Source organism: Hevea brasiliensis, chromosome 14 (genome assembly GCF_030052815.1).
Source record: "Hevea brasiliensis isolate MT/VB/25A 57/8 chromosome 14, ASM3005281v1, whole genome shotgun sequence".
Lineage (NCBI taxonomy): Eukaryota > Viridiplantae > Streptophyta > Magnoliopsida > Malpighiales > Euphorbiaceae > Hevea > Hevea brasiliensis.
The window spans coordinates 34,105,673-34,177,761 of NC_079506.1; the positions used below are offsets into that span (position 1 = coordinate 34,105,673).

At 29.3% G+C, this 72,089-nt stretch overlaps 1 protein-coding gene across 1 annotated transcript; it reads right to left on the reverse strand.

Moving 5' to 3' along the window:
* Positions 1 to 23,618: 23,618 nt before the first annotated feature.
* LOC131172944 (uncharacterized) lies at positions 23,619 to 24,200 on the reverse strand. Its single transcript, XM_058134575.1, has one exon. It carries the CDS (start codon positions 24,198 to 24,200, stop codon positions 23,619 to 23,621), a length of 582 nt encoding a protein of 193 aa, XP_057990558.1.
* Between the last annotated feature and the right edge of the window lie 47,889 nt (positions 24,201 to 72,089).

Below are 72,089 nucleotides of genomic sequence, written 5' to 3' on the forward strand. Positions count from 1 at the left end.
CTGCGGATTATGCTGCAGACTTTGAGGAGAAAGCGACTATATGCCAAATTGTCGAAGTGTGAATTTTGGCTGAAAGAAATATCTTTTTTGGGGCATGTAGTATCAGAAGAGGGCATTAAGGTAGATCCAAGTAAGATTGTAGCTGTCCTTAATTGGAGGCCACCCAGAAATTTCACAGAGATTCATAGTTTTAGGTTTATTTGGATACTACCGTAGATTTGTGAAGGATTCTCCATGTTGGCATCTCCATTGACCAAGCCGCTTAGAAAAGATGTAAAATTTCGGTGGACGGATAAATGCCAGTGAGTTTTGATGAATTGAAGAGATGTTTGGTGAAGCTCAGTCCTAACTTTACCCACAGGGTAAAGAATATACGATTCTGGCGATGCTTCTCACAACGGGTTAGGTTGTGTGTTGATGCAAGATCGAAATGTCATTGCCTTTGCATCACGCCAGCTAAAACCGCATGAGAGGAATTATCCGACACATGATTTGGAGCTTGCAGCCATTGTGTTTGCTCTTAAGATCTGGAGACATTATTTGTATGGGGAGAAATGTTACATCTACACAGATCATAAGAGTTTGAAGTATTTGGGCACCCAGAAAGAGCTGAATTTGAGACAGAGGAGATGGTTAGAGTTGATAAAAGACTATGATTGTCTGATAGACTATCGGCCGAGAAAGCTAATGTTGTGGTGATGCCTTAAGTCGCAAGACTATGGCAAGTCTACGGGTTACTCCTTTGTCTTTGGTACATGAGTTAAGATCATTGCATGCCAGCTTAGAGATTAATGATGAGGGGCAGACAGCAGTTGCATGGCATGTACAGCCAGTGTTGATTGATCAGATTAGAATGGCTGCTCAGAATGATCGAAAGTATCGGTCGATGGAAGAAGCCCAGGCAAGAAACCGAAATTCTCACTCGAGAGATGATGGTCTATTGCTACACCAGGGCAGAATGTGTGTTCCTAATGATGTTGAATTGAGGAGGATCATTTTAAAGGAAGCACATGAGTCTCCTTTTGCCATGCACCCTGGTGGTACAAAAATGTATAGAGGGCTAAAGGAGCATTCTGGTGGATGGGTATGAAGAGAGATGTGGCGAGTTTGTATCCAAATGCCTAACTTGTCGACAAGTGAAGGCAGAGCATCAAGTACCACTGGTTGTTACATCCACTACGATGCAGTGGAAATGGGAGAGAATAACGATGGATTTTGTGATGGGACTTCCGAGGACACAAAAGAGTCATGATGCGATTTGGGTCATTGTTGTGATCGACTAAATCTGCTCATTTTACGCGATTCGGATGGACTACAATTTGGGCCAGATTGGCGGTTGTACATCGATGAGAGTGTGAGATTGCATGGAGTGCAAGTATCTATCGTATCAGACAGAGATCCTAGGTTCACTTCTAGATTCTGGGGTAGTCTTCAGAGAGCCCTAGGAACTAGATTGAACTTCAGTACGACATTCCACCCACAGACAGATGGCCAATCTGAGAGGGTAATTCAGATCTTGGAGGATATGCTACGGGCTTGTGTTATTGAGTTTGAGGGTAGTTGGGATACACACTTGCCTTTGATTGAGTTTGCTTACAACAACAGCTACCAATCAAGCATTGGGATGCCTCCATATGAAGCTTTGTATGGCAGAAAATGTAGAACCCGTTGTGTTGGGATGACGTGGGTGAAAGAAAGATGATTGGACCCGAAATTGTTCAACAAACTGAAGAGAAAATCAAGGTGATCCGAGATCGACTTAAGACTGCATCAGACCGTCAGAAGTCCTATATTGATTTAAAAAGAAGGGATATTGAGTATGCAGTGGGTGAGAAAGTTTTCCTCAAAGTTTCTCCTTGGAAGAGAATTATGAGATTCGCGAGAAAGGGGAAAGCGAGTCCTCGTTTCATTGGGCCATATGAGGTTACGGAAAGAGTGGGTCCTTTGGCATATCGGTTGGCACTACCTCGAGTTGGAAAAGATACATAATGTCTTCCATGTGTCTATGTTGAGGAGGTATCGATCGGACCCATCTCATGTACTACCAAGAGAAGAAATAGAAGTGAATCCGGACCTCACATATGAAGAAGAACCCATAAAGATTACGCTTATGAGGTGAAGCGACTACGGAATAAGCGGATACCGTTGGTAAAAGTCTTTGTGGAACCATCATTCGGGCCAAGAAGCTACTTGGGAGCGAGAGGAGGACATGAGGAGACAACACCCACAAATGTTCGAGAGATTGATACGAGTAAAATTTGAGACGAAATTTATTTAAGAGGGGAGAATTGTAACACCCCGTTATATAGCACAGTATATTTCATCATTCGAGACCGGTGTCGGTCCGGACAATTAATGGGATTAGGGCCACACTTAAGACAACTTGAGAAGCCATAAACACAAATAATTAGTAATGTTTAATTAGTTAACTATAAATAAGAAAAACAAAACATAAGAGGTTAAACGAGAGAGTCACGATGAGTGACCTCCTGAACGCATCGAAGTCGTTTTAAACTCAAATTTTGAACCGTAAAAGTAGTGACTGCGGTCCTTAGGACCCTTATGAACACAATGGAAAAGAAAATCATGAAAAAGAATCGTTAAGTCGGTCAAATAATTAGGTCGAGGAGCCGGAAGAAATATTGGATTATTTACAAACCGGATGAGCAGTGAGGGCAATTTGGTCAATTGACCAGAGTGACTCTGACCTAATCCAAATAAAATCGGAGAAAAGAAAATTTCGGAATCGAGAATTAAATTAAAGAACTAATAGAAAAAAAAAAAAAAGAAAAAGAGATGAAAATGAAAAAGTCAAAAGTTATGACATCATGCATGATGTCATAACTAAAGTAATAAATTGAATTATTTAATTTGGGAATTAGGGGTCTTCCATAAGCCAAAAAAAAAAAAAAAAACGTGTAAAGGAAACCAAAGGAAAAAAATTAGGATTTTCTTCTTCCTTGCCACCCCACTTTCCTCCCAAATTCCTCCATGAATGGTCCTCCATTTAAGCTTACATTTAAGCTTAATTTTCTTCACTTAATCCAAATAACTCTCTTAAAAACCACCCTAGAGCTTGTTATTGCAACTTAAGAAGGAGATTACAAGAAGAAAGAAGAATTAAAGATAGGGTTTTGAAGCTTTAACAAAAGGTTAGTATGTTAAATTGTTACTTTTCCATTCAAATGCATGTTTAGGTAATTAAGTGAGCTAATAACTTGATTTAAATGAAACAAATATGGGGAAAGAATTAAATTGAAATTTTGGGCAGCTTGAGAGGAGTGTGGTTTGCATGAATATGATGCAATTGAGTGAGTTTAGAAGCTTTACTTAGTGAAATGATTAACATTAAAATTATTAGAAGTAGTTAAATGCAAGAGTTAGTGAGATTAAGGTTTCAATGCTAGGGTTTATGGACCAAAATTTGGAGAAATGCATAAATGGCATGTTTAACCTATTGTGAAATGAAATAATGGTCAATTATGACCAAATAAGTTGTGTGGGAATGATAGGAATGAAAACTAAATTCGGAGGTTAATGGTCATGCTGCTGGCAGCATGACCAAACCCACTTTGAAGGACCAAAACTCAAATTTTACAAGCCCAATTGATATGCCACCAATTGGAGATGAAAATAGACATAAAAGAGCACAATTTTCATTAAGGAACCATGGCCAAAAACTGACCAAAACTTGGTGAAACAATTGACCAAAGTGAGTTGATTGCAGGCTGCCACTGCATAAAACTGACCAAATGAACAGTAACTGTTCATTTGGTCATAACTCGAGCTAGGTAGGTCAAATTGACCTGAAATTTTGCCAGCAATTAGATATGATATAGACCTAAAACTTTCATGAAGAACACCAACCCAAATTAGGCCATTAACTCATTCAAATCATTGAGCAAAGTTAAAATTTCTGTACTGAAATTCTGCAGAATTTTCATTGAGCAGCAATGTTTGGAGGGCTATAACTCTCTCCAGAAAACTCGGATTTAGGCGATTCTTGAATCGATGGAAACCTAAGACATAGTACAACATTTCATATGAAGAAAGTGAGACCGAATTATGAACTTAACTTGATCAAACAATTGACCAAAGTTGGACCAAAAATCTGCCAGCACCTAAATTGCAGTATGAACAGTGCACGTGAACAGTAAACTTATTTTGGCCATAACTTGAGCTACAAAACTCCGATTGAGGTGATCCAAAAATGAGAATACACTTAAGACAATAAGGAACATTTTCTATGAAGGAAGTTTTGTCAAATTCCAACAGTAGATCGACCAATGGAATAGTGCAACTTCGGAAAACCAAAACCAAAAATTGGCAATTTTGCCAAAATGACCTAAGCTTTAAACAAATGACCAAAACCAACAAGTTTGGTGACCAAAATGTGGTATGTGGGTGAAGTTGGAGTTCCCATACCCATTAAGCCTTAGAAAGTCAATAATTTGACTTGAATAGTGCAGTGAATAGTAACCGAAACACAAAATTTCGAGAACGTCGAATTTAACACGTTAGAGCTAGCTAAATGTGAAGTTAAGTTTATTTTGGATTTATTTTAAGTTCTAGTACTGAAACATTGTAAAATTGTGTGTTTCAGTTGAAAAGAATATCGGGAAGGAACCCGAGGAACCGAGTCGAGGCTAAGGGACGACTTGTTTGAGGTTTGTGCACAACATATACTTTTATAATCATCTTTTGCATATCGTTTTAAATAATGTGAAATATTGGATTATGACATTCTTATGATGTTGATCTAAATTGTTGAAAGTTATTATGTATATTTGAAAAGAAAATGTTTAGCAAATTGTTAAGATAAGTTTTGAAACCACAGTGTCATGACCACATATTTGAACACCTCACTAGCACGACTAGTGGGGGTAATTAGTTTCGAATTTTGATTCCTTCTCTGGAGAAGTGTTGAGGTGTGCCAGTAGAAGAGGATGTGAATGGATATCCATATATTTGAGCTAGCTAGCCTTGTGATGTGATTTCTCTTTAGCCTCGGCTATTGAGATTCTATTTGTTTGAATGGCATGATTTAAGCGTGGGTTTTATGAAATGTGTTTTGATACTTTGAAATAAACTTGGTTTACATGTAAAATCTTACAATGCATGATTGTATTTAATTTTCATGTTTAATCAAATTTTGAATGAATGTGCTTTAAGTTTTGCATAAAGATTATTTTATTATATTGTGCACCATCGAGTCTTAGTACTCGTGATAGCTTTATTCTTTGCAGATACAGAGATTAGAGGAGCAGCAGATTAGTCTTGAGGTGTGTGAAGTCATCGTTTGAAGCCTTCGGTATAATTTATACCCTAATCGTAAATACTTCTTTTGATGTATATATTGCACATAAATGTATGGACATGTAAAAATGGGTCTTGAGCAGCTTGTACACAAATTTGTATGAAGTTTGTAATAAAGTTTAGTTTGTGTTTCTTTTGATATAAATTTGTAAGGTTATGTATAAATTATTTTGTTTTTAATGAAATATGAATGATATTGATTGTGATTTTGAGAATTATTGAACTTGTGAATTTTGATAAATTGATTGAGTTTGATTGTGAAACCGAAGTAGTGGTTGAGAAAATCTTTTAGAAGTGCTTTTTACAGGTATTCGAAGAACGGTTTTCTCAAAATACAGAGGAAACTCTGTCAAAATTTTTATCAAATTTGCGGAAAACTAAAATGGCCAAAAATATTAATTAGTTTTAATTTCAACTAAATGTTTTAAATACTCATTAGAAATGCTCACCACTTGTCAAAGATAAGAAAATTGTTTTAAAATCCCTTGTAGGGTACTTAATGAGTTATCGGTAGGTGAAGTTCGGTAGTTCATTAGGTATTCTACGGGATCATGTTATGCCTTACAGAGGGGTAAGGTGTGACACAGGTACTTATAGCTCCGTAGCTACTCCTGACAGTACCATAGTTCTCACCCATCAACAGTAGTGCCCTGGATTGAGTGCTACTCCTTCCATTACTACCTTGTGTGTCTATACTCCACTAGTTTTTCCTATGCCTAGTAACAACTTATTTTCTCACACTACTGGAGGTAATTTTTAGACTTTGTTATTATATATGTAAGCTTTATGTAGGTTGTGTTTGATCATTGTGTTGGAAATGGGAAAATATTAAAAAGCCAATTTTATGGATGTTTGTATTGCAGAGGAGGCTCTATCAAAATATTTACTAACTAGGTATCTTTATTGATTCGCAAGTGTCTTGATAGGTGCCTTTGCAGGTATCTCTACAAGTACCTAGAACTTGGTACCTCTACAGGTACTTCTGTAAGTGCTTAGCCTTTATTCATTCTTGTTAAAGAACCTGTAAGTACCTATGGTCTCTTAAGACTGCTATATACTTGAAGAGCTAATATCCTCGGGTGCTTTTCATAGGTGCTTAACTTCATTTATTGGTTTTTATTTTTATAGAACTTAGACATAAAAAATATAGATATGGGTCCCTGGCGCTTCTTCGTCAAGTGCTAGTATCAAACACTCCAAGCTTCCTCTAAGAATTTTTCTGCATGCTGTAGTTGTTATATCTTGATATAATAAATTTAGCATACATATAAATACTTGAATATTTGTTGAATAATAAGCTATGTTTCAACTTTTATTTATGAATAGAAGTTGTCATAAAGCCTACTTGTTACATTAACCTTTTGTCTACCTGATTACATATGAATGAATGCTATAACATGTTAGCCGTTATATCAGCTTTGTCTTTACATTGATTGCAGGGGTCCTAAGAAAAAGTCATGGAATCGGCCATTTGAGGCCATGGGTCAGCTAAGGAGAGGCCGTGAATCAACTTTAGGTGCTTCATTATGCTTGGTGTTTCCCCATTGGCCTCTTACAAGGCATAATGGCTAGTGACTTGGCGTACTCTTCTATAGGCTATTCATCATCATCACTTTGTTTCTTTTCCTTAAAAGAACCATGGTCGGAAGATATGGTAGACATTATGCCAATAGTATGAGCCTCTCCCAGGGAGCTATGGGTTGGTGCCCCCCAAATCCTTTAGTGTGTCTCCTTCTTAAAGAGTTGAATTAGACTCATGCCCACACCATCATGTAGGAGGTGCATCTACCTTAGTGTTCCTAGGATGGTATCATATGATGAGTCCAAGTGCGGATTGTTTGCTGGTTTTTCAACCATGCAAGTACACTGATCGCTAACAAGTAATAAAGTAGTGAGTAGAGTATTGTCCCACGAGGAATTTAATTAGTAAGTATCAAACTACACAGCAATTTTAACTGTCTAGGCTACCAAATAAAATAAGGGAGTGAAACTAATCTATTTTAAATACTAAAGACTAGAAGGATAATGAATTTAAAATGAAACAATCTATTTAAAATAATTTTAGAATTAAGATTTCACACTTTAACCTTATTATGGATGTAATCTTGTCTATTCATTGGATTGAGGATCGTTGCTTTGATGGAAATTAATCTTAAGATATCTTAGGTCCTTTCTCAAGGCACCTAAGGTGTGTCTCAATTAGAACTAAACTCTACTTTCGTTGCTGAATAGTCCTAATAAAAATCCTTTAAGATCTATGATTAATTATGGAACTCCACAAAGGTCATCAGCCTATCTCTAGGTCAGATTTTCTAGGTTCAAAATCTTGATTTTCTAATACCAATCTTCACCTTTTAGTTTTTTAATTAGTATCTTAGATTATAGCTAGGTTGGTACCAACACATAGCATGTATTAAGAATGCAAGAAATTGAATCAAAGAACAAAACTCAAATCCAATAAATAAAACTCAATATTTGTCCATAATAATGATTACAAGCGCTACTCTCTTAATTTCAGAATATAAAAACTACTCACTCATGGTGAGTTTAGCAAACATAATAAAAATGAAATAAAAGAACATAAAAACAGCCTAGAGAAATAGAACAAAATAACCGAAGAGAATCTGCAGCTTTAATCTTGTGAAACTTCGACTGAGGACTCCTCCTTGATGCTAATGCACTATTCTTCTAGACAGCTTGAAGAGAATGATGAATATGAAGATGTATATGTGAAGATGTTAATGTCTAACTCGAGATTTTAAAACTCTATTTTCTATTGCTTCTATTTATATTCAATATCTAGGGTTATGTTTTAGAGTCCCCAAGGCATCAGGAGTCTTTTCTCTCTATAAAAACTGGAGCTTGAACCTAATCAGAAAACTGGCTGTCAGCTGATACGTAGCTCGTGTGTCACTACAAGGCCCAGGGCCGTGTAACTTACTAGAGCTTGAAGTTTGCATCTTGTGTCGGGGCAAGAGTTTACACGGGCCTCTGCTATTTACACGGGTCTGATTACACGGCCTGTGTACTATTGCTCTTCCAGGAACTCTTCGAGCTTTGCTAGGCAGAATCTTACATGGATCTCAGGAGGTTACACTGGTCTTGTTACACGGCCCGTGTACTGTGTTTCTTATCTGACTTCTTTGGTTTTCTTCTGGCAGAAGGTTACATGGGTCTGTGGTTTAGTTACACGACCCTTGTACTTTGTATCAGCAATAATCTTCTTTCCTTGAGTTTTCCTGTAACACCCTCCCGGTAGCAACTCCGTACATTCTACTGTTCCGGTGACCGGTGTCGGTCCGGACAGCTAGAACGTCCGGAAAAATATTCAAATCAAAGTGAGGGACCATAATTAACTCAAATATTAATAAGAAAAATTTAGTAAAAATTTTAGAAATAAAATACAGTTAAGTCAAAAGAGCCGGTGCCCAAGCGATGGGTAACCAGAGGTAAGTTGCGGTTCTATAGCGAGAGCCTTAGACTCGGGGGAAAAATTATAAAATAATTTTTGGGACTCCAGAGAAGGGTTATTGAGGTTCCCATGGCATTAGAATGCCAAGAAAATACCTAGAAAAATTTTTCAATCGGTACAGCCAATTTTGACCCGTTAAGCCAAACGGAAGGCATTTTGGTCATTTCGCCTTCGGAGGTGATTTTTGACCGACTTGTCCAGTTAAGTAAATAATTATTAGGAACTAAAATATGAATTAATATTGATGAAAAATGAATTGAAAGTTAATAGTGATGAAAAGAAAAGAAAAATACAATATATGCAAATTATGACATCAATGTGATGTCATTTAAAATTGGCCACCAATCACATTTAAACTATCATTTATCTAACTAATAAAAGAGGTAAATAAAGACCAAGGAAGACCAAAAAAAACGTGAGCAGCCTCTTCTTCCATAACAGCCACACCAAAAGAAAGAGAGAGAGAAAGAAAGAGAGACCTCAATTGATGTTCACTTCAAACCTTCAATTTCCTCTTCAATTCACCCTAAAACCCTAGAAACCCTTCACTAAAATTTACCCTAGCACCTTGCTAAAGCTTTTGGGAAGCCAAGAAGGAGAAAGAAAGTGAGGTTTAAGGGCTTGGAAAATTCTGCCACTTGAGGTTAGTGCACCTATATCCATTAAACTCTTTATTTTCATGGTTTGGGACTTGAAACTAGTAAGGATTGTGATTTAAATTAACAAAAACTTATGTGTATAACATCTTGAATTTCGGCTGCCCTAGCTATGGAATAGGGGGAAGTGTATTTGATGAGCTTAGAGTGAAATAGAAACCATGTTGAAGTTATAAACATATAAGCAATGCATTGGTAGTTACTAAGATACATGGCATAAACCATGAATTTGAATTAGGGTTTGGAAAGGTGAAATTGTGACTTAGCTTAGGAAATTATTAGAGAACATTTTAATGGTCAATTAGTGACCATTTTAGGTGAGTTAACCATTAAATGGACTGAAAAATGGTAGGGCAAAGTCAAGGTATAAAGCGCCTAGGACAAGACATAGGGGTGAAAATTCAGTCCCTTTGCACTGCCATAACTTGGGCTGTGCTAGTCCAATTGGTGTTTGGCCAATTGGACATGAAACTAGGCTTATAATGGCACATTTTTGCTGAAGAAACCATGCCCAAAAGACCAAAGCAAGAGGACCAAAACTTGGCCCCAATCCGGAACCACAGCGCCTCTGCGAAATTGACCAAATGAACAGTTCATTTGGCCATAACTCACTGTAGATTTGGTCTATTGACCTGTAATTTTTACAGGAACAAGTTATGACATAGACATACAATTTTCATGTAGGAACCTACCCCAAATTATGGCCCGAACCTAACCCAAATGGCAATGGCAGTCACATTCATGTTCTTGTAGATATGGTAAATCTAGATTTGGCAATCCGGCCAGCTTGGGTTTTGGGCTATATCTGAGCTACAAAACTCCAAATGGAGTGATTCAAAAAGGAAATTCAACTAGACAAAAAAAGGAATAAATATCATGTTTTACATTTCTTCAAATTCCCACGATAACAGTGTCCAATGTAACAGTGAAGTTGACTCACCAAAATTGAAAATTCTGCTTGTGTTGAGTTACACTTTGGAATGGTCTTAACAATTAATGCCAACAAGTTTTAAACACCAAATGTGGTATGTTGGGAGTGCCAAAGTCAATGTACACATTTTTATTCTAAAAGTCAACAATTTTGTTTACCAATGGTGAATAGTGACACCAAAACCAAAAATTGGCATTTTTGACAATATTACCTAATCTTTGATATAGTAACCATAACTAACAAGTTTTAAATGCTAATTGGGTTACTTTGAGAGTGTTAAAACCAATGCACCTATTTTATATGCAAAAGTCAACTTTTTGTTGTCTATTGAAGAGACTACTTACAAAAAAACTTTAAATTAAAAAATTGAATAAATCAAAAGAATCAGATTCCATAGTAGGCCTAATGTGATTGGTTTGGATAGGTTGGCATGCCAATAGGGTTACGATAGCGATCTGCGTATGATGTATGGCTTCATTGCCATTACGTGATGTGATAGCCTATGGCTATACCGATTATGATGTTTTACTTGGCTTTATGCCTTATTGCTTATATGGCTTATTAGCCATTCTGTTTACCTGCCGGAGACACATTGTGACCGATGGTGTGTGGCCACGAGGTACACAGTACCCGGTGCTAGTTTACCGTTATCCATCCGGTCAATTTGTATAGGTTACTTGGGCATGGAAAAGTATAACTGTAATTGAACTGGTTGTTAAAGAAAATACGAAAACTAAATATAAGGAATGATTACGATAGAATACAATGAAAACTTAAAATTCATGAAGAAGTTAATATCATAAAACGTAATTAGCCCTCGACTAAACACTAAGTTGGTAATTATTCAGTTCTTATGAACACAATGGCTAAGAAATTATGATTTTTATATTGCATATTATTTCTTTCTATTTTATTATTTGCACCACTAAGCTTTATGCTTAGCGCGTCGCTTTTGCAACGCGTAGGTACTGAAGATTGGACAGAGCGCCAGTAGACCACAGATTCGGCAAGGCAGTTCACAGTTCTGCATAGTGTCTGTGTCACCTCACTGTCAGCAGTGCATTGGTAGGACGCTAGATGTCATTTTGGTATTTTGTAATTGATTTTATTTTCTCATATGTATTTGAACTTATGTAATATATTTTGATATTCATATAAATAATGAAAAGTGTGGTTGTAAATGGAAAAGTGAATGTTTATCTATCATATATGCATGGTATCATATGAGATGGATGAATGATTGAGAAATGAATGGTTGACAAATGTTGAGAACTGAAATTGAGAAATATTGATGAGATTTTGATATTGGAGTTTGGAAATGATTGAATGTGAATATTGGAAGTGTTTTTCACAGGTTCCGAAGAACTGTTTTCTCCATTTTTAGCTGGTACTCCGCCGGATTTTCTTTTAAAATTTTCGGAACCTCAAATAAATAATAATTTCGATAAACGGCTTAAATTTATTATATTTCAGAAGTTATATTCAAAACTACGATAAAAATGAATTAAGATAAAATAGAGTGCTCCGGCACACTGAGTGGCATAACTTGCTCGGTTACACTGTAGTCGGGTAAGGGGTGTCACATTTAGTGGTATCAGAGCACGGTTTAGGCGTTTCTGGGCCTAGATTGAGTCCATACCATGCATTGCATTTGTAAGAGTCGAGGTGACACTAATGCAGATCTGTTTATCTTTCTTATTTTGAATAGGATATGGACCCTTCATCTCAGAGAGCCGTTGAGGAGGAAGTGGAAAGTCATGCTCCACCTGCAGCAGCTGAGACTGGGGGCATGAGAGAATCTGCTCCGCCAGCTCAAGCAGAGCCTACTCAGCCTCCACAGGCCATGTTCCAATAAATGGCCGACTTCTTTAGACAAATGGCCGGAGTAATGCCAGCACGACCACCACCACCACCAGCTCCACAGCAGAAGTCACACCTGGAAAGGTTAAGAAAATTTGGGGCAGTGGATTTCTATGGCAAGAGAGAAGATGACTCTGTTGCAGCTGAGAATTGGTTGAACAGAACAGGTAGAGTCCTAAAACAACTCCACTGCACTCCAGAGCAAAACCTGGAAGCTGCTGTATCCCTGTTACAAGATGATGCCTATGAGTGGTGGGACACGGTGTCCAGTGAAGTGCAGATAGAAGCTGTAACTTGGGACTTCTTTCTTTCAGAATTCAAGAAGAAATATGTGGGTACTGTATACCTGGAAGAGAGAAGAAGAGAGTTTATTAACTCCGAGGCAGACAGGTTGTCAGTGGCCGAATATGAGAAGGAATTCGTAAGATTGAGCCGCTATGGAAGGGAGATAGTCCCTAATGAAGCTGAAAGATGTAAAAGATTTGAAGAGGGACTAAATGACAACATCAAGATTCAGCTCACTGCCTTGGGAATCACTGACTTCACTAAGTTAGTGGAAGCTGCATTAAAAGTGGAGAAAGTGAGAATAAATGAACAAAATAGGAAAGATAGGCAGCGTAAGAGGGAATTTCGACCAGGACAATCAAATATACCAACTGATAGTAAGAAGTTTAAGGGTCCTAGTTCACAAGATCAGACACAGGGCCACAGAGGCCAGATTGGAATCTCTATAGCTAGTTCCTCGGGCACAATAACAAGGGGATCAACCCCAGTGCCTGAATGTATGCATTGTGGTAGAAGACACAGAGGGGAGTGTCGACTGTTAACTGGAGAGTGTTTCAAGTGTGGGGCTACGGATCATTTCATAAGAGATTGCCCTCAGAGGAGTGGTTTAATAGCTCCGGTACAAGTTGATGGACCTTCCCCTATGGTTCAAAGGGGTAAAAGATCGGGTAGAGCAGAAACAGCTGACATTTCACAGAAGATTGTTTCTGAGATCGTTGAAAAGCCCGAAGTCAGGGTGGCACCACAAGTATATGCAATGGAAGCTCAGGAAGAGCCAAACCCAGACACTGATGAGGCAATACAAGGAAGTGAAGAAACAAGGAGGTAGTAACTCCCCGATTACTTAAGTCAAGTAAATTTCGAGGACGAAATTTAAATTAGAGGGGAAGAGTTGTAACACCCTCCCGGTAGCAACTCCGTACATTCTCTTTATTCGTGATCGGTGTCGGTCGGACAGCTAGAACGTCCGGAAAAATATTCAAATCAAAGTGAGGACCATAATTAACTCAAATATTAATTAGAAAAATTTAGTAATAATTTTAGAAATAAAATCTGATTAAGTCAAAAGAAGGTGCCCAAGCGATGGGTAACCAGAGGTAAGTTGCGGTTCTCGCAACGAGGAGCCTTAGACTCGGGGGAAAAATTATAAAATAATTTTTGGGACTCCAGAGAAGGGTTATTGAGGTTCCCATGGCATTAGAATGCCAAGAAAATACCTAGAAAAATTTTTCAATCAGTGCAGACCAATTTTGACCCGTTAAGCCAAGCGGAAGGCATTTTGGTCATTTCGCCTTGAAGGTGATTTTTGACCGACTTGTCCAGTTAAGTAAATAATTATTAGGAACTAAAATATGAATTAATATTGATGAAAAATGAATTGAAAGTTAATAGTGATGAAAAGAAAAGAAAAATACAATATATGCAAATTATGACATCAATGTGATGTCATTTAAAATTGGCCACCAATCACATTTAAACTATCATTTATCTAACTAATAAAAGAGGTAAATAAAGACCAAGGAAGACCAAAAAAAACGTGAGCAGCCTCTTCTTCCATAACAGCCACACCAAAAGAAAGAGAGAGAGAAAGAAAGAGAGACCTCAATTGATGTTCACTTCAAACCTTCAATTTCCTCTTCAATTCACCCTAAAACCCTAGAAACCCTTCACTAAAATTTACCTAGCACCTTGCTAAAGCTTTTGGGAAGCCAAGAAGGAGAAAGAAAGTGAGGTTTAAGGGCTTGGAAAATTCTGCCACTTGAGGTTAGTGCACCTATATCCATTAAACTCTTTATTTTCATGGTTTGGGACTTGAAACTAGTAAGGATTGTGATTTAAATTAACAAAAACTTATGTGTATAACATCTTGAATTTCGGCTGCCCTAGCTATGGAATAGGGGGAAGTGTATTTGATGAGCTTAGAGTGAAATAGAAACCATGTTGAAGTTATAAACATATAAGCAATGCATTGGTAGTTACTAAGATACATGGCATAAACCATGAATTTGAATTAGGGTTTGGAAAGGTGAAATTGTGACTTAGCTTAGGAAATTATTAGAGAACATTTTAATGGTCAATTAGTGACCATTTTAGGTGAGTTAACCATTAAATGGACTGAAAAATGGTAGGGCAAAGTCAAGGTATAAACTGCCCTAGGATGACATAGGGATGAAAATTCAGTCCCTTTGCACTGCCATAACTTGGGCTGTGCTAGTCCAATTGGTGTTTGGCCAATTGGACATGAAACTAGGCTTATAATGGCACATTTTTGCTGAAGAAACCATGCCCAAAAGACCAAAGCAAGAGGACCAAAACTTGGCCCCAATCCGGAACCCTGAAACTGCCTCTGCAGAATTGACCAAATGAACAGTTCATTTGGCCATAACTCACTGTAGATTTGGTCAATTGACCTGAAATTTTTACAGCAACAAGTTAAGACATAGACAAACAACTTTCATGAAGGAACCTACCCCAAATTATGGCCAGAACCTAACCCAAATGGCTATGGCAGTCACTGTTCATGTTACTGTAGATATGGTAAATCTGCAGATTTGGCAATCCGGCCAGCTTGGGTTTTTGGGCTATATCTGGAGCTACAAAACTCCAAATGGAGTGATTCAAAAAAGGAAATTCAACTAGACAAAATAAAGAATAACTTTCATGTTTTACATTTCTTCAAATTCCCACAGTAACAGTGTCCAATGGAACAGTGAAGTTGACTCACCAAAATTGAAAATTCTGCTTGTGTTGAGTTACACTTTGGAATGGTATTAACACTTAATGCCAACAAGTTTTAAACACCAAATGTGGTATGTTGGGAGTGCCAAAGTCAATGTACACATTTTTATTCTAAAAGTCAACATTTTTGTTGACCAATGGTGAATAGTGACACCAAAACCAAAAATTGGCAATTTTGCCAAAATGACCTAAGCTTTGAGAAAGTGACCAAAACTAACAAGTTTTAAATGCAAAATGGGGTACATTGGGAGTGTTAAAACCAATGCACCTATGTTCTATGCAAAAGTCAACTTTTTGTTGACTATTGAAGTGAATAGTGACATAAAAACTTGAAATTCAAAAATTGAAGAATTCAAAAGTATCAGATGCCCTAGTAGGCCTAATGTGATTGGTTTGGATAGGTTGGCATGCCAATAGGGTTCTGATAGCAGTACTGCGTATGATGTATGGCTTCATTGCCATTCTGTGATGTGATAGCCTATGGCTATACTGATTATGATGTTTTACTTGGCTTTATGCCTTATTGCTTATATGGCTTATTAGCCATTCTGTTTGCACACCGGGAGACACATTGTGACCGATGGTGTGACGCACAGTACACGGTACCCAGTGCTAGTTTACCCGTTTATCCAGTCCGGTCAATTTGTATAGGTTACTTGGGCATGGAAAAGTATAACTGTAATTGAACTGGTTGTTAAAGAAAATACGAAAACTAAATATAAGGAATGATTACGATAGAATACAATGAAAACTTAAAATTCATGAAGAAGTTAATATCATAAAACGTAATTAGCCCTCGACTAAACACTAAGTTGGTAATTATTCAGTTCTTATGAACACAATGGCTAAGAAATTATGATTTTTATATTGCATATTATTTCTTTCTATTTTATTATTTGCACCACTAAGCTTTATGCTTAGCGCGTCGCTTTTGCAACGCGTAGGTGCGAAAGATTGACAGAGCGCCGATGAGACCACAGATTCGGCAAAGGCGGTTCACGATTCTGCATAGTGTCTGTGTCACCTCACTGTCAGCAGTGCATTGGTAGGACGCTAGATGTCATTTTGGTATTTTGTAATTGATTTTATTTTCTCATATGTATTTGAACTTATGTAATATATTTTGATATTCATATAAATAATGAAAAGTGTGGTTGTAAATGGAAAAGTGAATGTTTATCTATCATATATGCATGGTATCATATGAGATGGATGAATGATTGAGAAATGAATGGTTGACAAATGTTGAGAACTGAAATTGAGAAATATTGATGAGATTTTGATATTGGAGTTTGGAAATGATTGAATGTGAATATTGGAAGTGTTTTTCACAGGTTCCGAAGAACTGTTTTCTCCATTTTTAGCTGGTACTCCGCCGGATTTTCTTTTAAAATTTTCGGAACCTCAAATAAATAATAATTTCGATAAACGGCTTAAATTTATTATATTTCAGAAGTTATATTCAAAACTACGATAAAAATGAATTAAGATAAAATAGAGTGCTCCGGCACACTGAGTGGCATAACTTGCTCGGTTACACTGTAGTCGGGTAAGGGGTGTCACATTTCCAAGCCTCCTTCTTTACTCCTATGCTTTGGAACTTCTTCAAAACACTTGGAAATATGTAGAAAAAATAGAATTCAGTGCAGAGAGACGAATTTACAAATGTTAATGAATTTGGTAATTATGCATGAAATTACCTATCTAATTGCTATGAAATGCTGTACTTAAAAACATCTATAAAATACAAGTATATAAAATACCCCCAAATTCAAACTTTTGCTTATCCTCAAGTAAATCAAAACTTTTTAGAACACATTTTAGGGGAGAACTTAGAAACATAACCATAAATTTAATATGCATATAATTGAACTCCTTCAAACCTTCATACTAATTACCTTCTTTCAAGGCATAAGGGTTTCAATGGCTGCTTGCTTAAAACTTCGCTCCCTTCATGGTGTTTTAACTAGTTATTCCTCTATGCAAGGCTATTAATAAGTCACAAATAATTTGTTTTATCAGGATAGAGTTGAGAAACACTTACTCTCCCAAATTTGTCTCTATTATGGATAATTGTGATAAAGTACTCAATTCCAACTCCATAGGCACATCTCAATTCCCTATCTCCACTAATATAGCACACACTTTCAAAAGATCAAAAAGTCTTTAGAGAGGTTGTAATGGGGTTAAGGAGTAATGATTTGGTTACCAATGAAGGGTTTTAAGGGAATGCAAATATGAGGATAGCTTTTATGCACAAAGTTCTAAGTATACCAAGTTTATTTTGCTGCTTTTTTATGGGAAGAGGGGGTTCTTTATAGTGCTAAGCATACTTATTTTGGGACTTTTTTTTATGTATGTCTCTTTTTATCCTTTCCCCCACACTCATTACTTTTGTTGGGTTAGAAAGACAAATTTTTCCTTGATTTTAATTGCACACTTGCACTCTTCTTGGTTTTTCACACCTTCTTCCCATGTCTTCTTTTACACTTGATATACCTATCCTTTACACACTAGGCTTCCTCAAAAGGGTGAGGTGAGTGTTTAGGCTAGGGGCTAGGTAAATATTTGTGGGTAAACAAGGAAAATTATATAGGTAAAAATATAGGCTCAAGTTGGGTACAAGGGATAAATTGTAACTAGGGGTGGTTAAGGCTTAATAAGGCTAATCAAAGAATCCCTTAATCATCTATTTATCAAGCATATACTAAGATTTCACCTTGATAGGTCCAAGAGACATGTTCTAGAGTTGGTGAGGCATTTTTAGGTTTGTTTGTATACCACAAATTTTCTCTTGATTTTACAAGTTCAATGTGATAAATTAATAACTATGAAGGGGTTTAACTAGTCTAGCTCCACTAAGGTGATTAAGTCTTTCACAAACAACATATTGAAGCCCTTTTTGCCTATCTAGATACATTCATTCCTAAATCCTATGGAGTCCAATTATTAGCTTGTTAATATTTGTGGTTATAATTCTAAGTTAAAACTACTTTAAAAAGTTTAAAATTTGTAGAATTTTCTGAATTTTTGATACACAAGTATAATATGGATATAATTAAGTGATATAATGCAATGTAATGAATGCAGTGCATGAAATGCATCTATGCCCCCAAACTGAAATCTGACATTGTCCTCAATGGCAACATAATATGCAAAATTAAGGAATGACACACAAATTTATCAAAAAGCATATTATGTGTTAAGAATTGAAAGTTTGGACAAAAAGCAAGTAATAGAGATCTATAAGCATAGTGCAGGACTAAGGCATATAAGTTCTTACAAGAAAGAACCTATCCTATAGTCCTAACTCTAAAAAGTCTCTGATGGTGATGATGGTCCCTCTTCATCAAGCCTCTCAATTATTGTATCGAGCTTGTTGTATGCTTCTTAGAGACTGTCTTTGAGCGCTTGCATCCTGTTGTTGTATGCGGTCTCCATGCGCTGAAGGTATGCAAGGACGAGGTCTATTAGTGGTGGCGTATATGGACACACTCGAGTGGGGGACTCATGGTGGAGTGGCTCTTGGGCTTCCTCCTATGCATGTGAAGGTTCACCAGGGTCTTCCCGTGCTTCTTCCTGTTGAGGGATGACGTTCCCTTCATCATCGAAGAGGAAACATGTGTTGCCGACCTTCTTACATATCCCCATAGATATGCAGATGGTCTGGTCAATCCTGACAGTGCTAGGAATGGAGCGCAGCTTGTGATGCCCCATGACAAATCAAAAGTGGAGTGCAATGGCTATGATGAGACCGCTAAGCACTATGTGCCATATAGGCTGCTGGGATATGTGGCATAGTTGGTTGCATAGGAAGAACCCAGAGCTGCATCGTTGGCTTGTTACCATACACCATAAAAAGAAAAGCTCATTGGCATTCACCATGCCCAAGCTGTCTCTATGACCTATGATGGTGTGAGTAGCTAGTCTGTGCATATACCGTAAAGTTGGGTTGGTGATGCCAGAGGATTTGGATTTACTGGAGTTGTAGACGTTAGTGTTCGGGGCAATGGAGCGCCAGAATCCACGCTATTGTAGATCATCCTGTTTTGCGAGATGTCCTAGAACCTGAAGCTATCAAAGTCGAACACCGCATTAAACTCGTCCATGTTCATCACCCAATCGATGCCAAACAGATAAATTTCGATCCTCTCTTTATCCTCTCTATCCGTAGGCCATAAGGTGGCCCTGAAACTCCCAATGAACTCCAGTGTGGTGTCCTGGTAGGTAGGGAATTGGAGTTGGGCAAATCTAGTCCATCTGATGCTGTCAAGCAGCCCATCAAACTCCTCTCGCAGGCTGAGTTGTTCCAGCAACCAAAAATCCATGTATTTTGTGGAGGCAATCCTCCTGTTGTTAAGCCGTGCACACAGGTCTCAGTGGGCGCATTGCGAAATGGGCAAATAATGGAGAACTTGGTTTGTGCTGGCTATGGAGGTTGCTGTTGTGGTTATGGTGTGGATTGTGGTTGTGGTTGAGGTGGTGGAGGTGTGGCTTGTCTCATTCTTGGGTATTGGGGTGATGGCTGGGGAGGTGATGGTGAGGAATGTCCTCCTTGCCTTGAGGAAGAGCCCATTCTTTATGCAGGGCATTTTGTAGGTGCCATTGGTGCTTTTAGGAGAAGAAAAAGCTTGGGTTTTTGTTAGGGGAATAGAGATTGGAGAGGTTTTAAAAAAAAAAGAAAGGCATGGAGAGGAAGAATGGGAGTTAAAGGGGTGTCAGGAGGATTTAAAGGGTCGTTTGTCCCTTCGTTTTCACACGTTTCGTGCCCCTGGTATCATGTCTGCGACTTGATACACGGGTCATGTATCACTACATAGGTCGTAATCCTCAGACTTGTGTAACTTTCTGTCCGAAAGTTCTATTCTTTACCAAGTTATGCGGCCCGTGTAAATTTGTTTGGGGACCTGTATAACTTTTTGTTCGTAAGTCGCTCTAACATTTAAGTTACATGGCCCGTGTAAATTATTTGGGGACCCGTATAACTCTCTGTCTCCCTTAAACTCAAAAATTTTCTCTCCATTTATGAAGCACAGGGCGTGTAACATGACACGGGGTTAACCCATGTAAGTTTCTGGAGCTTATACAAGTGTAGTTTTGGGGTTCTAGGATGTTACACGGGGTGTGTAAAACCTATACACGGCTTGTGTAAATTTCTAGCTGTCATTTTCTCTATATATGAAAATTTCATGCTAAAATTTTCTACCATTATGAATGAAATAAATATAAAAATTAGCAATAAAGTTACTTCCCCGGTTTTGTGCAATTTCCTCTTGCGTGGTTTTGACTTGATGTCTCCATTCCTCCCTTGCTTTCAGTTCCTTGCTTTTGCAAAATTGTGATTTGGGGTAGCTTCAAAAAAATTAAAGAACATAAAGTAAAGTAATAAAAAAAACAAAAGGAAAAGTGTTTGGTTTGCCTTCCAAAGAGCACTTGTTTATAGTTATTAGCTGGACTGTTCTTCAGCTTCATTGTTGAGGTGGAGGGGTGATGTAGGATTGGGTGAATCCTTCTTCAATTTTATCCCTTAAGAAGTATGGCTTCAATCTCTGCCCATTAACCTTGAAGGCACCTGAGGTTTCGTTCCATAATTTTACCACTCCATGCGAGAAGACCTGAGTTACCTTAAAGGGTTCGGACCATCTTAATCTCAACTTCCCTGAAATGAGTTTTAATCTCGAATTGAACAATAGGACAAGATCTCCTTCTTTGATTTCTTTCCTTAATATGCATCTATCATGCCATCTTTTGGTCTTATCCTTAAAGATCCTGGCATTCTCATAGGCATCCTGTCTGATTTCTTCCAGCTTATTGAGCTGTAGAAGCCTTTTTTTACCAACAACCTTTAAGTTAAAGTTTAGGGTTTGGATTGCCCAATAGACCTTGTGTTCAAGTTCGATGGGAAGGTGGCAGGATTTTCCATAAACTAGGCGGAAGGGTGTTATTCCAATGGGAGTTTTATATGCAGTGCGGTATGCCCACAATGCATCATCTAACTTCATGGACTAGTCTTTCCTTGAGCGATTAACTATTTTTTCAAGGATATGTTTTAGCTCCCTGTTTAAAACTTCTACTTGACCACTGGTTTGAGGATGGTAAGGTGTTGCCATCTTATGGGTCACTCCATATTTCTTCCATAATGTCTCAAATTATTGATTGCAGAAGTGACTCCCTCTATCACTGATTATTGCTTGTGGTGTGCTAAATCTTGTGAATATGTTCTTTTTAAGGAATTTTGTGGCCACTCTGGCATCATTTGTTGGTGTGGTTGTTAATTCTATCCATTTTGACACATAATCAACACCAACCAGGATATATTTATTTCCAAAGGAAGTCGGGAATGGCCCATGAAGTCTATTCCCCACACATTAAATAGTTTTATTTCAAGTATACCATGTAGTGGCATTTCATTCCTTCTTAAGATATTCCTTGTTCTTTGGCATTGATCACACCCTGCTTGCAAAATCTTGGCTGCTGTTTTTGTGGTACCAAAATGTCCTCCATATAATGATGAATGGCAGTGTTGTAGAATGCTCTCTATTTTCTCCTCAGATATGCATCTTCTTATCAACCCATCATTACATCTCTTGTACAGCAAAAGTTCCTCCCATGTGTAGAAGCGGACATCATGTAGGAATTTCTTCCTTTGCTGATAAGACATGTTTGGTGGCAATACCCTGCATACAAGATAATTAATAAAGTCAGCGTACCATGGAGCTTAGGAGAATGCTAGTAATTGCTCATCAGGAAATGAGTCATCAATTGGGAAATCCTCAATGTCCCCTGTGTTTTCCTGTTTTAGCCTTGAGAGGTGGTCTACTATTACGTTCTCGGATCCCTTTTTGTCCTTAATTTCAAGGTCAAATTCTTGTAAGAGTAAAATCCATTGAATTAGCCTTAGCTTTACTTCTTTCTTGTTCAAAAGGTACTAGATGGCAACATAGTTTGTGAATACAATGACTTTTGATCCAAGTAGATAGGATCTGAATTTGTCAATTGCAAACACCACTAGCAGAATTTCCTTTTTTATGGTAGCATAGTTGATTTGTGCATCGTCAAGTGTCTTATTGGCATAGTAAATGGCATGGAGCTTTTTATCTTTTCTTTGCCCGAGTACTGCTCAAACTACAAAGTCACTTGCATTGCACATCACCTCAAATGGTAGCTCCCAATCTGGTGGTTGCATTATTGGTGCTGAAATTAAGGCTTATTTGTTCCTGTTAAAGGAAACAAGGTAATTCTCATCAAAATCAAAGGGAACATCTTGACTTAACAAGTTAGTAAAGGGTTTAGCTATTTTGGAAAAGTCTTTAATGAATCTTCTATATAAACCTGCATGTCCCAAAAAGCTTCGCACTCCCTTGACTGATGTTGGTGGTGGCATCTTTTCAATAATTTCAATTTTTGCCCTGTCAAATTCAATTCCTCTTTCTGATATCAAATGCCTGAGAACTATACATTCCCTTACCATGAAGTGACATTTTTCCCAATTCAGAACTAGGTTTGATTCTTCACATCTTTGCAACACTTTGGATAAGTTAGTTAGGCCATCATCCAAAGTAGTTCCATAGACAGAAAAATCATCTATAAAAACTTCCATGATATTTTCAATATAATCGGAAAAAATGGCCATCATACATCTTTAAAAAGTAGAAGGGGCATTACAAAGACCAAAAGGCATTCTCCTATATGCAAAAGTTCTATAAGGACATGTGAATGTGGTCTTTTCCTGGTCTTCTGGGTGAATAGGAATTTGAAAAAATCCTAAATACCCATCTAGATAGCAAAAGTAGGAATGTTTTACTAGCCTTTCTAACATTTGGTCTATGAAAGGAAGAGGAAAATGGTCTTTTCTGGTGGCACTATTTAATTTCGTATAATCTATGCATATGCGCTAACTAGTGAGTACTCTAGTAGGGATTAGTTCATTGTTTACATTTTGAATGATAGTTGTCCCACCTTTCTTAGGCACTACATGTACTGGACTAACCCATTTACTCTCAGAAATCAGGTATATAATACCTGCATCTAATAGTCTTAGAATTTCTTTCTTAACTACTTCTTTCATGTTTGGGTTAAGTCTCCTTTGATGTTCAATAGTGGGTTTATTATTTTCCTGCATAGGTATCCTATGCATGCAAATTGAAGGACTAATCACTTTCAGGTCTTCAATTTTATACCCTATAACCTTGCTATGGGTTCTAAGTACCTTTAACAATTTTTCCTCTTCTATTTCAGATAGGCTAGCATTGATAATAACAGAATATTTAGAATTTGAGTCCAAAAATATGTACCTTAGCTTTGAGGGGAGAGGTTTCAGTTCTACCTGTTTAGTATCTTCCTGCGACTTGCTCTTTGGCTATTTTTCTTTTAGCTCTTCCACCTTGAACACTTGAGCTAAGGGTAGGGGTGGATTAGTTGCTAAAGATTGTGCATAAGCTGTAATTTCTGTGTTCTCATTATCGGCGAGGCTGTACAATATGCATGCTTCAATAGGATCTTCGGGATGTGCTTTATGAAATTCCTCTTCAACTTGCTTGTTAACTATATCAACCTTTAAGCATTCATCAGGCTCAAGTTTGTGCTTAATTATTCTGAACAGGTTGAATCCCACTTCTTTATCTCCTACCTTGAGGTTTAACTGCCCATTTTTAACATCTATGATAGCTCCGGCGGTTGCCAAGAAAGGTTTTCCCAGGATGATACGAACTTGGACATCCTCCTCCATTTCCAGTACAACAAAATCATATGGGATAAAGAATTTTTCCACCTTGATGGGGATGTTTTCTAGGATGCCCACAGGGTACTTTACAGATTGATCAGCTAGTTGCAGTGAAATTGTTGTGGGTTTAAGCTCTTTTACATCCAGCTTCTTACATATTGACAGAGACATCAGACTTACACTTGCACCTAGATCATAGAGTGCCTTGTCTATAGTCATGTTGATAATAAGACAAGGTATGGAGAAGCTTTCTGGATCCTTCAGCTTTGGCAGCAGTTTGTTTTATAGTATGGCACTGCATTCCTCAATAAGAGCAACAGTCTCATAGTCCTGCAGCTTTCTTTTCTTTGAAAGGATCTCTTTAAGGAATTTAGTGTAGGATGGTATCTGAGAAAGTGCTTATGTGAAGGGAATTTTAATGTAGAACTTCTTCAAAACTTTTAGAAACTTTCCAAACTGCTTATCTAGTTTAGCCTTCTGGAATCTTTGGGGAAAAGGTAGAGGAGGTTGATATGGCTCTGGTAGTTTCTTTTTATTCTTTGCTTTCTCCTCCTGCTCCTTTTTAGCTTCTTCTTCTTTTTTCTCTATTTGGCTGTCAGATTCATCAGAGGTTTGTTCAGTTGATTTTCCCTCTGATTGTTGCTTCTCTAATGTCTGGCCACTCCTCAAGGTAACTACCTTACAGTGTTCTTTGGGGTTTATCTCTGGTTGACTTAGTAATTTACTAGTAGCCTTGCTTAACTTGCCTGCTGAGTAATTTGATTTTCAAGCATCTTGTTGTGGGTGATTAGTTGATCCATTCTAGAAGTTAACTATTTTATCATTTCATTCTACTGTTATTGGGCTGTTAGGAAGCCTTTCGTCATGGATTCCATAGTCAACTTTGATTTAGGCTGTTGAGGTTGAGGAGGTGGCAGTGGCTGTGTAAGGTTTTGTCCTCTATTCTGAAATCCTGGGAGTGCTGGTGATCTGTATCCTTGCTGCTTGTTCATGGGCTGATTCTGCGAGTTGGACCATGAGAAGTTAGGGTGGTTCCTCCATCCAGGGTTGTAAGTGTTTGAGTATGGATTGTTGAGCTGCCTCTAGTAGAAGTTTCCTCCATTATTCACATAGTTCAGTTATTTCATAGAGAGGTCATTAAAATTGTTGCATTCTGAAGTCATACACCCTCCTCTGCAGTTGTCGCAGTGTTGGTTGTTCATTCCTATAACATTGGCTTGCATTCTATCAAGCCTTTTGGTGAGCTGGTCAAATTGGGCATTTATCATGCTTACGGCATCCATTTCCAAGATCCCTACTATTCTCCTTGTATTTTCCCTTTCATTTGACCACTCATAGTTGTGATACACGACCCTCTCTAGAAGTTCAAGTGCTTGTTCTACTATTTTTTCCATCAGATCACCTTCTGCAACTGAATCTACTATACTCCTTGTAGAGGGCAGTAGCCCATTATAGAAGTTCTGAACTAGGAGGCAATCCTCTATGCCATGGTGTAGGAATTCTCTCTATAAGTCTTTATATCTCTGCTATGCATTATAGAGTGATTCACCTTCTTTTTGCCTAAAGGTGTTGAGTTCAACTCTTAACTTTGCAGTTTTAGCAGGTGGGAAATACCTTGCTAGAAAGGCTTGTGAGAGGTCTTCCCAGGTGGTGAATGTTCCAGCTGGTTGAGAAAGTAACCACTTTCTTGCTCTATCTCGAACGGAGAATGGGAATGCTCTGAGTCTTATAGCTTGATCAGAGACTCCATTCATCTTGAATGTGTCACATAGGGTAAGAAAGCGTTGGAGGTGGTAATGTGGATTTTCTGTTGGTGAACCTCCAAACTGGATCTGTTGAATCATCTGGAGCCATGCCAGTTTTAATTCAAAATTGTTGGCCTCCACTATGGGTCTTGTAACACTGAGTTGGAATCTTTGGATAGATGGAGCTCCATAGTCCCTGAAGAGACTTGGCTTGTTATTGTTGTCGGCCATGATTGGAGTTTTTAGATTTCCTTGGTCTTGTTCTTGGCATTTCCTTTCTCTCTTGATGGTTCTTAGAGTTTTATCTATTTTGGGATCCAAGTTTAAAACTTCTTCCCCTGGCTTTGTTTTGGTCATGCACCAAACCAAACACTTGAGAGAGAAAAAGAATAAAAACAAATCAAGCAAAATTAAATAGTAAATGCAAATGCCTAAATTAGCTAAATTGCCTATCTCCTAATATTACTAAAGTTAAATTCTCTGGCAACGGCGTCAAAAACTTATTTGCTGGTTTTTCAACCCTGCAAGTGTATGGATCACTAACAAGTAATAAAGTTATGAGTAGAGTATCATCCTACAAGGAATTTAATTAGTAAGTATCAAATTATGCAGCGATTTTGACTGTCTAGGCTATCGAATAAAATAAAGGAGTGAAACTGATCTATTTTGAATACTAAAGACTAGAAGGATAATGAATTTAAAATGAAACAATCTATTTAAAACAATTCCAGAATTAATATTTTACACTTTAACCTTATTATGGATGTAATCTTGTCTATTCATTGGATTGAGGATCATTGCTTTGATAGAAATTAATCCTAAGATATCCTAGGTCCTCTCTCAAGGCACCTAAGGTGTGTTTCAATTAGAGCTAAACCCTACTTTCGTTGCTGATTAGTCCTAATAAAAACCCTTTAAAATCTATGATTAATTATGGAACTCCACAGAGGTCATCAATCAATCTCTAGGTCAGATTTCCTAGGTTCAAAATTCTGATTTTCTAATACTAATCTTCACCTTTCAATTCTTCAATTAGTATCTTAGATCATAGCTAGGTGGGTATCAACACATAGCATGCATTAAAAATACAAGAAATTGAATAAAAGAACAAAACTCAAATCTAATAAATAAAACTCAATATTTGTCCATAATAATGATTACAAGCATTTCCCTCCTAATTCTAGAACATAAAACTACTCACTCATGGTGAGTTTAGCAAACATAATAAAAATGAAATAAAAGAATATAAAAACAGCCTAGAGAAATAGAAAAAAAGAACCAAAGAGAATCTGCAGCTTTGATCTTGTGGAACTTCGGCTAAGGACTCCTCCTTGATGCTAATACACTATTTTTCTAGACGGCTTGAAGAGAATGATGAAAATGAAGATATATATGTGAAGATGTTAATGTCCAGCTCAAGATTTCTGAACTTTGTTTTCTGCTGCTTCTATTTATATTCAATGTCTAGGGTTAGGTTTTAGAGTCCCTAAGGCATTAGAAGTCTTTTCTCTCTATAAAAACTGGAGCTAGAACCTAATCAGAAAACTGGCTGTCTACTGATACGTAGCCCATGTGTCACTACACGGCCCAGGGTCGTGTAACTTACTGGAGCTTGAAGTTTGCATCTTGTGTCTGGCAAGAGTTTACATGGGCCTCTGCTAGCTACACGAGTCTGATTACATAGCCCATGTACTGTTGCTCTTCTAGGAACTCTTTGAGCTGTGCTAGGCAGAATCTTACACGGGTCTCAGGAGGTTACACTGGTTTTGTTACATAGCCCGTGTACTGTGTTTCTTCTCTGACTTCTTTGGTTTTCTTCTGGCAGAAGGTTACATGGGTCTGTGGTTTAGTTACACGACCTGTGTACTTTGTATTAGCAATAATCTTCTTTCCTTGAGTCTTTCCAAGCCTCCTTCTTTACTCCTATGCTTTGGAACTTCTTTAAAACACCTGGAAATATGTAGAAACATAGAATTCAGTGCAGAGTGATGAAATTTATAAATGTTAATGAATTTGGTGATTAAGCATGAAATTATCTATCTAAATGCTATGAAATATTGTACAATTGTGCTTAAAAAATCTATAAAATACAAGTGTATCATGGACCTGCCTGAACCTGTAACTTTCTGAGTTCTTTGATAACTCCCTTAAGATCTATGCTAGTTGTGTTGACAAATACTCTTGGAAAGAAAGGATCCTCATATAGCAACACTTTTTCCTTTTCTTTTGGGAATTTAAAAACTCCCTTATTGATACAATTCTATATCACGCTTCTGAAAGCTTAATAATTATTAGTACTATAGTCCTAATCTCTCCATTTTATCTCTTCTTTAATTGGGAGCTTGTGGTCAGCAGGAAAAGTGATGAACTTATCCTTCAATAGGAAATCAAAGATCTTTTCTGTTTTGCTTATGTCTAAGGTGTACAAGGGAGTCAGATTTGAAGATGACTGAGATTGAGTTTCCTTTGGGGGAACCACTTTATTTGGGGTATTTAAGGTAAGAAAAACATAGGAACCAGTAGTAACCATGTCAACCTCAGGTAATTCATGACTGTTTACCTCTTGAAAGTAAGTTCTGATGGCAGTTCTCTTTTTGTTTGACTCCTCCATGAGAAGTTCTTTATACCACACTTTGGCAGCGAGTTCATTGAACTCTTTGAATTCCATTCCCTAGAACTTCTTCCTCAGCTTAATGTCAAGTCCATGTTATGCCATCTATAAGAAAAACTTGCATATATTTCTCATCTTTTTGAACCTGGTGATGAAAGCATCTGATAATTCTATGCTTCTTTGTGTCATCATTAATAGTTTTGCTACATATAGAACAATTTCAACTTTAAAGAATTAAGTATAGAACAACCTCTCCATCTCCTACTAAGAATAAATAGAGTTTCTTATGGGGTAGAGTACTAAGTAAAAGCAGCATCAACGAGAGAATTGGGAAAAAATCTCAGTTGGAAACAGGCAAAGTTATTGTAATTTGCCAATTCACTGCATTAAATAGTGAACTTTGCTATGTGCTCCAACATAGACCACTCATCTTCACCTAAAAATATAGTAAAGTCAGGAATATGGTAACCCCTTGGATGTGGATTCTCTTTGTCAATGGCATTTGGGTAAAGTTTTTGGAACTCTGGGCAGTTAATATGCCTTAAGCTAGGCCCATAAAACTCCTCAACGACATCCTTTACTACTTCCATAGTCACCTGGGGAGCTGTTAGTGCCACAGGTACCTGAGGCATTGATGCAATTGCTTGAGGTACCTACATCGTGGTCATGTTAATTCCTCTGTAACTGTTGCCTCTCAAGCCAAAGGTTACCTAGGGTGTCCGTACCTGTTGGGGCACTTGTACCACTTTAGAACTTGCAATTGCCTGAGCATCATAAATACCTTGGGGAGTTTCAGAGTTAGTGTTACTAAGAATTTAGGTATGAGTAATGGCCTTGCCACTGGGGTAGCTAGTTTGCATTAATGCTTTGGACTGGTTAGCCACTTTATTCCTCTCTCCTGTGAGCTGGCTGGTATCGTTTTTCATTTTGAACACAGCTTCTATTGGTTATGCCCTGGGGAGTTCTTGGTTGAGTTTGCCCCCTGAACTCCCTGGGTCTCCTGGATACAGAATCAGACTCATCTGGCCTGGTGAACTGACCATTAGACAATGTAGGCATTAGAAAATTTAGCTTTTCAACAAAAAGATAAATTGCATTCGCAAGTTTGTTCAAAGTTTGATCATTTTTATCCAACTGCTTATTTAAGTCTTTTTCAAGAAATCAGCGATGGATGGTGCATTGGCATCTTCAATAACAGTAACAGGAACTGACTCACCCTGCCATCGTTTTGGATTAGCAACTAAGGTATGTGTAGTCTCTATTGGGTCGAGATTTTGAACCTCTTCTCCCTGGAGAATTGGTCCTTTTTTGAATTATTCTACCATTTAGGGAACCTGGATATTGAGTCCCTCCAAGTCTTGAGACATAACGATGTCTTTGTTTAGCATGCTTCTTCTTTTTGGAGGCATTGAAAATCCTGTCAAAAACAAATACTCAAGAAAAATTGAGATTCGTGCCAAAAATTGTTTGCAATTTTTGGTTGAGAACATTGAAAAATTGTTTTGACACTATAAGAGATGGTCCCACCGAGTGTGCCAAAAATTGTTAAGAATAGTGGAAATTAGTGTGAAATGAGATCTTTAGTCCTATTGGGCATGCCAAAAATTATTTACTGTAAAATTAATTTGGCTGACAAGTAACTTGAATACAGACGTTCCAGATACTGAGTGCATCAATTATGGAATTTGCACTTTCTAACTTCTGAATTAAATAACTGTGAGAATCAGTTACACTAAACGCAGCTTTATCTTTAATTGTAATGTGAGTGTGAAAGATAACTAGAATTAAAAAGTAAGTTTTTATTGATTGCTAAAAGAAATTACAAGGTTTTGGAAAAGTAAAATGCAATAGTTTAGAAATTAAAGATTGTTTGGAATTGAAATTGATAATAAATATAAAGGATAAATCGATTATTGGAGCCTTAAATTGATTAGACTGCTGAAGTTATTTGATTGCTGTTGATTTGTTGATTGATTAGACTAGTTATTTGATTGAGTTGTGGGGCCGTAAATGTTGCTACTCATTTGATATTTATTGCTTTCTTTGCAGGTACCTGAAAGATTCTGTAAAACCTACCTTCACGTTCTACAGTTGTTAGCAGTTACCAGTCCACTCCCTTATAATTCCCTAGAATTGCTAATAATTTCCTTTATCTCAGCTAATTACCGAATAACTCCTCTAAATTTTATCTAATAATTATCTTAAGCTATTAATTAATTAAATTAATAAAAAAACTAATTAAATTAATTTTATAAAAAAACTAATTAAATTAATTTTATAAAAAAACTAATTAAATTAATTTTATAAAAAATTAATTTAGTTAATTTTTAGACCTAAAAATAATTAATAAATAAATAAATTATTTTAGTGTCAACAGGTTTGCTTCGACTTCAATATAATTTTAATACAGATTGTTATAATATTTATGAATAAAATATCCATTATATAATATAAAAATAAAAAAATAAAAATGGTAATATTTTTAAAAAAAATTTAATGTATATAAATACAATTTTGCATGCAGCTTCTTTGTCATGATATATATATATATATATTATCTTACTCGATATTATTTTTATTTATTAATAATATTTTTTAATGTTGAATTAAATAATAAAAAAATAATTTTTTTCTTTTTAAACCCTTTTACTCAAAATTTTATTAATATTCTTCTTATTATATCATATGCTATAATATTTTGTTTAGGAGAGTTATACACGTAAAACATTTCAATGATTAAAATTTGTGATTTATTTTCATAAATATTTATATGAATTTATAATGATAAATGAAAAGAGAAGTGCTACATGCATTATCTAACCCACCCAAACATATTTTATATATGTAAAAAATTTTAAAAATCATGAATATTTCAAGAAAATAAGAAGTATAAAATTAAGAAAATTTATTCATGCTCATATATATCATATAATTATTTAAATTTTTTGTGATTATTAATAGCATATAATTTAATTAGAAGGATTAATGATATAAAGTAATTAAAAATAATAACTATTCATAACATAGAAAATATGAAAAACAGTTAGAAGAAGATAATTTTTTTATATAAAAAAATATATTTACTTTTAAATTATACATAAAATAATAAATTTAGTTATATAGAAAAAATCATACATATTAAACAATAATTTTTAATATTTTTATATTAAAATTTTCTTAAAATAATATTAATAATAACTAAAAAACAAAATAAAAAAAATAGATGCGATGAATATTTTACATAATGAATTTTCTTTAAAAAATTCAAAAAATTCCTAAAAAAAGAAAAATAAAATTTAGATATAGATAAATGATTTTTATTTTCTTAATGATGTTCTCAGAAAAAAAAAATCCTAATGATGTGATTTAGACTTTTAAAGTTATAAATGATAATAAACAAATATTAATATTATTTTCTAAACTTAAAAAAAAATTCAATTGGTCCAATTAAAATGTAAAAAAAAATAAGAAAAACTAAAAAAATTCTAAAAAATAGAAAATAGAATGCTAAACAAAGATAAAAATTAATTCAGATCGAAAAAAAAAAGATTTATTTGACATTTTTATTAGAATTGCTGTTAAAAAAATAATTTTTTTTTCTCTAATTATGAGCTGTTTTGTTATTCGCTTTCAATTGTGAAGAGAGATCGATTCTCAACAATATAATTGGATTTCAATTCGGATCATAGACAGTTGGTAGTTTGATTTCAATTTAGTTTGAGTTTAATTAATGGTTCAATTTGGTGGCAGGTTAAGGCCTATTTTGTTCGGTTTCGAGTTCGTTCATTTTGAATTGGTCAAAATTTTTTTTAAATATTTTATTAAAATGAAATTTTATTATTTAAAATTAAAAAGATAATAAATTTATTTTCTAAAAGAAATTAATTATACATTTTTTAATTATAGATATTTGCTTGAAAAATAAAATAAATATATTATACATTATTGTTGTGTAATTTTAAAGTGAAAGAATTAAAATGACATGCATTCATGAAAAAAAAAAAAAAAAAAGATACAATGACTAACATTTCAATCATTGGGACTTTTTTTGCAAGTGGGAATGGGAAAGGAATTAAAAAAAAAAAGTGACTTATCATAATTAAAATGCTGATGAATGCCATTGGCATAAAGAAATTAAGGGGGTGTTTAGTTTTTGGGTAAAATTGATAGCTGATAGATATCCAAATAAGTAAATTAGAGTGTTTAGTAAGTTTTAAAAATAAAGCTGATAGCTGATATGATACTCATCAGCTTCAGTTTGTAACGACTTTATTTTTAGAGCTGTTTCTCAGCTGATTTGATTTTATTTTTTATTTTCATTATATTACCCTTTTTTATTTAACTCGAAAATTAATATTATCAATACTTTTATACTTTTCATTTATAATTTTAACATTTTAATTAACACATTTCAACTTTGTTAAAATATATTTTATTAATAACATAAAATGTAAAATATTTATTTATATCTAAAAACTTAAAATTAATTATAAGTTTTTTCTTTATCAACAATAATAATTATTTTATTATTTTATCTATATTTTTAAAATTATTTAATTATTTTTAAAAAAATTAAAATTTCTTATTTCAATAATAAAATAAATAATATAATATAATAGATTAATAATTATATTTTTATTTTAATAATATAATAAATGATATAATATATTAATTTGATAATTGTATATTTAATTTAATAATGTAATAAATATATAATATAATAAATTTATAATTTTATATTTATTTCAATAATAAAATAAATTATATAATATATACCCTTATTGATCATTTCAAAATCAATAGCAATAGTTAAACATAGTTTTATCAAACACTTAACATAAATCAACTATCAGACAGTAACAGCTATCGGCTAACAGTTATTAGCTGTATTCAACAGTTATCAACTGTATTCAACAGTAAAACCAAACAAGCCCTAAATCTATGTATTACTTTTATCTTAATAAAGATAAATTTTAACTCGCTTAATTTTATTAATAGTTTCATTTTAGTTATTATATTATGTTTTATTTTCTTTTAATAAAATCATTTATCATTTATTTTTTTATTAGTTGTCATTAAAGCTAAAATTTAATAAAATCTTTGATAGAACTCTTATATAGTGCATTTTATGTAACTTTCAGTCATAAAAAATTTATATCTTTATTGAAATTTGTTTATTTCTCTGATTTTTTTTTAAATTGAGATTAGTAAATCCATAAAATTTATTTTTATTTCTTTGGATTTTTTAGTCTTACTTGATAGGAAAATAATTTTTTTTATAATTTAAAATCACGTAAGACACACTATATGAGAACTTTATTAAAAATTCTATCAGCTTGAAAAACTGTTAGTGAAAAAAATAAAAAAATATAATTTTATTAAAATAAATTAAAATATAATAATTAAAATAAAGCAATTAATAAAACTAAGCGACTACTAAGAAAATTTATTCATCTTTATAATAATTTATCCTTCTTTATAATAATCTCCAACTTAGTCCTTGTTCCGTATCTATTGAGCTTTGACTTGCGAAGTTATCGTGGGTGGTCTCCAATGTATTTTCTTATTGCCTATTTTCAACATTAGTCCAATCATTTATGCATGTTTATGTCTCTAAGGATTCTGGTTGTAAATAAGATAGATACTTACCATCTACGCTAAATGTTTGTTGAACTGCAACCATTAAAACGGGCGATGCTTGTACTTCTTCGCAATTATGGATACAATAGGAAAATGGGATTCATGTTCTTGTGCCTGCCAATTAAGGATTGAAAAAGGCAAATCAAATGTATTATCAAATTCTCTCTCTCTCTCTCTCTCACTATATATATATATATATATATATATATATATATATATATATATATATATATAACAAATAAGTATTTCTAATAAAATAACACGTAATATTTTTTTAAAAAAATTTATCATGCGTCACATTTTATAAATATTTTTTTTATACTAATTATTTAATTTTTTATTACTCTTTTAATAATTATTATTATTTATAATACTATATTAATATTTATTATTTAAATTATTATTTTTTTTTAAAATTTAATTTTAAAAAAAATTAAAACCTTTTGTAATTAAATACAATATTTAAAAATTATTTATATTATTTTATAAATACTAATTATTATTTAATCTTTTTATTTATTTTTTAATTATCATTATTATTTACAATAGTACCTTAACACTTATAATTTAAATTATTATTTTTTTTACAATTTGATTTTTAAAAAATTAAAATATTTTATGATTAAATATAATATTTAAAAATCATTTATATCATTATTTTTATAAATTTATTTATACAAAAATATTATTTTCCACATACTACCCTTCATAATAATAATAATAATAATAATAATAATAATAATAATAATAATAATAATAGTTTAAAATAAAAAATAATTTAAAAGATAATAATAATAATAATAATAATAATAATAATAATAATAATAATAATAATAATAATAATAATAATAATAAGTTATTGATAGCCATTAGTTTAAAAAAAATTGACCATTAATTTGTGAACTCATAATTAATTATCATATAATTTAACTAACTTTAAATTATTTTATATCTTTAATAAATATTATTATTATATTGTTATATTTTTTATTATTTTTATTATAAAATTTTTATTGAAAATTTTGAGAGACAAAAGGTATAAGTTTACTTAAAAAAAATATAAAAATAAAATATAAAGATTTGACTTATTATTTTTTATATTAATTACTTAATATTTTTTTATTTTACTTTTTTAAAATTAATTAATGCTTATTGTTATTAATAATATTATTGTCAACTTATAATGATTTAATTAAAATGGCTAAGTAAATAGAAAATATTTTACTGTTATAAAAATTGAATTTGAATATTTGTTATCATTTTTAATTAAATAATATTTAATTATAAATTAATTTTTTATTTAAATAGTTTTCATTTTTTTTTTGTCTATATATAGTCTATCATATAAGAGATTTAATATACATCCAGTACTCTCTTCTTACCAAGTATTTTCATTTCGCCTAAATACTCTTAAATCTTTTTTTAATTTGCACTATTTTTTATTATTTTTTAAAAAAATATTAGTTATCATTCTCAAAATTTATTTATTTAAATATATTTAATTAATATTTATTTGATTATTAATTTTTTTTTATAAATTTCTTATTTAATACTTCTTAAATTTTTGAATATTTTATTTCATTATAATTATATATTGATTGCAACGATAACTAATATTTTAATTATCCATATTTTATTATTATTAAATTTTAACATAATTATTTTTAAATTTTAATTAAATATCCATATTTTTATATATAATTTTTATATAGAAGTAGAATTTCAAAGATAAATTGCAAACATGATGTATTGAAAATTTAGCTACAAATAAAGATGATTAAAAATAATTAAATTTACAGTATTAAATGAAGGAGAGGAAGCATGTTGATTGTTATATTAGAGCATTGAATTTCAAAATTTTTCTTCTAAGGTTACATGCATCATGCCACATCTCTTTGTGCCTAATTAATTTCAATACTCAATTACATATTAAAACACTTTTAATATGTATTAGGATCTATATTTGTCATTCAAGATTGTGAATTAACAAATTAATTCATTTAAACTCTAGTTTAAAAGAGGAGTTGTAGCACTAACCTCTTTGATGCACTATAGATGTGATTGGCACCTTTAGAAAGCACCTAGGACCCCAAGTATTATCCCTCTAGCTTGTCCACACCATGATCACCAATGGGCAGTCCCCAATTTGCTTCTTAAGCCTTTACCAATCAATTATAAATTGAGTTCTTACCTTTAGAGAGGTTGTATGTATGTATAGAATACTAGAAACAATTTCTAACCATTTTAATTCAAAGAAATTTGGGCAATTCTCTTTGAATTGATAAGAAAATATGAAGAGAGGAGAGGGAGAAAGAGGTGCCGCCACACATAAGAGAGAATGGAGAGGGGTGGCTGATTTTTTTTCTTATAACATCTCTTTATATAATTAAGTCAAGTAATCACTTAAACCCTATAACATATGTCACAACCACATTGCATCTTATTTTTAATTGACCTAATCACATTAAGCCAAGTGTCAAAGCTAGACTTAATCTTGACTTTATCATCTTACATGATAGGAAGACAAATGGCAAGCTAATATGGTATCATGTGTCACCATCTCATGGTGCCACATGTCACCATGTGAAATGACCAAATTACTCTTATGCTGTAACTTTGAGTTCTCAACCCAAAATCATTATTTCTTCTCTTTAAATCAATTTATATCAAATATAAATTAATTAATTAATTAATCTCTATTAATTAATTTCTCACAATTAAATTCATATTTAAACACGTTAAATATAAATTTAACTTATGCTATACATCTAATAACCTAGATTTGGTTTCAAGTCATGCTAGGGACTTTGCAATCTTATTGCAAACTAAACCTATTTAATTAATTAATTAAACTCTTTAATTAATCAATTAAATCACATTTTACTTGGTGATTATCTTGTGTATGTGTGTGACTTACTAGGCTCATCACTAATTGGCAATGAGATATGATATTAACTCTTAATATCATCAGAACTCTTTCTTACCATAAATGATTTCTCTGAATCATTTTAACTATCTCATAGACCATAGTTGACACCTAGCATAACATGCTATGGCCACGCAATCAGTAACAAGAAATACCTTAAATGAACCTTTAATCATATGTTATCATGCACTAGAATTTCTCTGTTACAAAATCCCAATTCGAGCTGGAGTCATGGTTTATGTTAAACCCCATTTGCTATGAATATTATGTTCTCTTTTAAATTCAGTTCTTGATTAATTAGATTTTCTTGTCAGAAACACTTTTCTGACTAAATCTGTTTGTCCTGGCCAGAAACTTGAAACATCAAGAACAATTAAATGAACATAGGATTTTATCCCTATTTACTTAGGGTAACAGATTCTATCTTGATCAACACCTATCTCCATATATAACTAGTATAAGCCAACACATGCCCATAAAACCATACACAGTACAAGTATGAAAGCAGTATCAAACTCAAACCACCTATATACAAGATAACTGTGTTGTCTCAAGTCTAAAGATTATATGCACTGATATGATATATAACAATGCATTGACAAGAGTAAACTCCTTGTACTTACTATATGCGTCATTGATTTAGCCTACTTATCATGTATAAGTGCCTATCATGTTTGTTATGTGGCATGAGACTCACCACTTCATCTTATTTATATCTCATATGAATACCTTGGGAATAAGCATGATTATAATCTTTCTGGATAAGTCATGTCCTGTGTGAAGAATCCTCAATTGTAAACCAATTTATGATACTTTGTACTAGAAATACTGTCACTCATATTCTTAACAACTTAAGAATAGAATTTCTAACAAAATATCAATGGACATTTTCTATTACACATAAATATATTATATAAATAGAAAAGTGAAATTGCCTCTTATTAATAAAATATGTACTAGATACATACTAAATGATATGCTCTAGGGCATACTACTTATAATCTCCCACTAGCACTAGAGCCATTCATTACAATATCTTAGACCCATCTTCTCAAGATATCGGTCTAACTGAGCTTGTGACATAGGCTTAGTGAATGGATCAGCTGGATTTTCAGCTGATGCTATTTTCTGCATGGCTACATTGCCTCGCCCAACTATCTCTCTGATAATGTGGTATCGCCTTTCTATGTGTTTGGATTTCTGGTAAGACAGGGGTTCCTTATATCCAAACAGCCTCTTTTGCAGCATCTGATGTAGCAATGCACTCAGCCTCTGTAGTGGAATCAGCAGTCATACTCTGTTTGGAACTCTTCCAACTGACTGCACCTCCATTACAAATGAACACAAAACCATAGGTAGACTTTTTGTCATCGATATCTGATTGGAAATCATAATCAGTATAACTATCCAATTGCAAGTCACCACCTCCATAAATCAAGAATAAATCCTTAGTTCTTCTCAAGTACTTAAGGATATTCTTGACAGCTATCCAGTGTTCCAAACCTAGATTAGATTGAAACCTGCTAGTCAAACTAACTGCATGTGCAATATCCGGCCTAGTACACATCATTGCATACATCAAACTTCTAATAGCCGAAGAATATGGAATCCTGGCCATTTTATCTCTTTCTTCAGGTGTCTTTGCAGACATCTCTTTAGAAAGGTGGATACCATGTCTCACTGGTAACAAATTTCTCTTGGAATCAAGCATGTTAAACCTCTTTAATACCTTTTCTAAGTATAGACTTTGGGATAAACCAATTATTCTTTTCTCTCTATCTCTATAGATGCGAATTCCAAGAATATAGGTTGTCTTCCCTAAGTCTTTCATAGAGAATGTATTTGACAACCATACCTTTACAGCTGTCATCATACCTATGTCATTACCTATCGAGAGAATATCATCCACATATAAGACAAGAAAAGTGATAGCACTATCACTAACCTTTTTATATACACATGGTTCATCCTTATTTTTGATAAAACCAAATGACTTAATGGCTTCATCAAAGCGAATGTTCCAACTCCTCGAAGCTTGTTTCAACCCATAAATGGATCACTTTAGCTTGCATACCTTGGAACCATCTTGGGATTCAAAACCCCTAAGTTGTTCTATGAAAATGTTTTCTTCAATGTATCTATTAAGAAAAGCTGTTTTGACATCCATCTCTCAAATCTCATAATCATAGTATGCAGCTATTACTAATAAAATCCTAATTGATTTAAGCATGGCAACAGGCGAGAAAGTCTCCTCATAGTCGTTTCCTTGCCTTTGGCGAAACTTTCACTACTAGCCTTGCTTTATAGGTCTCTACCTTTCCATCAGAACCAATTTTCTTCTTGAAAACCCATTTATTCCCTATAGGTACAATACCTTCAGGTGGGTCAGTAAGATCCCAAACTTGATTCTTATAAATTAAATAAATTTCAGATTTCATAGCTTCAATCCATTTTGAAGAGTCTATATCTGATATAGCTTCTTCATAGGTAAGTGGATCATCTCCATGATCTACTTCTTCATGAGTAAACAACTCTTGTTCATCTTCATAAAGGAAACCATATCTCACGGGTGGAGGAGATATCCTAGTTGATCTGTGAGAAATTACTGTAGATGTTTCATCAATAAGTGTAGGTTAACTAGATTGATCTATATCCATTTAATCTATTGGTTGGTTAGAATTCTCCAATTCTAACTCTATTTGCCTTCCTTTGCCTCCTTCTTGAATAAACTGTTGTTCAAGAAATATGACATCTCTGCTTACCACAACCTTTTGTGATGTGGGCAAATAAAAATAATATCCAAAACTTTCTTTTGGATATCCAACAAATCGACCCTTTTCTGATCTGATTTCCAATTTATCAATGTTCAGCTTTTTGATATAAGCTGGACAACCCTAAATCTTAACATGCTTAAGACTTGGTTTTTTTTCCATGCCATATCTCATAAGGTGTGGAAGAAACTAATTTTGATGGAATCCTATTCAGAATATGCAAAGCTAATTCTAATGCAAATCCCCAAAAGGAGATTGGCATATCAGTATAGCTCATCATACTATGTATCATATCCAATAGGGTATGATTTCTCCTTTTAGATACACCATTCAGTTGTGACATTCCTGGAGGAGTCAGCTGGGAAATAATGCTATGCTCTTTCAAGTATTCATCAAATTTAGTACTTAAGTATTCACCTCCACGATCTGATCGAAGAGTTTTAATACTTTTTCCTGTTTGATTTTCTACTTCATATTTAAATTCTTTGAACTTTTCAAATGATTCATATTTGTATTTCATCAAATACAAATACCCAAACCTTGATTTATCATCAGTAAAGGTAATAAAGTAATGAAAACCGCCTCTAGCCATTTCCTTAAATGGACCACATACATCACTATGTATTAGCTCCAAAATATTTTTAGCTCTTAGTCCTTGTCCAACAAAGGGTGATCTAGTCATTTTTCCTTGAAGGCAGGATTCACAAATTGGAGTAGGTTCAGAACCCAATGGGGATAAAATCCCCATTTTCTCTAGTTTTGCAATCCTATCTTCTGCAACATGACCTAATCTTAAGTGCCAAATATATTTTGAACTTGAGTTGATTTTCATCATGGCATTGCATTCTTTTAGATTGCTTGCATTCATTTTGTGTTTATCATTATTATCTAAATAATAAAGACCATTATGCATATAACCCGAATCAACATATTTATTTCCAAAATAAATATTACAAACATCATCTATGAACTGAAATTCATAACCATTTCTAGTCAAACTAGATATAGAAATGATGTTCTTAAAAGCATCAGGCACATACAAAATATTATTCAAACAAAAAACATGTCCACACATGTAAAAAGATTTAGATCCTATGGCTAAAGGTTCAACAGTTGAGTCATCGCTAATCCGGAGTCTAACATCTCAATCATGCAAGCTACTACTGTTTACTAGTTCCTGCATATCATAAGAAATGTGATCTAAAACCTAAGCTGTAGATGAACTATGAGCATCATCAGCATTTAAATAACAAGATATAGACATACCTTCTGAAGGTGTATACTTTTTGTCCTTCAGAGAAGCAAAATACTCTGGGCAGTTCCTTTTCCAGTGCCCATCCTTTTGGCAGTGGAAACACTTTCCTTTGCCTCCATCAGCTTTGGTCTTCCCTTTCTGTTTGGCTATCTTTTTGGAAGGTCCTGGAACTTGATGTTTCTTTTTCTTATTGCCCTTCTTCTTGTTGGACTTTCCAATATAAGAAGATGCAATCAAAGCTACCTCTTTTCCTTTATTGCTCAGCATATTCTTTTGGGCAATAACAAGCATGTTAAGTAAACCAGCTAATGTGTATTCCTGCTTAGTCATATGGAAATTTGTCACAAAATTTTCAATGACTCAGGTAGGGACTGAAGGATCAAATCCGTTTGCAGTTGGAAATCTATGTTAAAGTCAAGATGTTCCAGCTGCTCTATAAGCCGAATCATCTTGTAGACATGATCCCCAACATTCTGTCCCTCAGACATCCTCATTCAAAATAGCTGCCTATATATCTCATACCTAGCATTCCTACTATGCTCACCATACAACTCTTATAGGTGAAGGAGGATCTCACTAGCACTTTGCATATTTTCGTGCTGCTTCTATAACTTATTACTCATAGAAGTAAGCATGTAATACTTGGCTTTCATATCATGCTTCTTCCACTTATCCAAAGTGTCATGTTCCTCTTGAGTGGCCTCTGGAGGTAAGGGACTAGGAACATTTGAGTCTAGAACGTATCCAATGAGTTCTAGGTTCATGACAAGTTTTAAATTTCTTAGCCAATCAGAAAAATTGGGTCCTGTCAACCTATTGTAATCAAGTATGCTCGTAAAGATATTGGATGGTGGTGGTTATTGTGTGCTCATTATTATCAGAAGAATAACTGCAGAAAATAACTAGATTAATTAGTAAATGTATCAAGTAATTAACTAAAATGATTATGGTCTTTTAATCAAATTGTTCCTCCCACTAACTTGGTGAATCCTACACTTCCAAAGTAGGAAACGAAAATCCTAATTGGATGGATTTCTAGTTGGTGATTGAATTCTTATAGTCTTATTGATCATCCTCAGGCACAACCATTATTGGAATTATAATAAACTATAAGTGAGCAACTCCTTGCCCATCACATCTCATGTGAGGTTCAATCCTTTATTTAGCCCCTAATGCTCAAACTCTCAGGCACATCCATTATTGATTCATCTTGCATTAGTTAAGTTGATCCCATTAAGCTAGTAAACATGCAAATAACTTTAATGTCCTCAGGCACATCCATTATTGGGCATCAACTTATTTACATATTTATAACATCTCATGCTTGACAATTATTCTTAAGAAAATCTCTTAAATTAAATGCAAGTATTTAAAATTTCTTAAAATAATTGCCTTAATGGAGGGCCCATGATATAATTACTTTAATTATACCATTTCCAACTTAATCATTTGTTTGGAAGATTTAGTGGTCAGCTTAATTACTATTATAGTCTCACTTTGCACATTATCCAATTAGCATGCATATATCATATACTTGCATACATTTTCATACATCTCATGCATACATGCATAAACAATAAATATGGTATGATTATGGACTTTCTAAGGGATTCAATTCTGAGCCACCAAGAATTGAATCAGGGCATTCCTAAGTGTATTTCATTCATTCATTTTACAAGAGTTGCTGAAGGAGTACATAATCAATACTTGATATTGATTTCCTCCCACTGGTCCCACCAATGCTCTTGACCTCTTTGATCTTCTTGCAATCCAATTACATTGTAATCCTTGGCATACCAAGGCGAATTTACAAGAATATGGACTTTAAAGTCCTCAAATAAATGAAATTACAACCAAAATTATTACAACACTTATAATACATGCCATCAAAAATAAAATTAATTATTTTACAACCCAAAGAAAAATAAAAGAAATAAATCCAATCACATTGGTCTTTTATTGTCCATGATAATCCATCATGCATATTACTATTTAATAATTAAATAAAACATGCATACTAAAATTAAATTGAATATCTCATATTCAAAAAAATTTAAAAATTCAGATTTGAATCTTATTCAAACTAATTTAAAAATTCATATTTGAATCTCATTCAAACAAATTTAAAAATTCAGATTTGAATCTCGTTCAAACAAATTTAAAAATTCATATTTGAATCTCATTCAAACAATTGAATTAAAATTTAATTGTGTGATTAAAATTCTTAATTAAACAATTTAATTAAGTATGGGCCTAATGATGGGCCTTAGATCATACACTAATTGCACAATGAAACCCATAACCATGCGCACACTTGGAAGGGCCCAAGCCATGTGCACCTATGGAGCATACAAACATGCCGCCACCTATGGTGATCCAAACAGCCTTGAATCAATCAAATTTTGATTAAATCACACAATTAAATCACATATTAAATCTTTAATGGCAAATAGTGGCTCTGATACCAATTAAAGGAGTGGAAGCATGTTGATTGTTATAGAGCATTGAATTTGAAAATTTTTCTTCTAGGGTTACATGCATCATGCCACATCGCTTATGTGCCTAATTAATTTCAATGCTCAATTGCATATTAAAACACTTTTAATATGTATTAGGATCTATGTTTGCCATTCAAGATTGTGAATTAACAAATTAATTCATTTAAACCCTAGTTTAAAAGAGGAGTTAGAGCACTAACCTCTTTGATGCACTATGGATGTGATTGGCACCTTTAGGAAGCACCTAGAACCCCAAGTGTTATCCCTCTAGCTTGTCCACACCAAGATCAGCAATGGACAGCCCCCAATTTGCTTCTTAAGCCTTTGTCAACCAATTATAAATTGGGTTCTTACCTTTAGAGAGGTTGTATGTATGTATAAAACACTAAAAATAATTTCTAGCAATTTTAATTCAAAGAAATTTGTGCAATTCTCTTTGAATTGATGAGAAAAGATGAAGAGAGGAGAGGGAGAAAGAGGTGCCGCCACACATAAGAGAGAATGGAGAGGGGTGGCTGATTTTTTTTCTTATAACATCTCTTTATATAATTAGGTCAAGTAATCACTTAAACCCTATGTCACATGTCATCATCACATTGCATCTTATTTTTAATTGACCTAATCACATTAAGCCAAGTGTCAAAGTTAAACTTAATCTTGACTTTGATCATCTTACATGATAGGAAGATAAATGGCAAGCTAATATGGTGCCATGTGTCACCATCTCATGGTGCCATGTGTCATCATGTGAAATGACCAAATTACCCTTATGTTGTAATTTTGAGTTCTCAACCTAAAATCATTATTTCTCCTCTTCAAATCAATTTATATCAAATATAAATTAATTAATTAATCTCTATTAATTAATTTCTTATAATTAAATTCATATTTAAAGACTTTAAATATAAATTTAACTTATACTATACATCCAATAACCTAGATTTGATTTCAAGTCATGCTAGGGACTTTGCAATCTTATTGCAAACCAAACATAATTAATTAATTAATTAAACTCTTTAATTAATCAATTAAATCATATTTTACTTGGTGATTATCTTGTGTATGTGTGTGACTTACTAGGCTCATCACTAATTGGCAATGAGATATGATATTAACTCTTAATATCATTAGAACTCTTTTTTACCATAAATGATTTCTTTGAATCATTTTAAGTATCTCATAGACCATGGTTGACACCTAGCATAGCATGCCATGGCCACCCAATCAGTAACAAAGAATACCTTAAATGAACATTTAATCACATGTTACCATGCACTAGAATCTCTCTGTTACAAAATTCCAATTCGAGCTAGAGTCATGGTTTATGTCAAACCCCATTTGCTATGAATATTATGTTCTCTTTTAATTTCAGCTCTTGATTAATTAGATTTTCTTATCAGAAACTCTTTTCTGACTAAATCTGTCTATCCTGGCCAGGAACTTGAAACATCAAGAACAATTTAATGAACATAGGCTTTTATCCCTATTTACTTAGGGTAACAGATTTCATCTTGACCAACACCTATCTCCATATATAACTAGTAGGAGCCAACACATGTCCATACACAGTATAAGTATGAAAGCAGTATCAAACTCAAACCACCTATATACAAGATAATTGTGTTATCTCAGGTCTAAAGATTAAATGCACTGATATGATATATGACAATGCATTGACAAGAGTAAACTCCATGTGCTTGTCATATGCGTCATTGGTTCGGCCTACTTATCATATATAAGTACCTATTATGTTTGTTATGTGGCATGAGACTCACCACTCCATCTTATTTATATCTCTTATAAATACCTTGGGAACAAACATGATTACAATCTTTCTGGATAAGTCATGTCCTGTGCGAAGTATCCTCGATTGTGAACTAATTTATGATACTTTGTGCTAGAAATACTGTCACTCATATTCTTAACAACTTAAGAATTGAATTTTTAACAAAATATCAATGGATCTTTTTTATTGCACATAAATATATTATGTAAATGAAAAAGTGAAATTGCCTTTTATTAATAAAATATGTATTAGATACATACTAAATGATATGCTCTAGGACATACTACTAATATTAAAATTATAGAATCTATTTTTTGAAAAATAGTATGTATTTTTAATATTTATTATATTATAAATTTATGTAAAGTGATAACATTTTTATCAAAGAATTATTTTATAAAAAATATATCAAATTAATGAAAAAGAATTTACACTTAAATACAGTATTTTAAAAAAATATAGTAGAATGTTATCTTTAATTAATAATAATGTTATATATTTTCACTATTATTAAAATTAAATAATTCAATTCATTATTAGTAATTTAACTTTTTTATTATATTAATAACAAAAATATTTATATATTTTTAAAATAATATTATTTTTAATTTAATATGTTTTCTGTAATTTATAAAAAATAACTATTGATTTACATAAATTATGAGATAAAATATAAAAATTTTATAAAATTTAAATTATTTTTTAAATGAAGTATTTTTATTACATTTTAAACGAAATAATAATGAAAACTACTATTAATATATGTATAAAAATAATTAAATAAGTATTTTAATTAATTACATTATAAATTAATTAAAAATTCATTATTATAATAAGTAAAAATTTATTCAAATTAAATTAAATAAAAAAGAAATTTTAATTTAAAATTAATTTAATAATAATAATTTATCTTATTTAAAATGTAATTAAAAATTAAATTAAAAAATAAAAATTATAAATTAATCATACATAATATGAGCATTATGCTATTTCAAAAGTAATGGTTAAATAAAAAATCAATCTCATGGAAATATTATAGAATGAAACTAATGTATGGATCCATCATAATTGATAATTATAATTAAATTGTGTACTTGCACCAAATAAAAATTTCAATTTTAGATATATTACTTTATCACCTTAGTTTTGTATCATTGCATCAACATTTATTGCCATACTATATATATATATACACACACACTCAAACTTTTATTAGAAAATTGACAATTAACTTCACCATTAATTATCATTTTGCATAATTAATAAATAATAACTTTAAATTTCACTTTAATTTTTTTTGTAATTATAAATTTAATTATTAGTATTAAATAATATTTAATCGAATAATTTTACCTTAAAATATATAATTATTAAAATTTGAAATATAAGATATATGGAAATGGAATATATTTAATATAAAGTGGCATAATTAAAGGATAACAATTTTATTTAAAAATTTCTCTTCAATTTATCTTTTTCTAATTATAATTTTAATTATTAGTATTAGATAATGTTTAACAGAATAATTTTATCTTAAAGTATATAATTTTTTAAATTTGAAATATAAGATTATATATATATATATATATAGAGAGAGAGAGAGAGAGAGAGAGAGAGAGAGAGAGAGAGAGAGAGAGAGCTAAACACTAAAAAATGTAAGTAAAAATTTGACACTTGTGTCCATCATTATTTGATGGTTGACATAATTAAAAATTAATAATTTTATTTAAAAAATTTCATTTTAACTTATAGTTTTCTAATTATAAATTTAATTTAATTATTTTAGATAATAATTAATAATTTTATCTTAGCTAAGTTTGAAATTTATTTTAAATTATCTTTTTTTTAATTATGAATTTATTTATTAGTATTAGATAATGTTTGACTTAATAATTTTATCTTAACTAATTTTGAAGTTTCATTTTAATTAATTTTTAATTATAAATTCAATTTTTATCAGATCTATTATTATAATTAAGAACTTAAAGATTGATGCATTAAGAGCGTATTATAATATATTGAATTCATATTATATGCTCAACTTTGTTTCCTTAAGACTATTAAAAATAATTTATTATCGAAAAGCATTGCAGAGATTTTATTTGGGGGTGGAGCAAGAATAAGGCAGAGATTCCTCTAGTTAAATGGGATTTGGTTCACCAGCATAAGCTTTATGGAGGTTTGGGATTGTAAAATGTTTTGTAATGAAGCTTGCTTTGTTGGGGATAGAAACAAACTTTGGGTTAAAACTCTCAAGGCCAAGTATTATGTTGATAATAATATAGTCTTGGTGGCATTTGGAAATTCTAGTGGTTCTTGGATTTGGAAGGGTATCAAGTGAGTTTGGGGGAACATGTTACAAGGAGTTAGATGGGTAGTAGGTAAGGGAAATATTATTGGTTTTTGAAGGGACCATTGAGTGTTTGGTTGTGGTGTGTTAATGTGATATGCCCTTGTTCCTGTTCCTGAAGTTGATTTTGAGAGGAAGGTTAGGGATTTTATGGATAGCAATGGAAAGTGGGACTGTGCAAAGTTTGGACACCTCCTTCTTGCTTATGTCATTCTTAAGATTGGTGGCACTCATCCCCCTAACTAGTATGGAGACGATGATTCCATTTATTGGGATTGTCAAGGAATGGGAGGTTTAGGGGTGTAAACGAATTGAGCTGAGCCAAGTTTTGAAAAGTTTTAGTTTGATTAGTCAAAACTTTTTCGAACTCGAGCCAAGCTCAAGCTCAAGCTCAAGCTTAATTCATGTTGAGCTCGAGCAAAATATCCATAAGCTCAAGTTTGACTCATTTAGAAAACAAACTATAAACGAGCTGAGCCATGCCGAGCATTTTTATCGAACTGACTCTTGAGTAGTTCACAAATAGCTCAACTCATTTACAGAGTGAGTTTTAAGTTTAAGGGTATGAAGCTTAAACTACTTAATTTTGATTAGCTCTCGTATATAAAAAAAAAAATAAAAGCTTAATTTTTATAAAAATTGAATTTAAATTACAAATAATAATATTTAATAAAAATATTTTATATATTATATATTGATTATATCATAATTTTAAATAATATATTATTTTTAGAACATTCATAAATAAAATAATAAATATTTATAATATAATGAAATATAATAGCTAATATAAATATTTTTAGAAACAAGCATGTTCACGAGCCTATTTAACGAGCCTACTCTTGCGCATACTAGCGAGTTGGCTCACGAGTCTTAATGAGCCGAACACTCTGAAACTTGAGCTTAGCTCGTTTATTAAATGAGTTTAAAAATTGAGCTTGGGCTCATCTCATTTTCTAAATGAGTTGGATCGAGTTGAACTTTTATCTAGTCAAACTTCGAATAGCTTGCAAGCGGCTTAACTCATTTATATCCCTAGGGAGGTTCACAGTGAAGTTTGCTTATACTGCCTTAGGAATAATAACTGGCTTCTTAATGAGCGAAAATGGAAAAGAGTCTGGGGCTGGCAAGGCCTAGAGAGAATTCGTACTTTCCTTTGGTTTGTGTCTCATCAACGGCTCCTGACAAATTTTGAGCGCAAGCATCGTCATATGGCCGTGAGTGATTGCTGCCCCTATTGTCTTGTTTGGTTAGAGACAACTTTACATGCTTTTAGTTGTGTAGTTGCTAAAAGGATATGGGATATTGTGGTTCCGGTGGATATTGCTAGCTCTTTTTTTGCTGTAAATGGTATTGATAGTTGGCTGGAGGATAATCTTTCGAACAAAGGGGGTGTGGTTGATGGGGTGGAATGGCCTTGATGTTTGGTATTTCGTGTTGGTTCATCTGGAAATGGCGAAATACAGTTGTCTTTGAGGGAAAGCTGGATAGATTTGTTGATGCTAATACGGTTATTTAAGCTTTTACAAAAAGCAGTGTTCTTGCTTATACTCATTTGGGTCCTTTGGTTTCAACTGGTGTGTATGGAGAATGCGTGTGGTTGGGATGGGGCCCTCAAAGTTTTGGCTGATATAAGTTGAATACGGATGGATCCTTTATTAGGGAAAATGGGATTGCCTATGCTAGTGGGGTTATTCAGGATCATGTTGGCTATTGGTATGGTGGTTTCATTGCTAATCTTGGCTCTTGCTATATAATGATGCAGAGCTCTAGGGAGTTTTTTTTTTTTTTTTGTCTTCAAATTGCTTGGGAGAAGGGTGTTCATTGATTGTTAGTTGAAGTGAACAGTAAAAAAGTCATCACCATGCTGAGTCAGGAGATTCATCCATCAGCTTTCTTAGGACTTCTTGACAACATTAGGGATCGTGATTGGCAGCCGTCGTTCTCTTATCTGTACAGGGAGAGTAACATGTGCACCAATATGTTGGCTCATGCTGGTAATGCTATGCAGTTGAGGTTGCATCTGTTAGAAAGTCCTTCGAATGGCCTGAGTTTTATTCTTATCCATGATGTCCGTAATGTCTCTTATCCCAGGTTCTATGTAGTGCGATGCCAATGTTTGCCTTTTGTTTTTCTTTCCTTCTTTTTCCAATATATATATATATATATATATATATATATATATATATATTAGAGATATTTAATCTTAAATATATATATATATATATATATATATATTAGAGATATTTAATCTTAAATCATATTTTTTACTCGTACTTTCATTGTGTTAAAAGGTTTTTTACAAATAGTCTTTTAAGCCAAGAATTACAATTCTATATTTTAAGAATATTTATTTACAAAATTTCTCTCAACTTTATTTTATTTCAGTTAATTATTTTTGTTTTCACCAAATATTATTAAATCAATATATATTGGTATATAAATTAACATAATAATTAAATTTTTGTCAAAATAAATAATTTAATTGATTGAAGCTAACTTAATTTAAATTAAATAAAAATTAAAAATTAAAAATATTACTGTTCACCTCGCGAGTATATGACTAGTTTTACATAAATGGTTGATCATCTAATTGAGTAGAATATTAAGGAGCATTTTGTAGATAAGATATATTTTTAAGAAATAGATAATTTAATCATTAGATTATTTTCATGCTGTTGGACCTACGTTATTTCAATATTTAAATATGTGTTCATGAGATTATTTTAAAGTTTTAAATTTAAGTTTTAAATTTTGAATTGGGTATTTAATTCTTAAGATTTATTCTAATGCCATTTTGTTATTGCTATTATTAAAAATTTTAGTGTAACAATCTATAATTTATAATGCATATAAATGTATGACGGGGAGGGGGACATTGGGTTTCTCAAAAATATTCTTTATTTTTCAAATTAATTATAATTATATTTTTATTATTTAAATTAATTTTAAAATTTATATAAATTTATAATTTATAATTTTAGAGTTAATATAAATTTAAAGTTATTAGTTCTACTTATACTTAATTTTGATTAAATATAAAATTTTATAAGAGCTAAATTAATAAGTAAGAAATAAAAAAAATATTAATAAATAATATATATATATATATATATATATATATATATATATATATATATATATATATATGGGGGAGACATTAGGTTTATCGAAATTGTTTCTTCATTATTTATATTATTTTTACAATATTATAAAAATGAAAATAAACTAAAAAAATTAACAAAAGTTAAAACAGGAAAAAAAATAAACTGAAAATTAAGAAAAACGTTGAATTTGGAAAAAAAAGAAGATGAAATTAAATAAAACTATTTTCTAATATAAGTCCATCTTAATTTAATAATAATAATATAAATATATTTTAAAATAAAAAATTATATTATTATTATTATTATTATTATTATTTTAAAATTAATTTTAAAATTTATATAAATTTAAAATTTTTAGTAAACTTGTACTAAGGTAGTAGAGATATATCGTAATTGGAGTAAAATTTAATATAAAAACATAATTGAAATAAAATTGAAATTGTAATTTTTAGATAACTTCAAAGTATTTGGTGACAATAGATATAAATAATCATGCACATGTACTGGAGCAATAGGCAATATGTGCTTTTAAGTTTAAATTCATCAATAATTGTGATATGATTATAATATTTGAAATTCATCAATCCTGTGAAATGGAGACCAAAGGATATAATTTTGTACAGACGCCCTTTTTGCTTTTTTCCGACTGAAATTGATAAAAAATAAAGGCTTAGATTTTTATATTGAATTTAGAGGTATACCTAAGCCAATCTAAAATGTTTGTATTTTCCTCTTGCTTTCATTATCTTTTTGTCTTATAAAAAAAAAATAAAGGTTCAGACTTTTATATTTAATTATTTTTTTTATAAAATATGCGTTGTGCATTATTATACTCATTATAAAATTTATAATTTAATTTTTTTACAATTTTTTCTATTAATTTTTTCTATTTTATAACCTATTTAATATATTAATTATTCAATATATTTAATAAGCATTATATTATATATGTTATAAATATATGATTGACAAAAATATAAATATAAATTTAATCATGCATGTCCTAAAAGTTATAACAAAATTTTTTAAAAATAAATTTTAAAAAATAAAATTTACAAAAGAAAAAATAAATATTTATATTATTAATATTTATAAGAATATTTTTATTAGTTTAAAAAGTTAGTCCTTTATTCATACCTGTATATATATTGTAGTGCATATAGCCTATTATTATGAATGGTATGGATATTATAATGCATCTAAATATTTAAGTTATTTTTGTCAATTAAGTAATCCAATTAGGTTAATTGTTAAAATTAAAATTAATATCAAAGTTGGAGATTAAATTGATAAAAATAAAAAGTTTGGCTAAAATTGAAGAAATTTATGAAGTTTTGATTTTTTTTAGTTATTTAATCATTAAATAATAATAAAAGATTTATATAAATAGATAAAAATTTAAAATAAGTAAGAATTTAAATTTGATATTATGATTTTTTTATTATATTTTAATATAAAATTAAAATTTATTTTTTATTTTAAAAAATTAATTATCCAAATAAAGTCTAAATAATTTTCATGAGTAATATTTTTTTAAAATTTTTTAATATATTTATAAATTATAATATTTTATTTATGTGACGAATAAAATTTATTTAAAAATAGGACTAATTAATAAAAAAATTCTAAGCATTTTTTAATTTTATTTAAAATTTTAGTTGATATTATTAAAATTGTAAAATTAATGTTAGTTTTATTTTATTTATCTAAATTAGTCAAAATTGAAATGCAATTATAATAATTTCTTTAAAGTTTTCAATAAAGATTATTTTTTAATTTATTATATTGAATAATAATTTGAGAATATAAAATTATTTATTTTTATTCTTAATAAAAATAAAATAAATAAAATTTATTTATATATAAAAATAAATTTTAAGTTTACTTAAAGCTATATTTTTATCAACATAAATAATTTAAAAAAAGTTATAAATTTATGACTAATAATGTGGTTCATCTACTTGAATTAGATTAAAAATTCAAATTCTTAATTTTAATGTGTAGTTAACCCCTCTCTTTCTATATATATAATAAATTAAATAATTTTAATGAATTAATAATACTTATAAGATTATAATTATAGAATTATTATATTAAGAATTATAATTTTTTTAGTATAAGTACAATTATTATTAAAAGTTTAATTTATATTAATTATTATAATATTAAAAAAAGTAAAATTATTAGGTATTTGGTAACAAATATTTTATCGTTAAAAGCTATTAGTGATAATATAATATATTAGAATCAAAATCATAAACGATTTAGCAATAAATTTTTTGTTATTAAAGATTAGTGATAATAATATTGGAGTGTACTAATTGTTAAAATCATTAGTGACGTATCTTTTTGTCGCTAAATAGTATTAGTGATAAAATTATATGATTAGCTACAATATGCATTATTGGCAACGAATTACTATCTGTCGCTATAAATATGTTTGTTTTATATTTTTATAAATAATAGATAGATTAATACTTTTTTTATTTTTTATTTTTTATTTATTAATTTCTTATTTTAATTAATTATTTCTTATAAAAAGTTATATTTAATTAAAATTAAATACACATTGGATTAGGAATTTTAAATTTATTTAAATTCTAAAATTAAAAAATTTTAAATTTATATAAATTTTAAAATTAATTTAAATAATAAAAATATAATTACTTTTATAAAATTTTATATTTAATTGAAGTTAAATATAAGAAGGATTAAGAATTTTAGATTTAAATAAATTTTAAAATTAATTTAAATAATAAAAATATAATTGAAATTAATTTAAAAAATGAAGGGCAATTTGAGCAAAGTTAATGTTACTCTTCATACATTTATATATAATATAGATTTAGTAGCACACCTAAGCCAATCTAAAAGGTTTGTTTTCTACTCTTTACTTTCATTATTTTCTGTCTTAATTAATTGGAAATATTATAATGCATTCAAAGGATGCTTTCTCATATGGTAATTTTGGGATTTAAAATATTAAGACATTCGACAGTAGCTTAAAGAGCCTGTTTTTAAGTGGCAAATTTACTTATATCTATTTATTACTTATTTCACAAAGTTTTAAGTATTAATAAATTATTTTATTAATAATTTTGTTAAAAAAATAAATTACATTTTTAATATATTTTATACTAATTCAAAATTAGTGGCATTTTGGTATTATGACCACGAATACTAAATTTAAATGGCTATCAAAAATCAATTATTTAAAAAGAGTTTTTTTTTTATTACAAGTTTATCACAACATTAAATTCTAATGCCATCAAAATCTAATTATTTAAGGTAAACTTAAAAGATAAATAAATTATTATAACGCTTAAAAGTTAAAACAAAAGAAAAAAAAATATATTTTTTTATTAATAATTCTCGACATAAAATTTTAATATCATCAAAATGTAATTATCTAATTAAGCTAAAACATAAAAGATAAACAAATTATTATAATTGTTAAAAGTTAAACAAAATAATAAAAGGCATTTTTCTATTAATAATAACTCTTAATTTTTATTACATTTGAGTTAATAATTAAATTAATATTACATATTAATAATTAAAATTAATTGTAATAAATATCTTTTCATAAAAATATAATCTAATTAAAGGTATAATAAAATTTTAATTTAATAAATATTTTTATTTATAAAATTAATTAAATTAACATTAATACTATTATTTTAATTTAAACAATGAAATTTAACATTTAATATTTATGTGTAAATTATAAAGAGAATAATTGAAAATATGTCGAGATAAATTTATTATTGTTATTATTGTGAGATAGAATTAATAGCTAAAAATTGTTTTTAATTTTTATTATAAAATTTAATATTTTAAAATACTATACTATACTTTAAAAAAAAATTATATTTAATGGACTATTTGTTTTTCAATTAAGTGATATTAATATGATACAATATATAAAAAATTATTAAAAAATTATGTATAAATAAAATTAAATTATAAATACTAATAACAAGTATAAATAACGTGCGTTATATGTTAAATAAAAAAATAGTATAAATAAATATATGAAGGGAGACGGGGACACTGAGATTTTTTAAAATACCTTTTATAATTTATATTATATACAATTATCTTTTTTTATTATTTTAATTAATTTTATAATTTATAAAAATTTAATATTCTTAATCCAATTTATACTTAACTTCCAATTAATTAAGTTTTTTTTTTATTACAATTCAAACATACTTATGTTGATTACGTGTTTAAATTTGTTTTTGTTGGGTTCTTTCTTTTGTTTAATCTCAGTTGACTATTGTTCGTGTGATTCCTTGGGCAAAGGCGAAACTCAATTATACTGCTCAAGCACTCATCATCTCAACTGGTATGATACAGGTTGAGTAGTTTCAGATGTGACGCAAAACAACTACGCCTATTTTAGTATATAATATACTAATCCTGTGGAAGTTATACAGTAATATGCTATTATTAGCATGGGCGAAGTTGAATATTACGTTTAATAGTATCCTAACTTCACAGGGTTTTATCTACAATTTTTATTCTTTAATATCTTATCTGGATGTTGATTTCCATGGTTTCATATTGTGTGGTATGTAATATGACTTATTTGTGAAGATTGTTTCTAGAGAATAGTAATTTTGGATTGTAAAGTGATAATTCCTTTAACTATGATTCTACCATAGATTTTCAAATAACTCAATTGCTGATTTTAGATAGTTTAAAATTTTTATATTCTAATTTTATACTTATTTATAAACATTCTTTCATTTCTAATCCCTTCCTTCGATAAGGAATCTTCAATCTCTCACATATACCAATTCTCTATCATCTCTTACATCACAAATTCTTTTCATTTCTTACCATCAATATCGTCCATAGCGGACGTGACTCCGTTTCGGTCAGACTTTCTTCCTCTCGTTGTTCTTCTTCTTCTTCTTCCTTTCTTTTTTTCTTTTTTTTTTTTTTAATAATTTCTGTGGCCCATATGGTTAAGTATTCCCACCCCTGGGACAGGAGAAGCTAGTTCAGTCACATCTGGGTTTTAGCAAGGGAGGTACGAGAAGTTAAGGGTGAATGTGAATTTCCCTCTCTTCTTTGGCGAGAATCGGAAGGTCGTGAGCCAGTGGCTGTGGGGAAGTAAGGGTATAATATATATATATATATATAAAGAATTTTATACTTCAAAGTTTTTAATAATAAATATGCAGTTTATAATATTATTAGATTAAGTGGAACAGGATCAAAATACTCATGATTCTAAATTATATGAAAACTTGAGATAAACATGAAACTAGGTAAATTTAGCACCAGTTCATGAGAAATTTGATTTGTTGCCTTTTTTTTTTTCTATATTTAACAGCATCAATCGTTTTATATTTCATCACTGTTGACAAGATTATCTTGGAGTGTGCGAAAAGAAATATTGAACATGACAAAACAGCCCGAGATACTAAATGCTTTTACTGCAAATTTATGTTGCAATCATGTGTACAATGTTAAGAATTTGTCACTGTATCTATTGTCACTATTGTGTTTCTACAAGGAGCCCATTGTATCTGTGGTAAGATTCTTTTGATCTCTTGCCAAGATGTCTGTTAGTCATTTGGCTGTAATGCTTACTTATTGGGCTTAGCAATTTACTACATTTTATGAATTTGAGTGAGAAATAAAATTTGCCCATAAATTTTTTGTTAAAATTAGCCCCGGAGAGACGAATAAAATTAGCAGGGAGAAGAAATTAATTTTTCTACACTAAGCATTTATTTGATATTGAATTTTAAGGGCTCAAATTATTTTTTTAATATATGTATTATTTTAGATGCTGTTAAAAAAAGTAATTACGAATATAAATGATGTGCATTACATAGGATGGAATGGTAAATATATTTTACTATATTATCATTTATTATTATTATTGCTACTATTATTTTACTATTGTTGGTTTTGATTTTTAAGATTTAAGTTAGTTTATTATTGATTTGATTTTGTTATTAATTAAATTTGTTATTATTATTATTATTATTATTATTATTAAATTGAAGTGTATTTAAGTTATTTATTAAGGAATTAAAAAAAAATCAAATGTTCCATTATTATTATTATTATTAAGTAAAGATTTATAATTTATAATAATATTTTAATATTATTTTTTAAAATTGATGATATTTTAATAAAATAATATTTATTTATAGGTTAAAATAATACTTTTATATTTTTACTAGAAAAAGAAAAAAATAATAAGTTTGAAACCCACCTGATCGAGGTTCATGAGTTACCCCGACCCCCGCGCCCCCCTTGATTTCCCCTTCCTTGAAACCCCTCTCCCCCTCTCCAAATCTAGCGACAGCCACCCACGGTCGACGAGTTTCTCCAGCAAACCAAACCAACGCTGACAAACTCCAGGGAGCCATGAATGCTGATGGATGGTGGTTGTAGCGATGGGAGAGAGAGGAGTGAAGGAGGAGTATGTGTGTGAAATACAACAACTTCTAGGCAACATTTTATCGTTGACTAATGGTCAATCTCATCCAAACCAATGGCATTATGATTGTCTCCCTTCTAACTACAATACCTGATAAGCCTCGTCCCAAATAGAGGTCTGTGGAGAGAGAAAATTGGTGGTTTCAAAGTTTTTACAGTCGATTTCGGCCAACTGATGGACAAAATGGATGATCGGACTTGGTAATCTTTATCTGCTATCTGTAAGTTTTGATTTAACGCCAACCATACCTGGAAAGGTTGGATGGTGAAAATGCGAACAGACGTTCAAGTTTAATTTGGCCAATATTGGGCGATCAAGAATAAGTTTTAATGAATCATCCGCAGATCCGTCATCAGTAGTCTCTAGGCTTTCTAAAAGTGCGCTCAGATCAGCGATAGCTCACCAGTGTTTGGAACTGAGTTTTCAGCATAATCCGGACGCTCGATGGCCAATCTCAAACATAGTCAAGATCGCAATCAATCCTAGTATTTCCAGACATTTCGAAAGCATTTTAGATAGTAGAATTGATATAGGAAAACTCGAACTCAATTTGTGTGATTTTTATCTAATTATAATCTAGCTAATTAATCTATCTATATATAAAGTAGACAAAATTTTTCTTGATATTGTTATGTGAACAGATTTACTCTTAGTGTTATCGAGTGGCACTTAATATATAGAGATTGACATACTTTATAAAATATCTTAATTATTATCTATTATGCTAAGTATTTAATTCTATCTTTTTATTTAATTCTCTTTTTATTTTTCTTTTATTTATCTTTATTATTATCATTGTTAATTTTCATAACTAAATGATTGAAAATATTAGGTATATTTAATTAATATTTATTTAATGATTACATCTTTATAAGTTTCTTATTTAATGTTCCTTAAATTTTTTTGTAATATTTCATTTTATTATAACAATTTAAGAATTGTATATCTTAAAATAATAGAAAATTTTAAAATTACATTACAAAAGCTTAAAAGTTTTGCTTTCTCCTTTTTATAAATTGAATGTATTTTAATTTATTTTAATATAATTTTATTTTTATTTATCTTATTTTTATATGCTTTTAATAGAGGTATATATATATATATATATATATATATATATATATATAAAGAGCAAAGAAGTAAAGAGCAAAGAAGTATTTATAAAGAAATGACACGTAGCGTTTTTTTGTAAAAATTTGTCATGTGTCACATTCTATATATACTCTCCTTTATACTAATTATTATTTAGTATTTTTATTTACCTTTTAATTATCATTATTATTTACAATACTACCTTAATATTTATAATTTAAATTATTATTTTCTTTAAAATTTAATTTTTAAAAATTAAGACCTTTTATAATTAAATCAATATTAAAAATTATTTATATTATTTATAAATACTAATTATTATCTTTTTTCTCTTTTAATTATTATTATTATTATTTACAATAGTACTTAACATTTATGATTTAAATTATAATTATCTTTAAATTTTGATTTTTAAAAAATTAAGACTTTTTATATTAAATGTAATATTTAAAAATTATTTATATTATTTTTTTATAAATTCATTTATGCAAAAAATATTATTTATCACATGTTATTCTTAATAATAATAATAATAATAATAATAGGAGGTCATTGATGACATTAATTTAAAGAAAATTGATCATTAATTTGTAATCTCATAATTAATCATAAATATTCTTCATTATGCTAATTATTATGCAATTTTTTTTATCTCTTTTTTAATTATCGATGTTATTTATAATATTAGCTCAATATTTATTATTTAAATGATTATTTTCTTTAAAATTTAATTTTTAAAAATAAGACATTTTGTAATTAAATATAAGATTTTAAAATTGTTTATATTATTTTATAAATATTAATTATTATTTATTTTTTTATTTTTCTTTTAAGTATCATTATTATTTATAATACTATCTTAACATTTATTATTTAAATTATTAGTTTCTTTAAAATTTAATTTTTAAAAAATTAAGACCTTTTATGATTAAATATAATATTTAAAAATTATTTATATTATTTTTTTTATAAATTTGTTTATACAACTATGAAATATAGTCGCTAATATTTTTTATCAATTTAAAATTTCTTTTCCTAAAATATAAAATTCGTTTTATATTACCTACTAAATTGCATTTAGTCGGTAAAATACCAACTATTACGAGCATTATTCGCTAATATATATTGTGTAACTTAAATTTACTTTTACTAAAATACAAAACTTTTTATTAAATTACCTACTAACCAAAGTATAGTGAGCGACTTACCTTCTAATATGAAGTATAGTGGCCAATATTTTTTATCAATTTAAATTTTTTTTGTTAAAATACAATTTTTTTTATATTACCCGCTAAATTGCTGTTAATCGATAAATTACCTACTAAGTTTTGAAATAGTAGCTAATATGTTTTAAAATTTATATTTGTTTTTACTAAAATATAATTGTGACACCCCTTACTCGTGTACAGTATCCGAGTAAGCAATGTCACACGGTGTACCGGCACATTCTATTTTACCTTAATTAATTTTTATCATGGTTTTGAATACAATTTATGAAATATAATTTATTTAAGCCAATTATCGACCATTTATCGAAATTATAATTTATTTGAGGTTCCGAAAATTTTATAGAAAATCCGGCAGAGTACCGGCTAAAAATTGAGAAAACAGTTCTTCGGAACCTGTGAAAAACACTTCCTATGATTATATTCAATCATCTCAAACTCCAATATCAAAATCTCAATATTTTTCAACCATTCATTTCTCAATCATTCATCTCATTTGATAATCATGTACAAGTCATAGATAGACATTCACTTTTCCATTCACAAGTATAATTTTCATTATTTACATGAACATCAAAATACATTACATAAGTTTAATTACATATGAGAAAATAAAAGTTAGATACAAGATACAAAAATGAAACCTAGTGTCCTACCAATGCAGTGTAGAAGGTGAGGTGACACAGATACTATGCAGAGCTGCAGGAGGTCTCACCCAGTCTGCGGTCTACTGGGCTCTCGATCAGTATCTCCAGAACCTACGCGTGGCAAAAGCAACGCGCTAAGCAATAATACTTAGTGGTGCAATAATAAAATAAAAGAAAATAGCAGAAAATAAATATGTATTGAATGTATATGTCTTATTTGTTTTGTATTTGTTATATTCATTTATTTCGTTAACTTTGTCCATTTTCATTCATTTGGTTGCCCAAGTAACCTATACTGGACGACTGGACTGGATAACGGGTAAGCTGGCACTGGGTATCTAGTACCTCGGGCCGTCACACCATCGGTCACATGTGCATCTCCCGGTGTGCAACAGAACAGCTAACAAGCTGTAAACAATATTAGGCACAAGGCCAAATATCAACACAAGGTCAGAATGGCTAAAAGCCATAAAATCACAGAATAGCATAATGCCATGTGCAGTACTGCTAACTGAACCCTATTGGCATGCCAAACTATCCAAACCAATCTTGTTAGGTATACTAGGGCATTTGATACTTTAAAATTCTTCAATTTTTGAATTTCAACTTTTGGTGTCACTATTCACTTTATTGATCAACAAAAAAGTTGACTTTTGCATAGAAAATAGGTGCATTGGTTTTAACACTCCCAATGTACCACATTTTGCATTTAAAACTTGTTGGAATAAGTCACCAAATCCATTTCCAAGCTTAGCACTAAGGGGCAGAAATTTCAGAATTTGTACCATAACTTTACTGTTCCATTAGGGACTGTTACAGTAGAAATTAGAGAAATGGTAAATATGAAAGTTGTTCCTTATTTTGTCTAGTTGAATTTCTTTTTTTGAATCACTCCATTTGGAGTTTTGTAGCTCCAGATATGGTCCAAAAACCACAGCTGGCCGGATTTCAATTCTGCAGAATTTACCAAATCTACAGTACCATGAACAGTGACTGCCACTGCCTTGTTGGATAGGTTCTGGTCATAATTTGTGGTAGGTTTCTTCATGAAAGTTGTTTGTCTATATCTCATCTTGTTGCTGTAAAAATTTTAGGTCAAATGGACCATTCTACAGTGAGTTATGGCCAAATGAACAGACTGTTCATTTGGTCATTCTGCAGATTCTGCTTGCAGGGTATCCGGATTGGGGCCAACTTTTGGTCAACTTGCTTTGGTCTTTTGGGCAGGGTTTCTGCAGAAAAATTGTGCCATTATAAGTCTAGTTTCATGTCCAATTGGCCAAACACCAATTGAACCTACACAGCCAAAGATATGGCAGTCCAAGTGGGCTGGACTCACAGCCTCCCTGCTGCTGTCACTAGGCAGCCTACCAATTTGGTTTGTAACACTCTAGTTCACTTCAAATTATGATTAACTTACCTCAAATGGTCACTAATTGACCATTAGAATGTTCACTAATCATTTCATAAGCCAATTCAAATTTTCACTCCCAAAACCCTAATTTCCCATTATGATTCACACAATATGCCTTAATTAACTAGCTAATTCACTATCCACATATATATATATGTTTTAAACATGATCTCTAGTCCACTTTAAGTCCATCAAAACAATCAACCCTATCCCTTCCTTAAGGCTGCCGAAATTCATGGTAAACATACACATAAATTGTATTCATTTGGCTTACAAATTCTTACTCCTTTTTAAGTCTCTAACATGGAAATAAAGAGTTTTAGATATATATGTGCACTAACCTCTTGTAGGGCAGAATTTTCCAAGCATAAACTTCACTTCCTTCCCTTTTCTTGGCTGCCAAAAGGTTATACAAGGTGCAAGGATGAATTTTAGTGAAAGGAGTAGGAGGATTTATGGTGAAAGGAGGAGAGAAATTGAGCTTGTTGAAGGTATTAATGGAGGTTTGGTGCTAGGGCAATGTTTCGGCTGGTTTGGGGAGGATGAAGGTGGCTGTTGGCTTTTTGATTTCTTTGGTCTTTATTGTCTCTTTCATTAGTTAATTAAATAGTTGTTTAAATGCAATTGGTGGGAACTTTTTAATTGACATCATAATGATGTCATAATTTGCTTTTTATGGATTTTTTTCTTTTCTTCTTTCTTTACTAACTTCAAATTAATTTTTCATCAATATTAATTCATATTTTATGTCATAATAATTATTTACTTAACTGGACAAGTCGGCCAAAAATCACCTCTGAAGGCGAAATGACCAAAATGCCCTCCGTTTGGCTTAACGGGTCAAAATTGTCTGTACCGATTGAAAAATTTTTCTAAATATTTTCTTGGCATTCTAATGCCATAGGAACCTCAATGACCCTTCTCTGGAGTCCCAAAAATTATTTTATGAATTTTTCCCCGGGTCTAGGGCTCCTAGTTACGAGAACCGCAACTTACCTCTGGTTACCCATCACTTGGGCACCGGCTCATTTGACTTGGTTGTATTTTATTTCTAAAATTTTTATTAAATTTTTCTTGTTAATATTTGAGTTAATTATGGTCCTTCACTTTAGTTTAAATATTTTTCCGGACGTTCTAGCTGTCCGGACCGACACCGGTCACCGGAACAGTAGAATGTATGGAGTTGCTACCGGGAGGGTGTTACATTAATTTTCTTTTTTAAACTCATTCTTTCATTTAGTATTTTTGTTTATCCTCGTATTTTTTATCTTTTAAAAAATTTAACTTAGGAAAATGCTTTTGCTGTACAAGCATATGTATAAAAAAAAGTACCTACAATTCCAAAATTAGTCAGTAAATTACCTACTATTAATCATAGTAGTCGATAAATCAATATTTACATTGTGAAAATTACCTACTAAACATTAAGTAGTAGGTAAATTACCAAGTAAATTTTTCATATTACTGATTAAATATCAGATCATCGCTAATAAATTATTTATGCACCATTTAATAGGTTACCGACTAAATATTTTATCAGTAAACTATTTATAATAGTAGCTACAATTTGTGTGCCAACTTGATGTCATAATTAGCGACTAATTTGTTTACTTGGTAACGTATTATAGGTAAATAGTCAGCAAAGTAGTTGATAAATATTATTTGTATTTAACAATTTTATTCAACTTTCTATTAGTTGGTAATTAACTATAAATATTTGGTTGCCGGTAATTTTAGTAGCTGTTCTTTTACTTTCTTGTAATGAAATATTATTTACCATATGTTACCCTCCATAATAATAATAATAATAATAATAATAATAATAATAATAAGTCATTGATAGCTATTAATTTAAAAAAAATTAACCATTAATTTGTGATCTTATAATTAACTATCATATAATTTAATCAACTTTAAATTATTTGATATATTTAATAAATATTTTTATTATATTATTATATTTTCTATTATTTTTAATATGAAATCTTTATTAAAAAATTTAAGAGACAAAAAGTGTAGTTTTTATAAAAAAGTTATAAAAATAAATATAGAGATTTGACTTATTTATAATTACTGTGTATTATTTTTTATGCTAATAATTTAATATTCTTTTTATCACTCTTTTCTAAGATTAATTAATGCTTATTATTATCATCAATATGGATAACTTATGATGATTTAATTGAAATAACAAAGTAAATAAGAAACATTTTGCAATTATAAAAATTGAATTTGAATGTTTATTATCTTTTTTTAATTAAATAATATTTAATTATAAATTAATTTTTATTTACATAGTTTTTATTTATTTGTCTATATATAGTATATCATATAAGACATTTAATACACATCAAGTACTCTCTTTTCACCGAGTATTTTTATTTCACCTAATTGTTCTTAAATCTTTTTTTGATTTATACTTTTTTTGTTATTTTTTTCAAAAATTATTAGTTATTATTCTCAAAATTTATTTATTTCAACATATTTAATTAATATTTATTTAATTATTATTTTTTTTATAAATTTCTTATTTAATATTTCTTAAACTTTTGAATATTTTATTTCATTATAATTATATATCGGATGCAATAATAACTAATATTTTGATTATTCATATTTTATTATCATTAATTTTCAACGTGATTTTTTTTAAATCTTAATTAAATATCTATATTTTTATGCATAAATTATCTCACAACTATATTTTTATATAGAAGTAGAATTTTAAAGATAAATTATAAATATGATTACATCACTCAAAGATAAATTATAAATATAATTGCATAAAAAATTTAGCTATAAATAAAGCTAATTAAAAATAATTAAAGTTACAGCATTAAAATTATGTGATCCATTTTTTAAAAAATAGTATGTATTTATAATATATATTTATTATATTAATAGAAAATGATGATATTTTAAAATTTTAATTTTTATGAAATGTATTTATTTATATTATAAATTTATGTAAAGTGATAATTATTTTTGTCAAAGAATTATTTTATAAAAAATATATTAGATTAATAAAAAAAATTTACATTTAGATATAGTATTTTTAAAAAATAATATAATAGAATGTTATTTTTAATTAATAATAATATTATATATTTTTTATTATTAAAATTAAATAATTCAATCCATTATTAGTAATTTAGTTTTTTTATTATATTAATAAAAAATATTATATTTATATATTTTTAAAATAATAATATTTTTTATTAATTTAATATATTTTCTGTAATTTATAAAAAATAAATATTGATTCACATCAATTATGAGATAAAATATAAAAATTTATAAAATTTAAATTATTTTTTGAATAAAGTATTTTTAATATATTTTAAATGAAATAATCATGAAAATTACTATTAATATATGTATAAAAAGAATTAAATAAGTATTTTAATTAATTATATCAGAAATTAATTAAAAATTTATTATTATAATAAGTAAAAATTTATTCAAATTAAATCAAATAAAAGAGAAATTTTAATTTAAAATTAATTTACTAATAATAATTTATTTTATTTAAAATGTAATTAAAAGTTAAATTAAAAAATAAAAATTATAAATTACCCATACATAGTATAGGCATTATACTAGTCTCTCTCTCTCTCTCTCTCTCTCTCTCTCTCTCTCTCTATATATATATATATATATAAAAAGTAGAGTGATATTTTCAAGAAAATAACACGTGATATTTTTCTTGAAAAGTTTATCGCATGGTACATTCCATAAATACTCTCATTTATATTAATTATTATTTAATTTTTTTTATTTTTCTTTTAATTATCATTATTATTTACAATACTATCTTAATATTTACGATTTAAATTATTATTATTTTTTAATTTTAATCTTCAAAAATTAAGATATTTTATAATTAAATGTAATATTTAAAAATTATTATTATTATTATTATTATTATTATTATTATTATTATTTCTCTTTCAATTATTATGATTATTCACCATACTACTTTAATATTTATTATTTAAATTATTTTTTTTCAAAATTTAATTTTTAAAAATTAAGACCTTTTATAATTAAACGTTATATTTACAAATCATTTATATTATTTTTTTATAAATTTATTTATGCAAAAACATTTATCATATGTTACCCTCAATAATAATAATAATAATAATAAGAGGATATTTATGGTCATTAGTTTAAAGAAAATTAATCATTAATTTTTAATTTCATAATCAATCATAAATATTTTTTGAATACTAATTATTATTTAATTTTTTTTATTTCTCTTTTAATTATCATTGTTATTTACAATACTATCTCAATATTTATAATTTAAATTATGATTTTCTTTGAAATTTAATTTTTAAAAATTGAAACTTTTTGTAATTAAATTTAATATTTAAAAATTATTTATATTATTTTATAAATACTAATTATTGTTTAATTTTTTTATTTCTCTTTTAATTATCATTATTATCTATAATACTACTTAACATTTATAATTTAAATTATTATTTTCTTTAAAATTTGATTTTTAAAAATTAAAATATTTTATAATTAAATGCAATATTTAAAAATTATTTATATTATTTTTTTATAAATTTATTTATGCAAAATTATTATTTGTACATGTTACCTTCCGTAATAATAATAATAATAATAATAATAATAATAATAATAATAATAATAATAATAATAATAATAATAATAATAATAATAATAATAATAATAATAATAAAAGGTCATTGATGGGCATTAGTTTAAAGAAAATTAACTAATAATTTGTAATCTTATAAACAACTATCATATAATTTAACTAATCTTAAATTATTTCATATCTTTAATAAATATTTTGATTACATTGTTATATTTTCTATTATTTTTATTATAAACTCATTGTTAAAAGATTTGGGAGACAAAAGGTATAGCCTACATAAAAAATTATTAAAATAAAATATAAAGATTTGACTTATTCATATTAGCATGTATTATTTTTTATATTAATACTTTAATATTTTTTTTATTTCACTTTTCTAAGATTTATTATTATTATTATTATTATTATTATTATTATTATTATTATTATTATTATTATTATTACGATTTAATTGAAACAGTCAAGTAAATAGAAAATATTTTACTATTATAAAAATTGAATTTGAATGTTTTTATTACCTTTTTCAATTGAATAATATTTAATTATAAATTATTTTTTTATTTAAATAGTTTTTATTTATTTGTATATATATAATATAGCATATGAGATATTTAATACACATCAAGCACTCTCCTTTCACTAAGTATTTTTATTTCACCTGAATGCTCTTATATCTTTTTCTGATTTGCACTATTTTTTTATTATTTCTTTCAAAAATTATTAATTATTATTATTAAAATTTATTTATTTAATATATTAAATTAATATTTATTTAATTATTAATTTTTTATAAATTTGTTATTTAATATTTCTTAAATTTTTGAATATTTTATTTCATCATAATTATATATCGAATGCAATAATAACTAATATTTTGATTATCCATATTTTATTAACATTAATTTTTAACAGAATTATTTTTAAATTTTTGTTAAATATCTATATTTTTATGCATAAATTATCCCTCAACTATATTTTTATATAGAAGTCAAATTTTAAAGATAAATTAGAAATATGATTATATCGAAAATTTAGTTATAAATAAAGATAATTAAAAATAATTAAAATTACAGTATTAAAATTATTAAATCTATCTTTTGAAAAATAGTATATATTTTTAAAATGATGATATTTTAAAATTTTAATTTTTATGAAATATATTTATTTTATATTATAAATTTATGTAAAGTGATAGCCATTTTTGTCAAAAAAATTATTTTATAAAAAATATATCAAATTAATAAAAAAAATTTTACACTTAAGTATAGTATTTTTTAAAAATAATATAATAGAATGTTATTTTTAATCAATAATAATATTATGTATTTTCCTTATTATTAAAATTAAATAATTCAATTCATTATTAGTAATTGAAATTTTTTATATTAATAACAAAAAAATATTATATTTATATATTTTTAATACAATATTATTTTCTCATTAATTTAATATTTTTTTATAATTTATAAAAAATAAATATTAATTTACATAAATTATGAGATAAAATATAAAAATTCATGAAATTTAAATTATTTTTGAATAAAATATTTTCATTACATTTTAAACGAAATAATCATGACAAATACTATTAATATATTTAAAAAGAATTAAATAGATATTTTAATTATTTAATGATAAATTAATTAAAATTTATTATTATAATAGGTAAAAATTTATTTGAATTAAATTAAATAAAGGGAAATTTTAATTTAAAATTAATTTAATAATAATAATTTAACTTATTTAAGATATAATTAAAAATTAAATTAAAAAATAAAAATTATAAATTATCTATACAAAACATGGGCATCATGCTTATATACATAAAATAAGTTAAAATCTTTCAAAAGTTTGCCACGTGGCATTAAAATTTTCAAAAACTTGTCATATGACATTCCAAGAGGAGAGCTTACTATGATTACAAGTGACAATTTATTTATAAAATATAATTAATTTAATTTTATTAAATTTTCTATTTTTTATTGTAATTATTCATAAGTTACATTAATATCATAATAAGTTTCCATTATTGTTAAGTTACAATATATTAACATATATTTATTTTATATACCTATAATTTTATATTACACATGCATATTTATTTTTTTTATTGCTTTAATGCTTTTTCCTATTATTAATATTATTTTTTTAGAATAATATTAATGTTACTAAATAAGAATATATTTCTTTAATATATTAAGAGGATATTAAAATTTTAATTTTTTAAATGATGAAAATCATTATATAACTTAATCATATATATATATATATATATATATATAAAGCAGGCTAAACCCTTCCAAGAGCTTGCCACATGACATTATAAGTGGTAATTTATTTATAAACCTATAATTTTATATTTCACATACATATAATTTTGTTTTCATTTTTTTGGCACTACCTTAATTTTTTTTTATTATTAATTTTATTTTTTAGAATAATATTAATATTAATAAATAAGATAGTATTTTAATATATTATATTTTGTTAATATATTAAGAAGATATAAAAAAATTTGATATTTTAAAATTATAAAAATAATTTTATAATTTAATCAACCTTAAATTATTTCATATATTTAATAAATATTTTATTATATTTCTATATTTTTATTATGAAATATTTGTTAAAAATTTGAGAAATAAAAGGTTCTGTATATATAAAAAGTAATAAAAATAAAATATTGAGTAATTAATAATAAATTTAAAAATATTATTTTATTTACATATATTAAATTAAATATATATAAATAAAATTATTTAAATATTAAAAATATTATAGTCACATGTAAAATTAAAGGCAATTTCCTATTTTATCTATATCTATAAAGCAACCAAAACCCTTTTCAAAAGTTTACCATGTGGCATAATTTTTCCAATAACTTCTATGTAGCTTTTAAAGAAGAGAGATATAACATGCTAGCCTTCCATTGAAGCTATCACATGACACCCCTTAAGAAGGGCTCGCTTGCTAAGTATTAACTATTACTTTTTTATTTAATGTTATTTTATTAATATTTTATTATTTAAATTAATTAAGTTATATTTAATATTAATATGTATTGTAATACTCTTAAAAGATAGCATCCATTATTAATGCTTAGTTGCTTATACAAGCCTCATTAATTTCTTTGAGTTCCATAGAAAATTATACACGTTTATATATATATATATATATATATATATATATATATATATATATATATATATATATATATATATATATATATATATATATATATATGAGATTATTGGTCTAAATTAATAAAATTGAAAAAATATAAACATAATATATGAGTTATATTAATTTATTAATTTTATTATTTAAAATTTCAATAATAAATTTAATGCAGTTATTATACTTTAATTTTGCTAAAATAAAATTTTTTATTCATCTAAATTTTATTAATTTAAAATATATTATATATACCACGACGGACTAATATTATAAAATTATTTATCAAATTTTATTTTTATAAATGTACACATCAAGCTCATATTTAATATCTATTTTGCATAATCGATTAACTATAATAAGATTACAATGTAACCTTTATGCTTTAAATAATACTTGACAGTTTCTATTTTGAAGTTGACTAAATATTAATTACATTTGATATTGAATTATAATTTATATATAAATTTTGCACTTATGCATTATATTTATTAGTGAAATATATTATGTTGTAACACTTTTTTTCTAATAAAATAATTTTAATCATTAATTATATAACTTTATAAAAAAAAATATTTATCGTTAGAATTCACCTAAGTACACAAATTACACTATTTATATAGTCAATATATTTTTATTAAAAAGTTGAGTATACCTTTAAGTCTTTACTATAATGGATAATAGTTTTTATTTTCTCTATTTCCCTTCTATTTGATTCATGCATTGAAATTGTTGTGATAATAATAATAATAATAATAATAATAATAATAATAATAATAATAATAATAATAATAATATAATGAGTTATGGCCATTGAATTGATGATATGCACCTATATATTGTTTTTAACGCCAAATAACCTTTGGCCAACATTTTAATATTAAATGGTCAATTTTAAATATCTCATTTCAATGAGTTAATGTGCCTTTTTTTTCAAATAATTATTGACAAAAATAAAATTTTGATTTAATTGACTTATCATTCTTTAATTATAAATAGTTGATACCATGTGTTGTTTGCGATACGCCAAAAAAAGTCATTAGAAAATTTTTTTCTTTTTGTATTTTATTTTTAAATTCTTTTTCTTATTTGTTTTATTTTTATTATTTTTATTCAAAATTTAAAATTATTTATATTTATATTGATTTTTGATTCTTTATAATATTAGAAAGAGTTTGTTGAATCTTAAAGGATAGTAAATTATGCTAGAATTATTTTAAGGACAGTGCAACTATGCTCTACGCTAATATTTTGATTATTCATCTTTTTTTTTAATTTTTTAATAGAATTATTTTCCTATTTTGGTTAAATAACTATATTTTTATATAGAAACTATTTTTTAACTATATTTTTGCATAGTCATAGAATCTCAAAAATAAATAATAAATATGATTATATAAAAATTTTAACTACAAGTGAAGTCGATTGAAAAAATAAGTTACAATATAAAAATTATGGACATGTCTTTGTAAAATTTATTATATTAATAGAAATAATGATATATTCTTATTTAAAAATTTAATTATTATGAAAGTTTTGTATTTTATATCATAAATTTATATATGCAATAACAATTTTGGTGAAAAAATTATTTTATAAAAAATATATCATATTAATAGAAAAATAGTTAAAACACTTTGCAAAATATAAAGATATCATTTTAAAAATAATATAATAAAATATTATTTTTAATTAATAATAATATTATAGACTCAAGCCTTTTAGAAGACATTGTCATACTATAAATTAAGAAAAATTTACTATATAATTGTTTCAATACTAAATTAATTATACATTTTACCGATTAAAAAGCTATTATATATTATTAAAAAAATACTATCAATTAGTCACTTATAAATTAAGGATATAAATACTTCAGTTTTAAAATATTCTAAATACGTATTCACATTTTATAATATTTAATTATTGTTATCTTTTTCACTTATAGATTTTTTTTTAGCATAGTAATATCTTAACTCCATAAATTTATTATTATTATTATTATTATTATTATTATTATTATTATTATTATTATTATTATTATTATTAATTGCAATTAATGTGTTATAGTTATAATGTATCTATTAATAAAAAATTGGAGGGGTTAAGTACCCACTCATTTACATGTCCTATTTTAAAATATTGATATAACATATTGTAAAGCCTTCACTTTAAGTAGTCCGTATATTCTACTGTTTCGACGACTAATGTCTGTTCGGATGGTTAGGATGTTTGGAACTACACTCAAACTAGAGTGAGGAGCCATAAATTGATTGAATAAAGATCAAGAAAAATTAATGAAAAATAAAAGAAATTAAATACAACTGAGTTAAATGAGCCGAAGTCATGACGATGGGTGACCGTACTGGGAAGCGACAACGAAGTTAGTTGCCGACTCCAGACCTACGAGGAACTCTAGAAAATAATTTTTGAGTCTAAATTAGAGGTTTTATGAAGATTAAATGATAATAAAAATGTCAAAAAAAATTCAAGAAAATTTGCCAATCGGTAAAGGGAAATTAAAACCCAATAAGCACCATGAAGGGCATTTTGGTCATTTCAAACCCAAAGTTGAATTTTAATCTAAATGTCAATTAAAATAAGAGAGATTAAAACACAAAATAAATTAAATCATGAATTATAAAAATGGAAAAGGGAAAAGAAAAGAAAAGAAAGAAAATCAAAATATGAATGAATTATTACATGAGCATGATGTCAAAATGACATCATTAAAAGTTCTACCCAATTAAAATTGGACAAGCAT

What these genes read in the sequence shown, in the direction of transcription:
- LOC131172944 (XM_058134575.1), bottom strand. Translation starts at nt 24,200, where the DNA reads ATGACTATAGACAAGGCACTCTATGATCTAGGTGCAAGTGTAAGTCTG.